This window comes from Cottoperca gobio, chromosome 3 (assembly GCF_900634415.1).
Source record: "Cottoperca gobio chromosome 3, fCotGob3.1, whole genome shotgun sequence".
NCBI classification, from domain to species: domain Eukaryota; kingdom Metazoa; phylum Chordata; class Actinopteri; order Perciformes; family Bovichtidae; genus Cottoperca; species Cottoperca gobio.
Genome location: NC_041357.1, coordinates 24519210 through 24591298, shown reverse-complemented (window position 1 = coordinate 24591298; position 72089 = coordinate 24519210). Strand labels below are relative to the sequence as shown.

At 41.8% G+C, this 72089-nt stretch overlaps 1 protein-coding gene across 4 annotated transcripts; it reads left to right on the top strand.

Moving 5' to 3' along the window:
- Positions 1–14766: 14766 nt before the first annotated feature.
- esrrga (estrogen-related receptor gamma a) lies at positions 14767–70749 on the top strand. 4 transcript variants are annotated; one of them, XM_029461775.1, is made up of 9 exons: positions 14792–14901; positions 27466–27890; positions 33935–34051; positions 43027–43137; positions 44475–44483; positions 45980–46162; positions 66152–66258; positions 66350–66512; positions 70505–70749. In XM_029461775.1, the coding sequence occupies exons 1-9, from the start codon at positions 14834–14836 to the stop codon at positions 70747–70749; spliced, it is 1428 nt and encodes a 475-aa protein (XP_029317635.1). In that variant the 5' UTR covers positions 14792–14833. The 4 variants fall into 4 exon arrangements, with proteins under 4 accessions (XP_029317618.1, XP_029317627.1, XP_029317635.1 ...); XM_029461758.1 differs by lacking the exon at positions 44475–44483 and having other exon boundaries at positions 14767–14901; XM_029461767.1 differs by lacking the exon at positions 44475–44483 and having other exon boundaries at positions 14767–14901; positions 33923–34051.
- Positions 70750–72089: the final 1340 nt, after the last annotated feature.

The window sequence follows — 72089 nt, the reverse complement described above, 5'->3', positions numbered from 1 at the left end:
GTGATTCCTTGAGCAAAAGATCCATATTTATTGAAACATTTATAATAATAAAAAACACCTAAAGGAGGTTTTATTTAGCATTTTTTTAAATAGCAATGCAATGTCATTAATCAGGCTTTTGGAGAGTTTGAGGTTTTGATCTGAACAAAGTCTCTTTATACCAACCTTTCATATTGAGCAAACTGAATTCCTTTTGTAAATCAAATGACGAGATGTCCAGAGCAAAGTCTGACACCCGAACATTTTCCACGGTAAGGACTGGAGCCTGTGTCTGAACAGAGTCTGTGCGCTGGTCTCTCAACTGCAAAACAGAGCGCTGTATTTTAGGAACCAATAGCAACTGAGGTTAAAAACATTCAACTCTGGGGTTTTTTATTGTGAATCCAACAAGAAAAGTAAAGTGCTTTCAGCCAGGGTTAGGGTGAAGAAGTGTAAAAGGGTGAAAGCATTGACGGGAAAAACTCTTAAATATCAGACAGTTATCGGTGGATTTCGCTGCTTTACTTGTGTGTGTGTTGCACGGTAAGCTGGGACCGCTCTCCAATATTTTAGAAGTCTCTCTGTCCGCTCCTTCATCCGTTCATCCATTGATTCATCCCTCCACCGTTCTCTTTTCTTCTGCTCAGGCTTCCCCTCCTTTGCTCTCAGGCACTGCTCTCCTGCACTAATTAAAATATTAGGGATAATGATCATACCGATAATAATAATAATAACAACAAGTACCGCTTAAGCTGTTAACATAATTGCATTCCCCTCATGCCACCATATACATACCATTTGCATATCATTAAGAGATATTTTTCCTACAGTGACTTTAGTGAATTTGGTGTTTTTTTTGTGAGGTGGGTGTGAAGGAGACGGCTGCTGAGAATCACACAGCGGCCGTGCTGATCATTCAGTCAAAGGTCTGCGGTGTGAGAGACGAAGAGAAACACAAGGCAGCATGAATGATTTCGGGCAGAGTTATTTCCGACCATGATTTCACTCTCGATTTTAATTATTTTATTTAATAACATGGAAATGTTATGCAAATAAATTGTTTGAGATTGTGTGTGAAAATCTAAATTTCTGTTCAATCAAATGAAGTCTGAATGAATCACAGTTTGGTGCATGTTTGAAATTGCACTCTTTCAAAATGTGCCCTTGATGAACAATTTAAATTCATCACACTAAATTCATACAGCAAAAAATTAACGAAATCATTTAGTCACCGTGATATTTATTTTCCATTCAAACATATTTAATGATTAATCGTGTGCACATGATAGCGCTCGATCTTATTGTGTCATTTCCTTGTTCCACTTAAATATTTGGAGCAATACCATGACCTTAAAGATTTGATAATGATTAGTTTTGTTTGGATTTTCCTGGTGACATCGTGTCATTTAGATGAATTAAGGAAAGGAAATCTAATTCTTCAAACTTAAAATCCGACCGTTCTTACATTCAAAATATCAGCAAGTGCTATTTAACTAAAAAGCTAAATAGTGCAGCTCTGTAATAATGTCGTAGTCGCTTAAAACAGGTAATGATCCTGTGCCCTTGCTGTCGTTTAAAACTGTGGTGAGGAAAAAAGATTAACATATATGGAGTTAATGAGAATTAAAATAAAACACTGCCTGTTTCTCATCGAAGAAAATTAAGAACATGTATTATGTTTCTCGCTGCCTTTTTCTTTTTGTCAGTCTCTCGTGCACTCGTTTTCTAAGGCCATGAGGGAGAGAAAGCAGTAGAGAGGGACAGAGGGAGTGAGAGAAAGAGAGAGAGGTAAAGCTGACTGGAGGGAGGGGGGGGGGGGGGACCAAAGAGAGATTGCGTAAATTAAAATCCTTTTAATCTCCTTATAAAATCATTTACTTAATTCATCTGTCAAAGCATGTCAATATGTGCCGCACTGATTTGTTGGCTGTGTGTATGAGTGTGTGAGCGGGTATGTGTGTGTGCATTTGCATCTGTTTGTTGTCATGCATGGGTTGCCTGCCTGTCCACATTGTGTGCGTGTGTGCGTCTGCGTGTGTGTGTGTGTGTGACCTATTGGTGGCCTGTATGAGGAGGTGTTGTTCTTCTTTTTGTGTGTGTGTTTGCCTGTCCGTCTGTCCCTACAGCATTCGGTGTCTGTACGTTTTTGCATTGTCTAAGCCTATACACACACACGCACTAATATACCCACAAAAGACACACACACTCATGCATACGGCAGCCTCTCTCTCAAGTGAAGGGTCCGGGCATTCCAGTGGTAATTCAGTCCCGTAAAGAGAGAGAGATGCAGTGAGAGAGACAGACCGGGCGAGAGGTGGGAAAGAAAAAGGGGGGGGGGGGGGGGGGGGGTGCTGGCTTTTGTCTGACACCAGCACTTAGGGGTCCGCTAGACACACATGCACGCATGAACGCACACATGCATGCACACCCGAACACACATTTTATTTGTGCATTTGCAGCTAAAAAGTGACCAAATGGTGGCAGAAAATGCAATCACACATTCATACACGTATGCAGATATTGATAGACACACCATCACACACACATTTGTGTAGCCTTGATCATGTGAATTTCTCTGATTTATGCTCAATCCATCAGTTATCTGTGTGTGTATGTCATGGGTCAGTGCCGGCCTTTATGTGTTGAAAGAACAGTAAGAGAGGCTGTACCAGCTGTGGCACACACACACACACACACACACAACACACACACACACACACAACAAACCACCCAACACCCACAACCCCCACAATGTTGACCTTTAAAACTAATAAATAAAGTTCGGTTTATCAGTACTGATACAGTCTGATGCAGGCTGACTTGCTGGCCACTTGCCAGTGAATGAATAACATTATTACTCGTTAGTTATTACTTACATTTCAACAGTGTCTTACCAGGTATAAGGTAAGGTAAGGTATCCAAATGACTCGTTTCAAGGTTTGCATGTGGTAAAACCTGCTATAGACTCAATAGACCACTGACTCAAAATGCACCCAAGAAAAATAATGAATACATTGTATCCGGTTGTCTACACTAATCACTACATTAACAATTTCCTACATGCCAACCTTTAAGGCTTTACATACAGCTTACTTTCCAGCCACTAATTACAATCATGCAACGAGTGTATGAAGACTACAACACTTATTCTGAAGCCAAACTAAGCCAAAGGAGAGGCAGTGCTTGTTTTACTGACTTTGACATGGCGATATATGACACCTACTTGACATTTCTGTTGGATCTCTCCTGTAATTGGACAGCTTACCCCACTGTATTATGAGATGTGACCACAGTAACTCCCGGCTCAGGACGGGTGAATGGTTTAGGTGCTGCCAGTGTAGTTGCATTTAACTGTCTACAAATCTCAACAGAGGTCATAGATTACATTAACAACACTGATTATATTATCAGCTATGATGTAAATGATCAGTACCTCATTGGTCCAACACTTATCTTACCTGTTTGTTTGTGAGTGTGTGTGTGTGTGTGTGCTTGACATACAGTGGAAAAGCCCACCTCACTAAAAGCACAAGCCTGGTGGTATTTTCTCCGTATCAGATAATTTTAGATATTAAATGTTTGACTAAAGATATCATAACACACACTTGTACACTCTTGTGTGTGTATGTGAGGTACATGGAGAATGGCTGCTATATAAATAGATACAATATTGGCCTTCACTAAATGGTTTATTGAAGATAAAGTTTCTGCCTACTTAGCACTTTGACTGGTTGCATGGATAAGGAGTGCACGAAGTAAAGGTGCGGTGTGTGTGTGTCTTTGTGCATGCATGTTGGCCTGTCATCAGATGTGCATTTTTCTGGATATATGGTGTGTGCCCTCGTTTGCGTGTGTGTGTGTGTATAATTAGTGAGTGCTATTATAAGCAAAAAGTAGATATACTGTAGATAGTGTATCGGTAATTTACAGTGTTTGTGGTTTCCTGTGTTCTGTGCCCTATTAGCAGCTCTGATAACGGGTTCTCACTACAGCCAGGTGTCTGAACCTTATCAAGATCTCTCTCTCCCTTGTTCCCACTCTCTTTCTCACTCTGTATCTCTCAAAAGCTAATGGATTACACAAGTAAATCTGTGAAGGCATGCACATGCACACATTACCATGTGTACTCACTACATGAAGCTAAATACCCCTGAAATGTATTCTTAGCACTTTGCAGATGCTGTACCTTTTGTACCAAATTCACCGTAATGACCAACCACATCCTGCATATTGATCCTTAGACCTAAAGAGATCATGAAAGGCTCAAATGTACTGCTGCTTCTCTTGAGTCTTAAATACTTGCTCCATCCCCGTCTTTCCTTTTTTTTTTCTTTGGTTGTTCCTGTCCGTGTGACCCGTGTACTTTATCACCACTCTCAGTCACCTAAAGTACATTGTTCCTCCCTCTGCACTCTCTTTCCTTTCTCTTCACTATAACTTGTTCCAGCTTTTGTGTGACCAATTTCCCACTTTCCCTTCGTCATTCCTGCCATACTTCTTCCACTTGTATTTGGGAATGCAGTAATAATTTGGAAAGACCAATTAAGACGAATTGTAGTGCTCTGGTCTCAGCAACAAAACGAGAGTCCCAAGGATGGAGAGAGAGGTGTTTCCCTCCCTCCCTGCTTTCCACCCACCTTCTAATCCCTTAAAAGCACTTACGAGATTGGCGCTGCCCGCCTGCCTCTGCCTGCCCGTCTACCCGTTGGTTGCCACAGCAGCTGATTGGAGGAATCGAGGCTCCTAATTGGATCATGAGGGTGTGATGCAGGCGACAGTAGCCACATTATGGGAGGCTGACTTTGTGCAGCGTAACCCTGCCAGGATGACCCCTTCCCTGTATATGCAGGTGTGTGTGTGTGAGTGTGTGTGTGTGAGCAGACTGACCTCAATGTGACTAAGAGCCTCCACTCATCAAGGCTGGCTGGCGGAGGCTGCAGGAGAGGATAGATTGATGAAGAGAGGATAGGAAAGTAGGAGAGAGGAAAAAGAGGAGAAAATTGAGTAAAAATAAAAGCAGGAAAGAAAGGGAAAGTGGAAGAGAGAAGGGGTGGAGAGAAGATGGAGATATTAGCACAGTATTAAGGGCACTGTACTTCCGTTTTCCTTTTTTACAAATTTTCCTTCCTTTCTGACAGTAGGGGGTAAGGTAGGATTGATGACATGATGCAGTGAATTAATCCCCCTGAACTTTGTGCCTGTGCTCTGTGTGTGTGCTAGTGTGTATTGGTGTCTTTCACTTTGGTGCAAAGTGACTGTGTTGTCCGTTACGGTGTAAATTGATAGCGTCACTGCTCTTTGCCGCATTACGGGGAGCGTGGAGCTGTACATTCAGTTTCCTAACTGCATTCTATATCACACCATCATGCACACCTGATCCCACAGACCTGAATGAGACACCAACAAGGACTATTTCTAAGCATTTTTAACTTGAAACCTTGCTGGTGACACACACATGCATGCTTTCCTTGTATGCTCTATGTTAAGTGCATTTCTACTTTTTAAAAGCGTTGTTTAAGTAGTTAATGTCGTTATTACTTGACTGTTGACTGTTTTCTAGCAGGTTTCAAGTGGCTTTATATTAAGTTTAATACTAAAGTTTTTCGTTCTAAAGTCAATCACACTGTAAAGTGACACTTCAATTGTTCTAGCCCTTTAGTTCTTACTATTCACTGGAAACTTTTTATAGTTACAGCGTGGTCCTCTTTTCTACAACAAAACAAACAAACTTTTGTATTTTCATACAAATAAAAGGAACCACATCAGTTTATCTTTTCTTGCTTCAGCTTTCTTTGACAGCCTGTGAACTGTTTTTCTAAGCAGCTTTAGATGACACAACTGGAGAGCAGATTTTTACTAGTTTTAAAAAGATTTCCCAACAGTTGTCATAATCCTGTTGCCAATGTGGTTGTGTTTCTGGGCTGGTGCGTAGCGACACTGCGGCTCTTCTGTATGCTAGCTTTGACTGCAATGACCAGCTCATTTTAGCACAACAGGGGGATGTCCCTGTGTGTGTGTGTGTGTGTGTGTGTGTGTGTGTGTGTGTGTCTGTGTCTGTGTCTGTGTGTGTGTGTTGATTTGTGAGTGTCTGACTATGTTGGGAGTATGTGCATATGTGTGCAATCATTTGTGTATGCATGTGAGTTGGTTTCTGAGAGTTTGTGTGTGTGTGTTTGTGTGTGTGGTGTGTCTGTGAAGTGTGGCAGTACAGCAGGGGCGTCTGATCCCTCCACCTTTTAAGAACATCAGAGGGTGTGAAAGGCACTGATTGCCCTAACCGCTCTCATTGGGACTCAAACCCCCGGCTTAGTTGTGCTTGAGCGAGTTTGGAGAGACAAGAGAGGGAGAGAGGGAGAGAGAGAGAGAGAGAGAGAGAGAGAGTTGTCTGTGTGTGTGTGTCTGTGTGTGTGAGGGAGAGAGGGAATGGGGAACAGGGGAGAGACAGGGGACAGGAGAGAGAGGGTGGGAGTGAATTAGTTTGGAAGTGATGGAGGAACAGAGAGGAATTCAGGGTTAGCTAAGGGAAAGAGTGAGAACACAAGCAAATTAGAAGTGAGAAGGACATGGTGAGAGAACAAGGATTGGAGGAGAGGGAGGAAGCTGAAAGAAGACGGGGAAAGAAAGGAGGGAAATTGTGAGGGAGCATGCAAGTTAGAGAAGTCATGAGCAGGACATGTTTAGAGAGAAAGAAGTCAAGATGTAATTGTTTGTTAGCTCTTCTTTCAATCCTGACATTTCATGCTCAAGCTGCTCATTAAAGTCACTAACGTTTAAACAGAAAGTAATAGTGTAGGGATTAAGTGAGCAAAGTGCCAGACAAGACAGCTGTACAATAATTCTGCCGTTTTACCTCACAGTCAAATGTGTAGAGCCGCACCACTTTCAAATGTCGATTTCATGACCAAGGTCAAGTCTCGGGTTGAAAAGCCCCGTACAAGCTGGTCTTTGGGGAAGGAAGTGATTCCACTGCACGTTACAGGATTTTAGATTTTTGCTTGAACTTGTGCTCTGTTGACCCTGTTGCATCACTTTATTGAGACTGATGATCATTTGGGATCCACAACACTAAATAAAAACAATTGAATAAAATGAAAAAGTGAGTATTCAGTGTAAAGAGACGGGTCTCCAGTTTGTGTTTGTGCTGTGTTTTGGGAGGGACTATCATACATTTACAAACGAGAGAAAAGACATATGTTGTGACATATCTTCAGCAGGTTATGTAAACATTTCAGTTTGTTTTCTTCTGCATTAAAGAAGGGGCTCTGAAGTTAAGATATCCTCTAGTGTATAAAAGAGTACATTTGTGTGTGTGCGTGTGTGTATTTGTGTGTGTTTGTGTAGGTGTGCTCAATGTCAGTTAGGGGTTAAACACAGTGTTGACTGTGTAGAGCAGAGTGAAGCACAAGACCTGCCGGCTGATATCCACTGACATTCAACACATTAAGCCCTACACACTATCTACACTTGGTAAAAGTGCTGTTTAGTCCCCTCTGCCAGCTGCATAAAGATACAAGCAACAAGCCTTTACCCTAACTGGAATTTATTTTTCAGTGACCTTCAGAAGATAAGCACGCAGTGGAAGGAACGTGAGAAATACAAATACATAACAATGCAGAGGAAAACACATGCATAACAGTATGTTTTCATTTATTACTGTAATGAGGATTCATAAAGATACATTTGGTAACCATAAAATGGCATTTGCCATTTAATTTGTTCTTATTTATGATGACCTCGACAACAACTTTAATTTGAGGGCAATAAAAGAAAGTGGTTTTGTTTAACAGTCAATAGAGGGCTAGATGCGACCAGGAGGGAAGGAAAGGAAGCAAACAGGAAGGAGTATAAAGAGCTAAATCTGGGCCACAAGTTTCTTAACTGAAAGTCAAAACTTGAACTTTGAAAAATGGGGGCGTGGCTTTAACTGAGAGGGGCGTTAAATCATAAGTAACAGCTTAACAAAGAAGGCTGAGGACCTTCCTCAATCATGTTGCCTTCAGGAAACAATTCCACACTTTCTGTACACCCATATTCTCGTGATTGGCAGTAAAATAAACAGGCGGTAGTGAAGCAAGCAGTCTTAGACCGTATACCAATGGTACCAATAGCAGTATAATAGCAATAAACGATGACACATTGTGCAGTTCAACAGCCACACTTTAGGAATTGACGTTTCCCACTTCCACATAGCACTGTGAACGCAGCGTAGTAATAGATACTCTGGGAAATGATCCTAAATGTTATAATAACGGGTCATTTTTGTAACATAGGACCATACATTAGCCATAGTGTTAGCGAATGTTACACTCTTTACAGTGTCCAGCTCAAGTATTTTCCTTTGACGTGTGTTTTCCTTGTTAACATCTGTGTCTAACGTTACTATAATTCGCCGGTGACTGCAGCTGCACAGAGCCTTATAAATGTGCTCACGCAGAACCTCTCTCTAAATATAAGGATGCTTGGGAATAACCAACGTTAAGTTATTAGTATCACCTTTTCATCGAGTTAGTCCCCCAACAGGCTTCCCTCCCTTCACCCCAAATTTCAACAATAAAAAAGTATTTTATTTTCACCTCGTCGATTCAACCAATCATAAAATTGCCACATCGAAATAATGTGTCTGGGTTGGATCTATAAAACATGGAGAGGCAGCGAGAGAGCAGTGTCACTTTTCTGATCAGCTCTCCATAAGCGACTGTGTGTGTGTGTGTGTGTGTGTGTGTGTGTGTGTGTGTGTTTGTGTGTGCACGCACTCAGCTGAGAGGTTGTGAAGTACAGAGCGGTGACTCGACTTGTTGGAAAACACCGGTGGCAGCGAGTGCGCAGTAAGCATTAAAAAGTCAACTGAAATCGCTGCATTTTTCATATACGCCACACAGACGTGTCTGGGCTTAATGAACAGATTATCTTTATTTACATTGCACTTTTTACACAGAGCGATCTCGAAGACACATTGCAAACACACTAAAACAAGCAATGTTGTCAAGTAACGTGACTGTAATATGAGGAAAATGTAGGTTGCCTCAGCCTCACACTGTCATTTTACCTTTTTTTATCTTTTGCCATTGACCAACTATGCAAACTAATGTCAGATGATGTGGAAAAATCTATACATACAGTATATATATAGTCCATTATGTTCATTCTTAAATCTACTTACTGCCCATAGGTGTGGGGTATATCAATAGAGAAGAAAAGGGATTTAAGATGTTATTAAATACAATTTAAATAAAGGTCTAAATGCCCATAGTGTCGTGCTCAGGGCCTCTAATGCTGCCTCTCACTCCTAATGGGAGGAGACAGCGGAGACTGGGCCACAATAGAACAGATTTAGACGGAGAGGTGCTGTGTGTGCGTGTGAGTATGTGTGTGTGCAAGAGTGTGTGTGCATGAGTTAAAGAGGATCGAGAGAATGATGCAGGTTCAAACGCCTTGTCTGTATTTTGCACTTTTTTTCTTCTTCCGTTTTGCTGTTTCTCTCTCTCTCTTCTTGTGTCCGTGGGGAGAGCCCTATAGATTGGCTGGTTGCATAGTTCTCCCCCTCTACATGCCCGGGCCTTGTATAGTATGATTAAATTGTCATTGTTTCGACAGTGTGAAAGGGGGGTTCAAAAAGACAAAAGGGGAAAGATACAGTAGAAAGGGACATGGATAGATACTAAGAGAGAGAGAAATGAATGACCATGCCGCCTTCCGACTGACAGTGAAATATTCCTCCTCTCATCCTCTCATCATGCTTCATGTGTGTGCCTGATGGGGAGAGAATGACAGGCCAGCCCACCACCCCACCTCCCTCTTTAGTTTTTTTTTTGTCTGCCTCTTTCTCTCTCTCTGTGTCGTCATCTTCTTAGGTGTAATTTACCAACTTTATCAAATGCACATGACAAATAAACCCACCCAGTTATGCATCTGTATTAAACTTACTCTATATTCAGACTTCCTGGAACTGAACATCTTTTCTCAATCAGAGAATTGTGGATTAATAAATCTTGAGACGCTGAAGAGTAACAGTCATGGGATTCTTGTGATGAAGGAAAAAGAGGAGAATTCTAAAGTTTTTCAAAATTTGCTCATTGCCCATAAACCTTAATATATAGTTTAAGTTCACAATGAGATATAAAGTATTTAATATTACATGTAAACTTATGATGCAATACATATCTTATTGCATTAAGTAGCAATTGGAAAACAGCAATTTTCTGAACGTCGGTTAATGATATTACGTTTTTATCCTCATGTGGTCAGTGATGTAATAAAGCAGTTTGTATAATTACAGAAACAAAAGAAACACCTACTCTCTTCATGCAAATACATTGCCATATATAATATGCACCTGTTTGTGTGAAAATGCATGATAAGAAAAACGTATCGTATCATTGAGGAAAAGGAAAAGTCTCTAACAAATGTGTAGAGGATACAAAGTAACTGGTTGTAAACATGTTGTTCCAACAGAACGAACAGCTCCACTGTGTGTTACTGTTTCTTTGCCTCTCAAATTGTCCCAACGATTCATGTCAGTGACATGTACACACAGCCGTGCTTGTGACATTATAAAAACGAGCAGCGCATTTCATTTTCACATGTTAATGTTCGTTCAATTAAATATTTAACTTTAATTCACGCTGGTTTCAAATAGAAGCAACACAGTCGACCTTTTTCATAAACAAACTTAAGAGGAAACAGAACAAGCACTTTATATTTTGAGAAGTGTGGAAATGTCCACAGCTTCACTGTTTTCAAACCTTTTCAGGTATGTTGTGGCACTTCTTATCCTCAATAGCTGCGTTGCTCTACGCAGCTGATACGCACTTTCCTTGACCTCCGCAGATAATTCATTTCCTCTTTATCCCCGTCTTCCTTCACCATTCACCCCCCCCCCCCCCCACACACACACACACACACATGCACCGCCCCACACGCCCCTCCCTCGTGGAGCTGTCACCTTTCTGCACCCGCTCAGTCCCTATTAAGGCCGACAGCCCATCTGCCGCCTGCCCCGCTAACAGCTCCCGTCGCTAACGCTAAAGCGCACACATATCCACATCCACTCAGACACACAAAGGGCTGCAGCGTCAAACCCCACCTGCCCTGATGTATGTGCAGACACGGCCGGAGAAACACAGTGACACACATTTCTATATAAATATGTTTATGCACTCATCATTTGATGTTTCAATAATATGCCATTTTTATATCACACATATTTCATCAATATCGGACAATAATATTAGGAGAAACTATGTCACCACGTTTCACCTCTGAGCCTGAGACAAGAGCCACCGTTGTGTTAAGAGGAGAGAAAATTATAAAAAGAAAATAGATTTTCTATATTTTATTTGCTTTGTCTTGTATTTGTTATTGCATATTAGTGTAGGCGAAAGTGTGTATTTATGCGTTACGTAAGTTGTTCATATGTGTGTATGTCCCCTTTGCAACTGTGTTTGTTTCTGAAACCACGTTTATGTTGATATTTATCGTATGTGTGACTGGAAGACGTCACACTGCCCTGACTAGAGGGGTAATTAGGTAGGGCAGTTTCAGCCCTGTGTGTGTGTGTCTGTGTGTGTGTGTGTGTGTGTGTGTGTGTGTGTGTGTATGTGTGTGTGTGTGTGTGTATGTGTTGTGGCATTTGCTCCCTTCAGGGATAGGTGCGTTTTGCATTAGCAAGAATGGCAACTGTCTCATCAATCACTGCATCACCATGTCACACACACACACACACACACGCACAGACACACACACGCACACAAACACACACACACTCACACACTGTGTCATGGTCATTCTGTTCACAGATGGGCCAGCAACACATGAGCGAGTCACTGAGCATCAGAAAGACACCCACAATCTCCCTACTTTTACACACACACATACACACACACACACACACACACACACACACACACACACACACACACACACACACACACACACGTACACAGTGTGAGCATGTGTGTGTGTGTGTGCTGGTGCCGCTTACATGTAGTGACAGGAGCGTGAAATAGGTCAGGTAGAATCACATAGGTTAATACTCTTCCCCTTTATTCTCTCCTTTTACTGTGCACGCATATATAAATATTTATGACCTGAGCTATTTATTTTGTTGATGTGTAAGTACCTTTATGGTTTTGAATACTTAAAATGAAAGGTTCTTTTAAATAATCTGAGTCAGGTAGAGATTACATTTTATATTAACTCCCATTTATACACATTTAGTACTGTACCAACACCACGTCTATTTCACCTTTTCTCTCGTAAGATTTTCTCGCATTGAATAGAATAAAAAAAATCTGCCGTTGATGCCTGATTTAAATGAGTTGTGTGCAGAATTTAAGATGCCTTTAAGCCTAAATTTAATCTTCTGAAATGTATAAAGACATGAAAAAATATCCGATTACCTTGCCATAAGGTATAATGTAATAAAACAGAATCTCCCTTTGTAATCCCGAAGAGTTTTAGTGTCCTGGTTAAGGCAAGAGGCAGCCTGGAGGTGCAAAATCAAATATCCTTTTACTGTTAAGCTGAAATATTTCATAGTGATTTATCTCAGAAATTGGTAAACTAGAAATAAGTAAGTTACTTCACCCTTCCAATGTTAGCTGAATCTCCCTTTTTTCTTCCGCTTTATTAATCTCTCCATTTACTTGATGTGTTATGTTAGCCCGTGGACGGACGCACGGTTCACGTAACAGCTTGTGTGTAACTGGAAAAGGCAGGGATGTGGATTCAAACCTACAATATCACGTATACATGGTACTGGGTGTACCTTAGTCCTGTGTGACACTAGGACACCCCCCCAATAAAAAAGCAGTATTAAGTGTTGCCTGTCTATATAGCATTGTGACACCGCAACCAAAGCCAATAAGTGTCTGAAGCAGCAGCCGCAGCAGCAAGATATCGATTCCTCCTATTCACCAGAGTGGAACTAAAACCTACATATTACACACCCTGGCCCTCCACCTCTCACTGAGCCAACTCAGCTCTGTTGATGGAGGGAGGGGTGGCTGTCAGACGAGTGATTGGTCTGTCTACCTGTCTGCCTACGTGGCCCTCACCTAAACAGCAACCCACAGTGGGACAACATCACACACACACACACACACATACGTACACACATATGTCTGTGCGGCGTGTGTTTGTGTGGTAAACATGTGTCTATCAGTTTGTGACACATACCAACATCCTGCTCTGTTTACTGATACACACACACACACACACACACACACGCAGGAATGTGGTAATGACAGGAAGAATCCAGCAAAACCAATAAACAGAAAGAAGATTATTTTATTTATTTGCTTAAAGCGCCCCCATGGTGTTTAAATTTGACCTGTTTGCCGTGAAATATTAGTCAGTATCTTGACTAGACGATGTAAAAGAATGAATCTTTTTCATTTGCTGCATAGTTTCAAAACTAAATATCAAGTGATTTCCCCGTTTTAGGCCCATTTTGGAATCACCAAACATCATATTATTTTTGACGTATCTGTCATTATGCAAAATACATTCAAATGCTCAAAATGCAAAGCACAGGGATGCCTCAAGCATAGCCAGCAGGCATCTCCTATGCATTATTTTAGAAGGATCACTTTATTAGCAGTTGTGTTGTGACATCTGTTCTCCACTCTGAATTGCTTTCTTTATTTCTTTTATATATTTTGTCCGCCTGTAATAAAGAGTTTTCTTCCCTGATAGTTTTGTTTAAATGTAGGCCAGCCGACCAATTATATTAGAAACCTTCCTTTTCTCCTCTATGACGTCAGCGACAAGTACTCCGTGTTATTTAATTATAATATTTTTGCGATGGATGATTTTGATTCTGTTGCCCGCGGTGACCTTATCACCCCGGCGACAGCTCCTCCCCTGACGACAGTGCTGTGTTTGATTGACAGATAGCAGTCCCTCCTCCGGTGCTTTTACTTTTATATTCCCTCAGTCTGAAAGCCTTTTTGCAAAGCTAAAGCTGGTAAAAGTCCTCTGACGTTACACACAGCCGGGGTGTGCTTCAATTAGCAGCTTGACGCATCCGCCCCATCTGCGCACAGACAGATGTATTTGACAGAAATTTGTTAACACATTCCAGGACAAAAAGTCTTGCGCGCGGGTTTAGAGTCACAGCGCGTCCTCTGTGCATCTGTATGTCTGATTGACAGCTGTCTGTCTGTCGGCCTGTCGGTGTTCTCAGCATGTCGGCCTGTGTGTCAGTCTGTCTTTCTACGTGTCTTCGAACCTGACCGTCCGTACACCTACCTGTCTCTGTCCTGCCAGTGCTAAGTAGTTGCACACTCGTATACCTGTTTCCGTATTCTGTAGCTGTTTGTTACATCTACTCCGGGCATACAGACAAGCAAAAAGTGTGTATTGAATGTGTGTATTGTGTGCGCATTAAGTACAACACTTGACATATTCTCCCAATTAATTTGCCTCACACTACATGTATTATTATTATTTTATTTATTTCTTAACCCTGTTAGTGTCTACTAACGTTGTGTTACATTATTTACACTGTTTAATGTCCTTGATCAAATCATTTGTGTTCTCCTTATGTCTACATGTATTTTTCAACCTTTTTTGGTCTTTTAATTAACAGATGTTGTATTTTTACTTGATAGTGAAATAGTTTAATAGTTAATCAAACAACCCCAAGAAGCATTAGAAAGGCCATGTCTCAGCTGTTCTTCCCCACCTGCTGTTCCTCTATCTTTGTCGATTGCACTGGCTGTATTTTCACCCTTCTTTGTCTCACTTTGTCCCGGCTTACAGAATGAACTTATCGAAGGGGCCATTGGTGAACAGCAGCAGCGACGATAACTCCAAGTCAAACTATAGTAAATGCGGCGCTGGCGCCTGGAGGATGCACCAGAGCTACGATCCACTAGAGGCCAACCACATGAGAGACGCACATGCCCTCTACAACCCCAGGTAAGACGGAATGACGAGCGAACCAAAGACACACAAAGAGAAAGGGAAAGAGCGAAATACGTAAAAGTAGAGGAATCTATGAATCTCTTAGGTTCAGTTTTACACAAAAGCCACACTTGACCTCTATAAAGCTCAGATGAAAGAGAAAGAAAAGGCAAGCACTTTGAGACATCAAAAGCCAGTGTTTTTAGTGGTCCGTCTGTGTGTGTATGTGTGTGTGTGAGAGAGAGAGGGACATAGAGCTGAGAAGTTTTCTCAACGATCTATTAAAGCATGAGGATTTCTGTCATTTCTTTATTTTTCAGATATTTCTTCTTTTAGATCAGTATTTAAAATAAGCTGCTCTGCTTTTGTGTCTAGCGCATGCTAAACGCAAAGTGAAACAGATATACTTTCTTAAAGCCGGTTCAGCACTCTGTATTTTATCTGATTTTTGTTTTTTTCACTTTAAAAAACCCCCCACTATGAGTTCCTGGAGCGACTTCTAATATTTGTCTTATTACAAACCCTAATCAATTATTTCTGATCAATAGCAACAACAGGCATGGAGAAGGGTTTTTGTTATAGAGTGGCCTGGTCTAAAATGTTCTACTCTCTATCAGGTGTACGTTTTGAATAACATTTTATGAGCATTTTTAACACTTCTATAAAGATTATAAAACACGGCAAACAAATTGAGGAGAAAGGATTTAATTCTGCCTCTTTGTGTGTTTATGTGTGTGTGTGTGTGTGTGTGTGTGTGTGTGTGTGTGTGAGAGCTTTGTTTGCTCATTACATTATATACACTCAATGTCCAAAGGCAAATGATTTATTTTTTTGAAAGTATGTACTAATACTGCGACGCACTTTCAGCACTGTCTTTGTTTTGGTATATTTTTACAGTATATATGGGGTATCACAAGAAAGCGGGATTCAACTTCTGGCTCAAGGACACTTCAGAAGTGCAAATGAGCCGCAGCACAGAGGCTTTAAATCATATCATTCGGTTGAAGGACAGTCACTATTACCATTATAGTAATCCCCCATGCCATCTGTATGTGCAGTAAAGCATGAAAACCTTTAACAAAAGTGAAATTTGACTTTAAAGTTCTCCAGTCGAAACCAGTTCTAGGTGTGTGTTGTTTGAGGCAGGTGAAGCTGAGGGCCATTTTTAGAACACACACTGTAAATATGCTGCTTGTTTCATGTTAAAACACAGCAAACGTATGACGCATGAAACACAGACGGACTTTCTCTGTCTTCGTATTCATCCTCCCTCTCTGCCACTTCCTCTCTCTGTCTTTTAATCATTTTAACTTTCTCTGGATACGAGATTGAGCCGCATGCCCAGATTGCAAAACTGTAATTGTAAGTATTTGTTTTGTATATAATGAGCATAATGCGGGCGTATCGCACGTATGCTTGTCTTCTATTATATATTTTCTCACCTGAGATTGTTATGACTAAGCACTGCTAATGATCTGAAATGACTTTATTAGATGCCATTGTTGCAAGTGCTGAGATAAGCTTTCCAGAAAACTTCTGTTGGTCAAGTATTAGATGTGATTAGACAGTCACTCTCTGGATGTTATTTGTTTGTGACCAAACAACATTATGCTGCATAATCTCACTAACTGACATGATTACCTTAATGAACATTACGATCATGAATAATGTTGTTTTTGTTGTATTATTGAAACCTATTAGAACGCTATTGATTAGTGCATTGTTAGGATTTGCAGAGCCCTATAATATCTGTGTCTGTGAGACTGTGTGTGTGTGTGTGAGAGAGAGAGAGAGAGAGAGAGAGAGAGAGAGAGAGAGAGAGAGAGAGAGAGAGAGAGAGAGAGAGAGAGAGAGAGACTGTGTGCACTGTAGACTGGGAAGTCTTACTCCAATAGGATTTCAGGGTTAGTCTGGGTCAAGCCAATTAGAGGTCTGGCAAGCCGTTCTCACGCAGACTCTCAGCCAATCACCAAGAGGAGTGTTACTAGCACAATGTGAGTGTGTGTGTGTGTGTGTGTGTGTGTATATCTTGGCAAACAGTAAAGTCTGGTGATGAGAGGTGTAAAGGTTTGCCAGGGGCTAGGGAGTCACGCCATGGCTTAAAGTCACACACTACATTCGCACACACACAGATAGACACACACTAAACTCTGCATTGGGTGACATTATATGCACTGCATTGGTTGGAATTAAAGTTTTTAAAAAACTACAGTTGATATTGTAATTGCAAATTCAACTGCCAAACCTAATTCAGGCCTCAAATATGACACAACAACATTCCCAAGTTGGCTGATTATAATAACAACTAGAAGGGCACTCAGAGAGCACAGAGCTCCGCCAACGCCAAATGCCTTTTCTCGCTATGTTAACGAAAGCGGAAAAATGTGTCGTATCCGTCCCATAATTCGGATCTGCTCCAAAGTTTAATGGGTTCTTCCTTGGCCCGCGCTGCAGCCTTTCACCACGTTGAGAATCGGGCCAGTATGTTTTCCGTTATCCTGCTGCCAAACAAACAGGGTGATAACAATATGCGCTGAAGTTTATAACTTGATCATTTATCCCATGACTATAATACTATAATACAGGAATATATATTGTTATGATCAGAAAGAAAAGACATTTGCAATTGATCCCCAACAATATGCTCTCAACAGGCCTTTCTCACAGCAGACAGTTTGACTTGTAAAAGCAGAAAAGGCACAGGTGTTACTAATAACACTAACGATGGCTCTGTTCTCTTCGAGTGTCCCAGTAAGTCGTGATACCAGGACCTGAACCTGAAGCAGCTAAGTGGAATCAAGTCATCGTTAAATTGATTATTTACACCTGTGCTTGTCCTTCTGTGACAACATGTAATAAAAATGTAAAAAAGGCCCCATTTAAAAAATACAAATAAATAATCAGGCACTAAATGGTGAAGTTAAATACCTGTCACACACACACACACACACACACACACACACACCTACATTTATCCTTTGTCATGCACACAGTAGGAGCGCATTTGTACACACACACATGCAGTATAATATCACATGAACATTCCCTCCAGGATATCTGACCTCCAACTGTGTTGATGAGATTTAGTCCCGCAATAGACATAAACACACACACACACACACACACACACACACACACACACAAACGCACTTGATGTGTCTTTGGGGAAATTACATTTAATTACAATTGTTTTACAACATCATTTATATCCTTGTGGCCAAAATATTAAGACATTTCAAAATACATTTATACACACACTATTTTTATTTTATGTTGTTTACGACTGGAGAATGCCATTATCTCACAAAATACATCAACAACTCCAGTTGTTTCATATAAGAAATAATAGGAAACCTTTCATAAGCTTTTGCTCAAATTAAAGTTTCTTGAATTATGAAGAAATTCCTTATTTGTTTTTGGAGATCTGCAGTTTTCATTGGACAGCAACAATATTATTCCCCTTTTTATTTAGGCCATCAAACCATGGGAATGTGATTAATGTCAGGCAGCCAGGGTGCGCTTGAATACACACACACACACACACACACACACACACACACACACACACACACACACACACACACACACACACACACACACACACACACACACATTGCTGTAAACTGAGCCCAATGTAATCATAATGATAAAGCAGATTGCCTTAACACACAGATGGGCCTCCCAACAGCTCTGTGTGTACGTGTGTGTGCGTGTGTAAGTGTGGACAACGCTGATTGGATTGCAGATTTATAGAAGAGGATTACTGCTGGAGCAGAGAGAGAGAGCGAAAGAGAGAGAGAGGGTTTCAGACACTCACCTCTCATTAACTTCCACCCTCTTCACCTAAACTCGCCTTATTCACGTTGATAAACACACACACACATACACACACACACAGAGAAACATGCATATTCAAGTTGCATGGGCCCATTCATTTATCTATGTAATGTCAAATTGATGCTTATCAAATAATTTTACCTAATATAATTTTTTTGTAATTTGCAGTTATAACTTTTTAGGAAAGCAAAGTAAATAAATTGTGTGAAAGAAAAATAAATTCTGCAAAGATGAGGAGAAGTGGACAGTCACTTCCTGTCAATGGATTATACAGCCAATTTGACAATACGACCAAATAATTTAAAACCTCAAAATGAATTTGTCCTATCGTTGTCACAAGTTCTCCACCGGTGGCAGTTGTGTGGAAGTGTATGTGAACAAATAAAGACAGCAAAATAAACAGAAAGATGTTGATGAAATGTCCAAATACACACAATTGAATTGAGACAGGTTAACACTGGACACTGTAAAAAAAAAGAAAAAAAAAGATAGACAATCAAAGACAGAAATGAATATAGACTGAAATAAGCAGGTAGGCCAGAAAGAGACAGACAGAGAGGCAGAGACAGTGGGCACTCCAGCAAACCTGATTATGACTGGATGTGAATTAGATTCCCTAACAGATGGTCCAGGAGCGAGGCTGTAAGGTGCATCAGCCAGCAGTGAGGGGAGGGAGAGGGGGAGGAAGGAGGGCAGGAGGAAAGAGAGGGAAGATCAGGCGAGGAGGCAGAGGGGACGAGTGTCAACAGCAGCTGCTGACAATACAGATCAATTCAGTTAAAAACGTATCATTATTTAATACATTTGAGTAATACGGGAATACATTTAGTATTTTAAGACATAATCCACAACATTCACTTTCTTCTTTTGACCCGTCGTACCTGATCCCTGACCTAATGGCTGATTCTCACTTCACTTTTATATGTATCAGTAATTCACAGAATGTTAAATATCGTATATTATTCCTGTGTCTAAATGTGTTATTTATAGAATATTAAATGCTGAATTGAAATGAAAGCTGTAAACTCGGACTTTCTCATTTTTTTACAGATGCTGTGCATTATTGTACATACTCGAGCTCTGCTTCTCTCCCTCTCCCTTTGATGGATAGGTGTAAATCATCACAATCCTGTAGTGACAGCCCAATTTCCCCAAATCTGATCTGCTTAAAGAATGCAGCTTTGACGCTCTACTCGCTTAAGTCTCCTCTCCTCTCCTCTCCTCTCCTCTCCTCTCCTCTCCTCTCCTCTCCAACATTTCTTTTTCTCCAAATACCACTATTCCCCCTCATTCTCTCAGAGTGAGCACCACTTTACTTCACACACACACACACACACTCTCTCTCTCTCTCTCTCTCTCTCTCTCTCTGTCTCTCCTCTCTTTTGCAGCATTGCGCTCTCTGTTCCCATTCCCTCCTTGTCTGTTTCCCCCTTCCTCCCCTCCCCTCCCTCTCTCTGCCTCCGTCCCATGTCACATTTGAAAGCCCTGTCATATTTACTAGAGTGGAAATCCTCTTTCACCATCTGCTTAATAAAATGTGTTTTTAATCCCATGGGGGATATTTTGTTTTTTTAAACACTTTTTTTTATTATACTTCTGCGCAATTTCATTTGATACGGCACCTTGCCCAGGTCTCTATCTGTCTGAGTGTGGGAGAGAGAGAGAGAGTGTATGAGCTCTACGTCTCACTGTGCTCGAATGGTCGAATGTGGATGTGTGTGTGTGTGTGTGTGTGTGTTTATGTGAATGCATGTGTGTGTCAGCCACAATGGCAAGTGTCGGTAAGTGTTTGGAAGGACCGTTGCACCCCTAATGCTTAGCGATAACACTGCTAATCCACACACACACACTCTCACACACACACACACACACACACATGGAAAGGGAGACGAACACTAACCTTGATCAATGACCTTTCTTTTATAAAGGAGCCAGCCTACAGTGTATATCCCTTATACCCCTGCACAAACATCACCTGCCGATATCGTGTGAATACGCAGTGTCTTCATTCACATCACATTTATTGGTCATAACATATTAAATATTTATGTATAATTTGTTCATAACGTATTTTCATAAATACGGTAATAAGCATTCATTATTTAAAATTTGCCACATGCAGTATCTTTTACAAAAGGTTTACCTAACAGGAGGATGCATTCAATAATTGCATTGATTTTCACTCTTCAGCCTTTCCAGTAAAAGGCTTGAGGTCACTACAAGTACATGGTATGCAATTTAGTCCCCGAAATAGAGCTGAATTAGACATCGAATTTGAGGTAATTTCTATATTTAATTATCGAGTAAATAAATACCTGAATATAATATAAACAGTTAACAGACTAATTGATAACTGTACTCATGATGTGCAGCGTACTGGATGGAGTTGAGCTGCGTTAGAGGTTTGAAGCACTGTTCTTACAGTAGACAACCACCCTTACAAATAAAATGACACACAGCAGATAAAGGCGACAGAGAGAGGGGCAAAGAGAGAGGTAAGGAGAGAGAGAGACATGGTGACAAAGATAGTGCCTGGCAGCAACACACTTATCAGCTGCTGCTCTGCAAGAAAAATGACCTAAATCATCAAGATTCCCATCTGACACACACACACACACACACACACACACACACACACACACACACACACACACACACAGGGTTAACGGTGCACTGCTTTCACATTTCTTCCCCTGAACAAGCTCAACCTCTTCATATCTTTCCACTTAAATAACACACACAGTCAGAATCTCAAATCTAAATCATCCTTTATGCAGCCCAGGGAAGACTTAAAGGAATTCCCTTAAAAAGTGTGGGATATAATCACCTTTTATGAGAGGAGAAAAGAAGAGAACAGACCGGAAAAGGAAAAGAGAAGAAGATGAAACAGGTTTAACAACACCACTATGAGATGATTGAAGACATATGAAATGTATTGATATCACCAGACTCAACATGATATTCCTGAATAGTTTGCAGTCTGCAGCACATAATTCTTAATCAATCGTGTTTGGCCGAGCCTGCCCTGTGTGTGCTGTCTCCCACTGTTTATCCATTCACATCTAGAGAATGTGTGTGTGTGTGTAAACTTTATACACCCCGGGATGCATCATAACAGCTTTAGCCCCACTAGTGTGCCTCTGTAAGTCTTACCCAATACATTTCACACCCGTGCATGTGTGTGTGGATAGTTGTGCACAGCAAAGGTATGTGTAGGTCTGTGTTTGTTGCATTAAAATGCATACCTAGAAGGAGTCTTGCTGTCTAAACACACACACACACTTAGGAATATAGACACACACACACACACACACACTCACATTTCATCTTCTCCACCGGTCTTTACAGCCCGACAGCCCATTGGGCAGAATGTGTTTTAGCCATTATCACATTGATTGTATGTAATCAGGGGTTTATTCTGCAGCCAATGAAGTGAATTACAGGTTTCCTGCCCGACTAACACTGTAACAATTGATCTGCTCCCTGGTGTGTGTGTGTGTGTGTGTGTGTGTGTGTGTGTGTGTGTGTGTGGCATGAAAGGTGGTGTGGATGCACGAGAAAGAGAGAGAAGCAATGCGAGTGTGTTTGTGTGTGAGAAGTAGAAAGGACTAGAGAGAGAGAGAGATTGAGTGAGACCCAAAGAGAGACAGAAAGAGAGGGCGAGAGAGAGCTCAGTAGGAGGGAGAGTGGTTTAGATTGACTGTCGCTGCGTGAGTTTTTATTTTTTATTTTATTCATTTTTCTCCCTGAAAACAACTATAATCATTGACACACTGTGAGTCTATGGAAGCTCCAACACACAGCAACACACAGATTCTTTTCTCTCTCTATTTCTCTGCCTTTAAACACCTTGCACACACCTTACACAAAGCACATAGAAAAACACAGATTCAATTACTACTTACCCAGAAAATGCTACACAGAATGACACACACACGGAGAAGATTTTATTTGTATGCATTTTTATGTTTTTCTCTGTCCTGGTCCAATCTTAGAACCAATTCCACAGAAAATGTGATAATTTCTTTAAACAACTGCTGTAACCTTCTCCTTTTTAAACCTATGTGTGCAGCCATCAAGTCAAGTCTACGTGTGTGTGTGTGTGTGTGTGTGTGTGTGTGTGTGTGTGTGTGTGTGTCTTTTCTGTCCGTATGTGTGCACACTCACCAGTGCATGTATCGAACTAACAAGCTGACAAGCAGTTCAACAACCCTCCACAGATAGCGGCGCGTTGAAAAGGGAGTAGAATAGAGATAGAAATAGAGCAAAGAAAGAGAAATAAACAGAGGAGTGTGAGGGCTGAAAAAGCAATTCAGTCTATTGATGAAATCGTTCTATTCATTTGACTATGGAAATGTAAATGCATTTTTTTGCTCCTATTCCCCTTCTTACCCTATTCTTTAATTCAATGTATTTTCTTTTCTGTCTTCCATGCTCACTTCACTTTCCCTCCCACCCAAAGCACTGCCGGTATCATCTAGATAGAATTGTGTAAGGTATTCTCTCTCTCTCTCTCTCTCTCTCTTTTTTCTTCTTCTTCTTTTTGCTTATTGGACTGTGTATTCTTATCAGCATCGAGAGCACAATGCTTGGTGTGATAGAAAGGTATTAGCCAACCCATGGTAGCTACATTGTCAGCACTTCTTCCTTCTCTGTCTCTATTGCTACCACTTCTCTTTCCTCTCTGTTTCCCCCCCCCCTCTCTCCTCTTATTCTTCTTTTGCTCATTTGGTATCGCCTTTTCCATGGGAATATGGTTTTAAAAAATTGAGTTAGGGCAGTGAGATGCTTCATTCCGCTACATTTACTGAAGTTCATCACGGTGTAGTCAAATGCATGTATTTAAAAAGCAGTTTGTTTGCATCTTCCCTGCACATTTTTACATCTTGATTCTCTTTTCGTTAAAAAAAGACCGTATTATGGTTGTAGGACCATTTGTATTTTTTAAACATTTTTACTCAATATAGTTGCTGAGATATAGGTACATGGACAGAAGAGTCCAGCAGGTCAAGCGACATGAACGATCATGATAAAAACGCGTGATATCCAAACCTCTGAATCGGTACAGAAAGGTGAACGTTAAAATGACACCCAGGCTGTCCGCTGTAAACCTCTATTCAGCTCACAGCTACTTACACTGCTTTTCTTCTCTAACCTGGGGCGGGAAAAAAACAGTTTGGAGTTGTTTGAGGATCAGTTTGTGTTTATGGCTGCCATCTAGCGAGGCAGTCGTACAAAGATTGTATATAATAAAAGGGTGCAAGTGCACACAGAAACTAAAGGAAGCACACAGCGAGCGGCACAGAGACACAGAGTGAGGCAGAGAGTAGTTGCTCTAATACGATGATTGTATGTTTGTCCCTGCCAGTTGTCAGGGCGCCGCAACAGCCCACCGCTCTAATGACAGCTTGTCATACAAAAAATTGCCCACCTTGCTTCAAAAGACACAGAAAAAAGATTCTGCTTCTCCTTTTCTTTTTCTTTTCTATTCTTTCTGTTGCTCTCTCTCCACGCTTTCATGAGTCACTGTGCCTTCAAAAAGTGAGAAAAGAAAGGGGAAAAAAGAAATAGGAACGACGACACAGAGAAAATGACAGGGATCGAGCTGGAAATGGAGACAAAGGAAAGTAATAATCTTTCCGTGTGTGTGTGTGTGTGTGTGTGTGTGTGTTCTCCCTCGGTAAGGCACAGGTAAATAGGCCTGCTGAATATTTGATGTCTGCAGGAACTAAACAGCCACTTTTGTCCCCTTGCTCTGGCCGTTTGTGAAATAGTCTCATATCTACTTTGTGTCACACACGATGTTTGTGTGGTCAATTTTATCATTGGCGCTAATCCTGAAAAGTAAACCATGGTGAATAAACTGTCGGTCCTCACTGTAATAGACTCACAGTGATCTACTATAACGTTATCATCAGTTAGCCTTCATGTGCTTTACATGTGAAACTAAAATGTATTTATATTAATAAAACTATGGACTTCGGTAAGTGTCACAATATGGTGCTATTCCCCTGAAGTGCATCAACAGCTAATACTAAAATCTGATTACTGCTCTTCTTTGTGTTTTACTGGAATCATCTCACAACACGCCGCTCACGTCTTTGAGCCCCCTTGTGAAAATACAATAAGAAAAAAAAGAAACACAGTCTTTAAATAAACCTCTTTTAAACACCTTAAACATAAAGAAATGATAATAAAAAAAAACCTTCCCTCTCTTCTCCACACTCATCTGAAGAGCAGACAGGCACAATAAGACTGCTCTTTCAGCACTGAGCCGTCGTTACATAGCTCCATAATTATACTGATAACATACATACATAAATGCATTCAACCTCTCGCTCGGCACAGCGCACTAGCTGTGATTTCTTAATCTTCTTTCCTCTTCTCCTCTGCACGCATGTCTTCTTTTTTTATTCTTTTTATTCCTCCCCCTCCGACTGCCATTATTTTTCATTTATAAGCAGAGAGAGAGAGAGAGAGAGAGACGGAGCAAAGAGGAGGAATGGAAAGGGAGAAGGAAAGAGAGATAGATGAGAATTTGAGAGAGAGAAAGAGGAAAAAAGCGCCTGAGATCTTTTGGCACTTAAACTCTTTCACTTAATGGTACTCAGAGGGATTGACGGTCGAAGGGAGGGGGCACAAAAGAGCATAAAGAGTGAAAAAGGAGAGATTAAATCATCACCATCACATCATCTACTTAAATGGCTCTACTCTCTTTTTCTGTCACCACTGTATTTTCTCTCCCTCCGCTAGAACATAGGCAACCCTGTGTGACCTATCATCATCCCATCACTCTTTCAAACATTTACCTTTATTTCTTCCTTGCTTAGTCAAGCACCTTATATGTGTCTCTCCATCCTTTTTACTCCGTTCCTCTTCCTGGATTTGTGCCCAAATCTTTCTTACCGCCCCCCCCTTAATTCCAAACTGAAAGCATCAGATAAACAGATTTATAGACATTGGTGAATACCACAAAGCCACGATTAATGGAGTCACCAAATTAGAAGAACTAGGGAGGGGAGGGGAGGGGAGAAGCGGTGGTCGGAATAAAATATATGATGAAAAGGGGGGGAAAGGCCAAAGTATGGTACATTATAAATGTCATGTCATTTTATGAAAGGAAAAATTGACTCTAAGGGAAAGCACTGCATTTCTGGAAAAGTGTATTCACACAGTACCATGTGTAGGTTCGGTTGAAGAAAGAGGACCGCTTTGTCTCATCAAACACATTAAAGCACATTCAAAACCAAACAGTTCTGAAAATACTGTCTGTCATTTGACTATCAGCATTCAGTGCAGCCGACTCCTCTTTCTCACTTTCTGTCTGTCTGTCTGTCTGTCTGTCCGCTTTGGCTGTCTGTCCTTCTGCCTACCTGTTTTCCTGTCTATATCCATTCCCCGTTCCCCCACCCTTCCTTCCCCCCGAGCGGCTCTCCATTCTCCGTCGAGGCGCTGTCTGTGTTTTATGGGTCCCTGTAGAACAGGGATCTTTTACAGGCCGACTGGACTTTAGAAGCTCCTCGTTTAGCAGCATCCTGCCTTAATTAAAAACCCCTTTTGTGCTTTCTGCCTTTAACAATGAAAAGCGAGAGAAGGGAGGGAGGGAGGGAGGGAGGGCAGGGTTAGAGGGAAAGAGAGTGGTAATGCAAAGAGGAAGAGAAAAAAAGAGAGTGGGCAGGGATAGAGGAAGAGAGAGAGAGAGAGAGAGAGAGATGGCAGTGAATAGGAAGTGATAGGGACACAGGCAGATAGATACTAAGGTAGACAAAGGGAGGGATGGAGAGATACGGACAGAGAGAAAATAGCTGTTAATTACAACTGCCATTAACAAGACACCAGTCAGCCTCCTTAGGGAGAGGAAGAAGGGAAAGAGAGAGAGAGGGAGAAAGGAAGGAGAGAGTAGAGGAAGGCAGAGACAGCAGAGAAGAACAAGAGATAAGGAGAGGAATACAGTAATACTTCGCCACTGATTAGCACAGATTTTTGTATTGCATGGCTTCCCCTAACTTCTTAAACGGTATCTGTCACTGTGTGCTTGAAAATGACTGCGTATGAATCTGTGTGTGCGTGTGTGTATGTGAGCATCATGTATGTGTGAGGCTGTCTTTGGGATGATTGAGCAGCAGAGAGGCTGCTTACTGATTACCTTCATGTAGAACAAGCTGCTATTGACTGGAAAGTGACGGATGACCGTCGTCCCCCGAGCATGTGTATGTGTTTGTGAGACTGTGTGGCACTAAAGGTGTTTCTCTGATACTCTATTTTACACACGGTTTCCCCTAATGAACCACAATCTATTTAGTTTTTAAATGTAACTAATTTACTCCCGTTTGTTGCCTCGTCCCTTCTTTCTCCATCTGCAAAGCTCTCGCTATCATTTCTCTTAAGGAAATAATAACAAATGTGATGGATGGATTGTGTGTGAACATGTATGTGTGTCATTTATACAACTTGCCCGGCTCAGTGAAAAAGTACAGATCCATCATTGAAAGTGACAGTGAGGAAATACAACAACATTAGAACAAATGATTGCTATAATTGGACTTTCAAACATTGCCTTCACTGTATCTATCTTTCTTCTCCTCAAGCTCTGCCTTTCCTCTAACCCTTCCCTCTGTTGGTTTTCTCTCTTTTCTTTATAAGTATCCATCATTTTTCTGACATTTTACACATGACATTTTCTTTTAATACTTTCTTCTTATTCGTTTTCTTCTTCTATGTATTCCTGTCTCACTCCCTCAGGCTTCTCTGCAGAATGTCCAGTAAGGAGCGCCACCTTGAGTCCAACTGTCCGTCCTCTTATATAAAGACTGAGCCGTCTAGTCCTGCCTCCCTGACTGACAGCCTAAACCATCACTCCCCTGGTGGCTCCAGTGACGCCTCAGGTTCCTATTCGTCCACGATGAACGGCCACCCCAACGGCTTAGACTCCCCGAGCCTGTACGGCTCCAACGCAGGGTCCCTGGGTCCTGCTGGCGGCCCCGGATCAAAGCGTTACGAGGACTGTTCGTCAACTATTGGGGAAGATTCACAGATTAAGTGCGAGTACATGTTGAATTCGATGCCCAAAAGGCTGTGTCTGGTGTGCGGGGACATTGCATCAGGGTACCACTATGGAGTGGCATCCTGTGAGGCCTGCAAGGCCTTCTTCAAACGCACCATCCAAGGTTGGCTTCTATTTCGACTTTCTGTCTATAACTTTCTCTCTGTGTTTGTCAGTCTACATTTCTGTCTCTGTGACTGTCTAGATTAATATGTGTTCAAAACTGTAGACATAACAATAAGCTGTAATCTGATTGGTGTTGAATCCACTTGACAGAAGATTGTTTGTGGTTCCCTTTAATTGGATTTCTTCCAAATATGCATTTATGAAAGGGCATAAATACATCACAACAGAATGACCTATAACAGAGAGGGCTGAGCAGGATGCAAGGTCAGAAGTTAAAGGTGGAGAGTGTTTTTCATATTGAACTAAATAGTCTCCTGTGCAATATTGCTCACATAACACCTAAAACATAAACTATGTTTCTTTTTAAAAATGAAATACACAGACGCACAAAATGCACTCTATCACACATGCACACACTAGATCCAGGACCTATGACCAAAGCCCCAAACCAGAACCCAGGTTTTTACCAGGACACCTACCGCAATCTATTTTCATGACTATTTCTGTCATGCATGCACCTACACTTGCATATAAGCATCCAATCAGGTCCATGCATATGCACCAACTCCCAGACACGCCCCCCTTTCACCCTCAACCTTGACCTCTTCTTCATCAACAGCAAAGAGTAATTTCCTGGGTGTGTTTGCTTTCCCAGATCTAGCTGCTTATGCTTTACAGGAGAGAGTTAGCTATAAGCCTGTTGTCTAGGAGATAACGTAGTATCAGAGGGAGGTCAGAGGTTATGTCTAGGGGTCAGGAGTTCAGGTTAGGGGTTAGAGGAGAGAAGGGGTAGAGCAGTAATCCACATGATGAGAAGAGTACCAGGAATTAGGCTCAGTAATCCTTTGCTCATCTCTTGTTAAGGCTAGAAGTAGTCCAGGATGTGCACAGGTATTTCGGCCATCCCCTCCAGCTCTGTGTATATTCAATTCATACCCAACTCTCAGCTTGATTAAAGGCATATCCTTCATTCACCCTTGTAAGCACAGGACAGGTCAGTTTTACAGACAACCAATTAGAAAGAAAGCAAGCCAGTAAATCAGCCATTTGTTCATTAATCCACCCAGTTCAACAGATAACGCAGCCATCATATATATATATATATATATATATATATATATATATATATATATATGCATCATCTAATGTATGGTGCATAGAATTTCACAATTATAGCACTTGATTGATAAATGTCTTGGGTTTAATGATGATTTTTACACTTCTTTCAGAAAGCACAACTGAGGAAGATACGTACTAGACTGTTTACCTCTATAATAAAAAACACTACAGCCAACATTCTGTACTTTAGTGAGTGCAAACAATTCCCATAAAAGCACCAAAAGCAACAGTGTGTTAATCCGTCTCTCAAAACCTTCCGATCTTAACTTATCACAGCCCGTCTATGGCACTACTTCAAGAACAGGTCATCAATATATTTAATAAAAAGATGCTAAGCACTGTAGGTTTTTAGCTACATGTATTTGTAGCCACTTCTTTAGTGCGCTAGCAAGTATTTATAGCAGCAGGATGGTCTAAGTAAAGCAGTAAACTACAGTACCCGTTACAGAAGGATCGTGTCGCCCAGTGTGACAATGAGGCTCGCTAATGTGTTTATAATAGTTTTTGGACAACAATGACACAGATGAATAATAACAGGGATATAATGGCAAGAAGAACAATATATAATACCATCAGACTGTGTTAACCCATTCAAAATCAATCCATGAAGCACTTTTAATTATGGGAAATCTGAGAAAAGTCATCAAATTGTATATTAGGACCACCATGGTGGTTAACCCAGCCAGATAGTTGGTCAACATGTGAGAAATAATCTTTAATGATTTGAGTTCTTTAAAGTAACTAATAGGCTCCATTAGTCAGCTGGACCGCTCTCTTGTCAGTCAGAATGCCACTGCAATAACCAAGCTACCAGTCAGTCAGCCGGCCAGCCGTCATCGATCCATTGAGTCAGTCAGTCCGTCCGTCATATCAGATTCATCTATCTGCCTTTCCATCCATCCACCTATCTGTCACTGCTTTCTTTTGCCTCCGATAAGCAGCTTTCCCAGTAAAGCCCCAGAGAGAGAGAGAGAGAGAGAGAGAGAGACAGGGTGATGTGGGGGGGGGGGGAGTCTTACATCCACTATATGGTCACCACTAACTAGAGATGACCTGTATGTGTTTATTATGGGATGAGATCAGGACACCGTGCAATCCTGACAAAGAGATTGGAACACACACATACGGAGATAAAGGCACGAGTCACGCACACGAAAACACAAAATCTGAGAAGCACATCCACACATAGACACCAACACACATCAATAGACAGCCACACACATGACCTTGTGTGTATAGGTTTAACCCTTAATTCATCCGCCGTCGCTGTAGTCTATAATAGTTGACCAGTTCCACATGTCTCATTTCATTTTGAGGGCTTGTTAAAGGTTACATAGGTGAGGACACAGTGACATATTAAATACCAAGAGCCCAGCAAATGTATAGATATGATGCCATGTTGACATAAGGGAACTCTTAAGAGTATGACCTTGAACAGATTTAAAGCAATTCCCATCCTCTATCTCTCTGGCTTCCTCATTTTCACTGTATATGTAATCTTCCCATCTCTTATAGTAGGCATGTTGCAGCTCAGGCAGGCCAGAGTGAAAGGTTAAGGGTCAAGACTTCCCCAGGACTTTTGTCACGGAAGGGGAAGCCCTTCAGAAAGTTCAGACATTCTAATACATTTCATACATAATGGTTCAGTTGGCTAAATCACTGCAATTTCTTTGCATTATTGGCATTAACATAAAATGTCCTGGATGTTTATTAAGAAATATGTTATCGTCTGCTCACAATAGTCTTACACCAGCAATTCTTTTTAAAACTAGAATTTACGAAGGTAATCTGACAATTTTATGAACACATTTCAGCAGTTTTTTTATCAATATTTGTGCTAAAGTATTACTGTTGATGTTTGATTGGATGCATACTGAGCACTCTTGGATCCAACGGAACAAATGGGTCATGACATTATCTTTGGCTACCACACAAGCCAAACTCATCCACAGATAGTGTGGGTGTGTGTTCCCCCGTGTGTGTGTGTGTGTGTGTGTGTGTGTGTGGGCTTGTGCTCATCCATGTAAATGAGCGCAGGTTTATGTGTACGTCTGTGCACATATGCCTGTGTTTATGCACGGTTGTGTGTTAGTGTGTGTATCTTGGCTGGAAAGCAGGGCCGGCCTCAGATGGGCAGCGGTAGACATATTGGTATGTTTCAACCCATTAGCCAATAAAACCGCAGGTAATCACCAAAAAAACACCTCCAGCTGGACAGGGAGGAGACCATGGGGTGTTAGAGGAGAGGAGAGAAGAGGACAGGAAGTGTGTATACTAGTTTGGATAAACAACAAGTTGAAACAAGGTATGAGAGATAGAGGGGAGAAGGGGGAGGATGGACTGGGCACATGGATGTAGGAAGGAATTAGTGGTATGTGTGTGTGCATGTGTGTGTCGCAGCATGGAGGAAGTGGCTCTGGCAGCTGCTGTTTCTGTGGCGTCAGTCCAGCGACACCTGACAACCTGCATCTATCACTCCCTTATTGAGAGAGAGGGATAAAGGGGAGTGAGGAGGAGGGCAAAGTGTGGGAGAGGAAGGGATAAGACATTCGAAACGGGAAGATATCAAGAGGGAAGAAGAAAGGTGGATGAGAGCAGCAAAGAAGAAGATGAGAAAGATGAACAGGGCAGTGAAATTGTAGTTGAGACCAATGTAAGGTGCAAGGTAAACTATTTTAAATATGTGAATACATAAGCCAAGGTACTAAGAAAAGAAAGGGAATGGGAGGGATAGGCTGAACAAGTTACATTTGTGATGTCAGGAGAGGTAGAAACAAAGATGGCAGGCAAAAACACTGGCACTCATGTACACAGTCTGTACATTGGTGGCCAATTGTCATGCAGCAGGTCATACACACACACATCTCAAAGGAGATTGCAGGGGATTTGAGGCCCTCATATATCTCTCTCACTCACACCAACACACACACACACACACACACACACGTATATACCAACTCACACGTTATACATAGGATCCTCCAAGAACCCCTCGACTCTAAGCCCCCCTCAGTGCACAATAAGACACATAAAGACAGAAATAAAGATCGACACATGACATTCTGATGTAAACCCTTCTTTTCTAATTTCAACCCTATACCCCTACTCTGAAGCAGGATGACACATAGGTTACATAGTCCTATATACATCCTGTAAATGGGCTTGTAATATAAGCCCCCCCCCCCCTCCCTCTAAACAAGTACCTTATACAAATGTGCTAGTATTAAAGTCCATTGTACTCTTAGTTTAGGTGCTGATTGCTGTTGAGTTGAGGTTCTGTAAATTCAAATTTTACAAACAGTGTTATTTCTGTCATTGGTGTCACTTTAATCAACAAAAGACGTGCATTATCATTATCGTTTATTGACGTCCACATCGATAGTAGCTCTCAGCATGTGAAGATGTTAAAAAAATACAAATGTCTCAGTAAGAGGTTAAACACATTTAGCTTTAGTGCTACCAGCCCTATAAGTGTCTCTTTACTGCAGTTTTCCATTTAGCAGCGCTTGCCTGTTTAGCCTTGCACTAACAAGGCTTTTTACTGACCACCCATTAACCCACGCAGATTCTGAGTCATTAGCACGTTTAGCCTCAGTGCTAGGTAAGTGTCCCTCTTAATTGCTGAATTAATCTGCTCCTCCTGTATCATCAGCATGTAAAGGTTAGGTAGCTAACTAGTCCTATTAGTAGTGTCCATTAGACTGTAAGGGTCCCCGCAGAATTTAGCATGTTTAGCCTTTACTTTAACTAAGAAGGCCGATTAATGAGAGTCTTGTTACCCATTAAGAAGTGTTCGTGCATTTAGCCTTTTCCCGAGCTAACTAGCCCCCTTAATCAGCCCAGTAATGAGAAACATCCTCTCCTCAGCAGCAGTCAATAGTAATCACTGTTTACTCTGTTTCAGTGGGAGTATGCATTGGCTTACTGGGGTACTGTAGTTGTCAGGTGGGCAAGGGAGGAAGGGAACAAAGTTGTTTTTATTGGGATTCGCATCTCGACACAGTTCATAGATATATAAAACTTCCTGAACAAATAAACACGTTTGAGCAATTCTGCAATAGTCCTAACAAATCCATAACTGTGCTTTGCTTTCAACTGGGTGGAAGCAGATTACTAAGTGGAGGAAATGAGCAGAAGTGGAGGCACAGTGAAGCTGAACATGAGCAAAATAAATAAAACAAAAGGAAACGTGAACAGGTGGCACAGTACAGATGGTTGGAAATATGTCTCATTAAGACATTTAAAAAATAGTAAAGACAGAGGACGTAATAATACAGAAGTAGGAAGGTGTAGAAAAAGACGGACAAAGAAATAGTGAGGCTGTGGACAATTAAAGGTAAAAGTGGTTTATCCTCTAACACACTCCAAGTGTTGTTGTTTTTGTTGGCGAGAGTTGTGCAGTTAATAGACTTTAATCGGCTAACGATCTTAGCTTCAGCTCTACATCAGTGTTACTGTGAGTGAACTGCTGCTAGTCACGCAACCTCAGCTTGCTCTCGCCAAGTCGCAGGCACATATATACTCATTTAACACACACGGTTGCATACAATTACACTGTTTTGTATGTCATTAGAAGTGATAACTTTATGGGTTAAAAATCACTGAGACATTAAATCAACAGCCTTACATTGATAATACAATATCCATACACACACATCATAAGAAATCAGGCACTCTGTAATGTATATTGCTATATAGCTATTTTATTGTATGTGTGTGTGTGTGTGTGTGTCTGTATGTCTGTCTACAACTCTAGATGTTTCTCTCCCTCTCTGTATTGATTAATTTAGACGAAGACGGTGTTTTTTTCTTCGTCTTTGTGCTGCAGGATGCGTCTAAAAGGCTGTCTGCCCACCTGTCTGCTGAAGTATCCATCTAAAATGAAACCCTTTTTCTGTGTTCCTCCAACATGTCTACATACAGGCAACATAGAGTACAGCTGTCCAGCCACCAACGAGTGCGAGATCACCAAGAGGAGACGCAAGTCGTGCCAGGCCTGCCGCTTCATGAAGTGTCTGACTGTGGGCATGCTGAGGGAGGGTAAGGGAAAAGGTCTCTTCCTTATCTTTCTCTGTTAACTGTGCTACATGTAGCATTTTAAGGCCTATTAAGAGATACTGATACACAGAGATACTGTTGTATTGAGCAAAACGTTAAACATTTTATGGCACGTGGTGAAGTAAATGCAAAAACTATGGAAAAAATGCCAGGAAGGAATGTGTTTTATAGGAAATGTGGTCCTAAGTTTGAGGAACAAAAGAACAACTGATGCCATAAATACAGACCAGCCGTCTATTTAAACATGGTGACATTGGTTTACGGTAAATATACGAAGATACACCAAAGTATGTGAGTGATTTATTGATGTTGAACAATGCTACATGTAACACTTTTGAAAAGAAATTGTTAATACAAACTTTTATATTCATTATATTGTCATTTCTATTGGCATCATGTCACTCCTGTTTGCCTTCCCCGTGTCGATCTTACCACATCCTCATCCCCATATGTGTTCACAGCTATGTTTCTCTTCTCTTATCTTTACATTGTCTGTTTTCAGCCTCACTTAACATTGATATACACTCTTCTCTTCTGCCACTGTGTATGTTCACCTTGCACTTCCACATACACAAGTTACATACAATAGTTTCAGAGGGCATGTGCCAAAGTCCCACATCCTTGTCTAACCTAAATGAAATAAACATGCAACATTACAGGATAATTGCAACACTCACACATAGCAGTTGTTCAGTGGTGAAGATAGGTAAAAAAATAACAAGAGATATTATCTGCCCCCACAACACTTTGATTAAATACACTCACTCTCTCATTTTCACACTCCCACGTTGCCTCTGCTTCTTTCTCTCCCTCTTGTCTGCCAACCTCTGACCTTTCTACTCCCACTGCACTTCCAACGATGAAAAGAGGGAAAGGAGTGGCGAGGGATGAAGAGGAGGGCCGATGGAGAGAGAGAGAGAGAGAGGAATAGCGGGAGGGGGAAGGTGGGAGAAAGCTAGGGGGAGGGAGGGAAAGAGAGGCGATTGATTTATAGGAGCAGAGGAGAGGGACCAGGGGAGGATGAGAGGCAGGGGGAGGATGGTTGAATGAAGCAGAAAGTGTGTGAGAGAGAGAAAGGAGAAGAGAGGAGGGTCAAGGTTGTAATTGATGGGAGACCTGGCCTACGCCCCCTTCCTTACAGTGGTCAGGGAGCGTGCCTCGGCCGACGCCTGCCAGCCCTCCCTCCATCCATTCCTGTCTTCATCTCTCCCTCCAACGCTCCCACTCAGTGTTACTGTACTGTGTCTGTTGCTTCTCGTATGCGCTTCATCCACACATGCTCCTCTTCACTCACACACAGTTTAAAGTAAACAGTTGTAGGAAAAAGAAAACATAGAAATGTTATAAAGCTGACCAACTTCATATTCCGAATCTCACATTTCCCACCATGGCTGGAATGAAATATTAAAAAGACATAAAGCACACATTGTATCTATAAAAACTATGACAAAAAGACACAAAAAAGAAAAGATAAAGAGGACAAAGTTAAAAGTCTAATTATCTAAATTCTATAATTAAACAAAATATTGGTTTTAGTAAAAAGACTACAATTAAAAAAGAAAATCTAAATAACAGCAAAATGTTGTAAAAGAGAATACAACATTAAAAAACCTGAGCGCTTCAGACGCATAAACTCACAAACATATAATTGCCTCCAACAGCTCCTGTTTAACTCACTGCAAAAGCATGTTCATATCTCTGTCTCTCTCCTCCGTCTTTCTCCCTCCGTCTCTCTCTCTTTTGCACACACACAGTCACACACACACACACACACACGCACACAGACTCCCAACAAGCTGCTGTCGTAGCGTTTGTTCTCCCAGTTGATCTGACATAGGCAGAACCGATGTCTCATCTCCTGTTTTGTCTCGCGTATGTGAGTGTGGCCACAAATACCCACACACATGTGTAAGTGCATGTATTATTGGCAGCCTCACAATTTACACAGCTCAGACTGGATCCTCCTGCTGCACACAGAAACCACATCGCCCTTGTCGATAAACTCCAAATAAAGCATCATTTGCAAGAGAATTTTTTTTTTTAGTGATCATTTTCTTTTAACGCTTTTAAATACATTTTTACAGAGAAGTAGACGTGCTATTGATTTTACCTCTTATGGCTGTGGTTTGCCTACTAAGCCAATAAGTGAGCAGAACTATGCTGCGTTTTGTTGCCGCTGCTTCCCTGCTCCACACACATATATCATGTACACACACACACACACACACACACACATGCACACCCACCTCGGCCTACATATATATACATCAACATGACAGACCACAGCCACCTCATTTGTTGTGGTGGGCGTGAATTTAATACAGGAGGTCCCGCTCTACAATGAATAAGGGTCATTTGGGAAATTGATACATCCATTTTCTTATATTTTCTCTTGGACTGGGACACTTGAAAAAGATTAAGAATTATAAAACGGAGTTAAATGTATCCCTTCACCTTTGCTTTATTCTGCAGGAGATATTAGTTTATAATATTTAATATATTGTCATTTTTAAAGAACTGCTGCAGATACACTAAATATCCCCTGAAATTATCATTCTGAAATAGAAACCCCAAATCAAACCCATTATAATGCACTGGTGTCACTGGAAAAGACTAAACTGAACAAACAAATTAACCATTAAGAAAAGTTTGATAAAACAAAAAAGACCAATGAATTACAAAGACGTCGGTAAACGACCTGGTTAAACATATTATCACTCTCAACTAACAATCTTGTGCACACAACACAACATTTAAGAACATCGTTTTACGCCACCCTTCTGGGTGTACGCATCGTTGCAACAGAATGTCATAGATGATAATGGTAAGTGGCTAGGTCAGTTAGCATCAGAGCTAACTGTGGTTGTCATGGGCTAGCTCAGGGGAGAAAGGTGAAGATAAAGGGGAAAGGGGGGAGTGTGGTGGAGGACATGGAGTAGTGTGTGTATGTGTGTATGTGTGTGTGTGTGTGTGTGTGTGTGTGTGTGTGTGTGTGTGTGTGTGTGTGTGTGTGTGTGTGTGTGTGTGGATGCTGTAGTTTACCCCTTAGGGCAAGATCTGCCTCAAATTAGCTTTGTCGCCCTGGGAGACAGAGAGGGTGAGATGAAGAGCAAGAGCAAGTGAGGCAGCAAGGAAGAGTGTGTTTGTGTGTGTGTGTGTGTGTGTGTCTGTGTCTGTGTCTGTGTGTGTCTGTGTGATGCAAAGAGAGGGGAGAACAAGGCCAGAGGGTCAGTAAATCAACTCAGTGTGGAGCCTTTTCTTTGCATGTTCTCTTAAACACACACCTGAACATGTGAATACGCACACATGCACACACATCTCTGTGTGCAAGGAACGGACATGGGGAACCCACCCACCAATAAGTAGCAGCTAATTTCTGGAGCAAGGCAATTAAAAGGCCTGACTATATTATGAGAACTTCCCCTCTGGCAATGGCTGTCTGTCCATTTTTAATGAGGTCATAATGATGCGTCAGCTGAAGACCGAAAGGTCACAGGGGCGGGGCTTAAATCTGCCTAGAGAGAGGGTAGAGGGGGGAGTGAGGGGACTGGGGTATTTCAGCACGTAAAAGATTTGATGAACAATAATGAAACAGGAGTAGTTTAAAAGCGATTTTTAACAATTGCTTACCTCAGAAATAACATTTTAATTGAATTGTATTTATTTTCCTAGTTACACACTGAAGCTTTTATTCTATTTGTACAAAACTGGCAAGGCAAGACAGACGTAATACATTCAAACTCAGCAGTAATGCCTACAATTGTCATGAACAGAATACATAACACAGATCAGACATTTAAACATGAAAGGCTCTGGCAGAGGCACACAGACCAGCAGCCAACAATACTCAGTATGCATGTACATTGTACATATGGTCATATTGACAGATTTGCTCCCTTACAACATAGCAGCTTTGATGATGGCACGTCTGATAAATCATGGTTAAACAGACAGAATGTGTTGAATCCAAACACAAAGCCTCCATCTCTATATTGCCGTAAAATGGCCAGCTGGATTCAGATGGTAGACTCCTAGAGAAACAGGTCCACGGACTGCAAATATAAACCTTGGCTCACTGCCCCATGCACACACACACACACACACACTCGCATACACACTTGCGCTAACAGCTCGTGCCAACTTTGGCCGTGCTCCCCACGGCCTCTAAGACCTAATGAGTGAGATTGGGTGGAAGGCCCCAGTCTGTGTGAGTGTTGGTGCTTGTGTGTGTATTTGGTGTGTGTATATACAGCTGGCAGTGTGCGTCATAACTCTCTTCATAGCTCAACAGTCCTGACCGCTGCTATACAATCTTATTGCTGCACACACATGCAGTCATACACACAACAATGAGGACAACTGTCCGACACATGTTCACATTCAAAACACAAAAAGACCATTTGTCTCTCATAAAGGACACATTTCCTGAAAGATATCAGTGATTAAAAAGGTTAGAAAAGAAGATGAAATGACAAGGAAAACACAGTGTGTGGGTCAGTAGATGATTGGTAAATGAATAGTGCAGAAGGAGAATACATGAGGATGAGGAGAGAGCGAGTGATGGGGAGAGGGGAGGAGACTAGAGGAGAGAACGGGGAAACAGAGGAGGGAAGCGCCAGACAACTGGTGGCGTCTGGTGTTCCCCCATGGGAAACTTGTAGCTAAATCTGGCCCTGTAGCGTCTGTCCTGAGTGAGTGTTTGTGTGTGTGACTGGCATCTGGTTGCATCCCAGCTAGAAAGGAGCGATAATGGAAATACTGTGACGAGAGATCTTCCTAAGTGGTCCGCTCTCTTTCACATACACTTTCTTTCTGTTTGTCTTAAGAGAAGAGGAGATGTGGCGGGAAGAATAGCAAATTATTTAACAGAACATTGTAATGTATCTGTTGTTTTCACTTGCATTTGACACTCAATCACACTCAATTCCTTAAAAACACAAAAATGTCACAAAAAGACTTCTTATTGTTTAGTTAAAGAATAAGTATTTTTCAAGAAATTAGTATTATACTGGAGCAAGTTGTTTTTGTTCTTTGGCATCAGCTAATGTTAAATATTAAATATTATTATATTAAAATCAAGTGTAACCTCATCTCAGAAAGTGTGGTTGCACACTAGTTGTATAAATGTATCAGTGTATTTAATTAACACAGCCATAAAAGAAAAAGTGCCATTAATGTGGAAAAGGGAACATTTTTTAAAGACCTCACATGGTCTCACACACATGCCCACATTCACACACACACACGCACATATTCACACACCAGTGACAGCCACCTGCCCGCTGCCTCAGGCAGTGCTGTTCTGATCTGTTCTGGTCTAAACAAACGTCACTGCATGACACTACACACACTTCCCTCTTAACCTCCCCTCCACCCCTCTCTCATGCGCTCTTTATTTGTTCTTCCTGTTCTCTAAGCTCGCTCGCATCATTTAAAAAAGAAATTTAATCATAAAAACCATCATCGATGTGAAACAGCAATGCGCTTGACTCTGACACAGATCTGAATCAACCACAAAATAATCCATATTCTGGTATTCCAGTAGCTATATATGGACATATATTGTGTGTTCTGTTCATACACACACACACACACACACACACACACACACACACACACACACACACACACACACACACACACACACACACATTAGATTTAAATGGGTCTGTTGTCTTACCCAATCTACTCGCCCATCAGTTGTTAAACCCACATAGGAAAACCCTTTATGTTATTACATCAACACTGCGGTTTCTCACACACACTCACAAATACACACACACACACACACAGAAACATAAGGCGATAACCTGGTCTAAGGTGGAAGAGCGACTTCAACCCTGTTACAACTTCAATTACCATAAAACTGCACTCTCTCCCTCTCCTGGTCTCTGCCTCTTTAAACGCAGCCTTCCTCGTGTGCTTTTTGTCATCCTCCTTTTCTCTTTGCTGTGATCAACAGAAATCAATCATTTTATTTGTCTTCCTACTCCTCTCTCCACTCTATCCCTCACTCCTGTTCTCGCCCTCTTTCATCCTCTCGTTCTCTTATCATATCATTGACCATCTGAAATCAATCCATGTTCTCTCGTCTTTACTCTTTTCCTCTCTCTTCTGTCTTTCTCTTTCCATGTTTGCCGGTTCTCTTTTCAAAAGCACTTAGGTGTCAAAGGCATTTCACTCGCAATCCCTCAACTGCTAAAACACACACACACACACGTGCGCTGACACAGAGTGACGCCAGTGCAGTGTAAAATCTATGCTGATGTGATCAGTGCAGGTTGTGCTATTGACAAACAACAATATTCCCTCGAAAAGAAAGATTCACCTTCATCACTGTCACTGTGTGTGTGTGTGTGTGTGTGTGTGTGTGTGTGTGTGTGTGTGTGTGTGTGTGTGTGTGTGGAAGAAGGAGCAGTAGACTGAGTAGAGGTGTACTGTTAGTTGACATAATAATTAAAGCATATAATTAAGGCGTATAACCTCTGTGGATTTGGTCTTTTCTTTCATGGATCTTTCCCTTTCTCTCATTATTCTATTCCTATCTCATTTCCTTTTATTAGTCCTCACTTCATCCCTCCTTTTCTCTCTCATTTCATTTCATTTTTTTTGTCATTCTCCTTTTGTTTACAAGCCCATCCATTACTTACCCCTCCCCTTCTCCTCTTATTTCACAACCTGTGCTCTTCTCCTCTCTCCTCTTTTTTAGACATTTCTTTTATCATAATCTTCCATTAATGCTTTTTATCATTTTTTATCTAAATTTTATTTCTTTTCTCTCGCCCTTTTATTCCATTTCTTACCCATTCCCTGTTCAATTATTCTGTTCTTCACTTGCCTTTTTCGTTTTACACTTTAGAGTTTTTATTTTTTCTCACCCTTACATTTCCTCCCCCCCCCCCATGACCCCTTTACTCTCCTCTCCTCTCCTCATTCCTTCCCTCCTCTCCTCTCTTGCCCATTCTTTATGACTTGAAGGCTCATTTGTTAAGAGGAGGTAGAGCACTTTCGCTCTCCCCCTAGCCTCCTCCTGTCTCTTTTTTGTGGGCTTTGGAAATATAATTTTTAATTTGATTCATTTAGATTTGATCATTAATCAGTGCTGAGAGAGAGTTAATTTGGTGGAAAATAGATGAGGTAGTTAGAGAGGGCTCTTTATAAAGTGAGCTCAGCACAGCACTGGGTCTTTTAGGTGTACGGAAAAGAGAAAGTGAAAAATTGAGAGTCTGCATTTGAGAGTTTGTGTGTCATCGGAGAAAAGTGTGTGTGCAATAGACAGAAAGTACTTTTAAATTACTAAGACTGTCACTGAGTGGGCTGTCAACAACTTAATATTCTACTTTACATTGAACATCAGGTGAAATGACTGTATGGTGCCCCGAACCAGGAGGACAGTAGCTAAAGGCAAAGAAGCAGCTTTAGTTGTCAGAAGTGACTCAACATAGGTATGTTACAGCAGGTGTAGGTGTATAAACACACACACACAAGTTCTGCTACAGTAAAGACATGGAAACAGATGTTTGATACCTGCATCAAATTGGAACGAATAATTAGAATCTTGAACTCTTTCTTTTTAGTCTTTACTCGTCCTCCCGCAGTCGTCTCCCTCTCTTCTTCTGACCAACCACTGGCCCAGGTAGCGACTGAGCAAGCTGCCTGTCGGGGCTTACCCAAACACAACATGGGAGTGTGGGTTAGAGGAGAATGTGTGTGAATGTGTGTGTGAGAGAGAAAGCACAGAGTGGGTGCGTGAGTGCGTTCGTACCCCCTGGTGTTAAGAGTTTCTTGACCGTTTGCTGACACTGAGCCCCCCACTGTACCTGGACTGTCAGCCCTTCTGTCTACTTATTTTCGTCTCAAGCACACACACACACACACACACACACACACACACACACACACAGATGCATGTCATGTTCAGTTCACTGGATAGACTGCTGCCTGGGCCAGTTAGAGCTTTCTAAATGACAACATTACATTACCATGTACACCGTGAGATGGTTTGAATAAAAGCGGACCCCAAAATGTGCCTATGTTCAAAACACAAATAAAACAGGGGAACACATGTATTTACAAATGCCGGCGAACGCACAAACATGCTGCCTGACATTTTTTTTCCTTTGCTGCCAATAGGAAGTCTTTCTGTTAAAGCTCTTAGGTGTGTTGTCTTGGTCATGGTCAGCACATTTTTCAGAGGATTTAGCAAATCTCTCTCTTGCTCTCTCACTCTTTTTGCCCCCCTCCTCTCTCTCTGTCTACACATTCAAATCCTTACTGTTTTAAATGATCAGCAAACCTTTCAGCTCAGATGTGTTGATGTATCAAGCAATGGGGAGATTTCAACATTGGGATAATCTTTCTGTTTATTTTCCATTGAGCCTCGTCTTATTTCTGAATGCTATGAAGAAGAAATAGGTTTGTTTTGAAACATTTGACAGCCCTTTCAGATTTCTCCTCTCCTCTGCTCCTCCAGGGTACATGACACCTCTGTCTTCCTTATCCATCTTTAAGTGGTAACCACGGTAACATCCAATCCCCTGAGAGATAGGCCTAATTAAATTAGGACTCCTTTGTCAATTAATTAACGAGACGGAGAGGGAGACGGAGACAGAGATTGGGCAAGAGACAGGAAAAGAGTAAGTCAGAGAGCCAAAGAGACAACATGAGAGAGAGAGAGTGGGGCCCTTTTACTCAAATGGTGTCTCTATAAATTAGTCTTGTTGTAGAAGAAAAGAGGCAAGCGAGTTAAACACAGAAGTGCCATCTATGCACTTCAGAAACAGCCCAGCTATCACCACTTAAACTCCCAGACATCTGATGTAATCTCTTCCAGTCAACACGTTTTCATCTCATTTCCACTCTCTTTTTATATTTATTTCAATTCCTTGTCTTCTTGAAAAGAGTTCAAAAGTCTCATGCACAGTGTATTGATACACTTCTTCTGTCACTTCTTGCAGGTGTTCGTCTGGACAGGGTTCGTGGCGGGAGACAGAAGTATAAACGCCGGATAGATGCGGACAACAGTCCATACCTGAACCCACAGCTGGCTCTGCCTCCCAAGAAGCCATGTAAGAGCACACGCACAAACTCTGACTGTTAACAGTATATGTATTCGCCCCTTTCTCTCCGAGGTTGAGCAGCGATTCTCAAGGACAGACATTTGCATACTGTCCTCGGTGCAAAGTAACTCATACTCTACAAATTGACATTTGTGCTACAGTGACAACAGCATGTGACATAGTGTGCAGAGGGAACAGTGAAGGACGTACTATGGACAGTGCACAAGGAAACTCATATTTAGAAATGAACTGAAAACCTTTCAATTCCAGCACATTGTATCATCACGTGCAGGTAGAGTCTGCGTAACAGGCAGGAGTTGTTGTTCAGAGATCAGAAGTGCAAGCAACTACCATTCCATCAGTTTGTATCCTAATGGAGACAGTTGGACAATAAAAAAAATTTAAGCACAGAAACACAAACACACACACAGGGTAGTGAGAAGCCCATCTGTTTGGGACCGAGTTTATCTCCCTGTCTCTGCTGCTACCAGTTTGGGGTCATAACATTTTATATGTGTAATATTTCACTATAAAGGTATTCATTTAGCTCCGGCTGGATTGGCTGCGATTTTTAAAGAATAAAACCGTCGCCAAAGCCTGATGATTGAAAAATTAACAAGGGAGAGAGTGAGTGAGAGTAACAGGGAGACAGGTGGAGACAGAGAGAGAGGAAGAGGGAGAGACTGAGCCTAAATGAGAAGGTTTCTCAGAGAGAGAGGGAGAGAGAGAGAGAGAGAGAGAGAGGAAGGGAGGGGGAACAGCCAGAACCCTAATCCGGATTAAATCCAATCTGGCAACCACATCAAACTAGAGTTAGCTCTTTAGCTAAGCGTCTGCTCGCACACATGACACACACACACACATGCAGTGCAGATTGAGCAGTGTTTAGCAGCTTGGTCCCCAAAGCCCATTTTGCTTAAAGCTGGAGCATATTCTGCTTTAGGCCAATATGCTGAATGGCTGCACCACAGCTTAGCCGGACTTCTGCACTACTAATCATTGAAATGATTGGATAATATGAGTGTGTGTGTTTATAATGTATGTGTTTGCATACACAGAGCGTGTGTGTTCCATCTCACTGAATGGCAGGCTACAGGCCGGTTTCACTTTAGTCTTAGCTGTTCCCTTTTAACCGCTTTAGTTATAATTATCTCTTCAGTCCCGCTATTTTCTTTATCAAGCATTTGTCACATTTTGGAAAAGAGTTTCAACATGAGTAATTAACTGGAATCACTAGTGGCTACTCTAAATAGTTATTTAGGCTTTAATCTCTATCTGCATCTTTTCCTTAGTATATGTATGAACACAAATCTCTCTCTGACCTAAAAACTATAGTGTTGATATAGACTTCCTGGGTCTCTCTTGTTCTTTTTCTCTCACACACAGTCAATACACACAAAAAAATCTTTCTGTTCCCCTGTCTCTTTCTCAGATACACGCACGCAGCCTATCTATCTGTAGCCCAATCCCTAGCCTCAGCGTCCCCATTGATTGTGTGAGAACAGAACAATAGCCCAGGGTTTGGAAATGGGCTTCCATTGATTCTAATTAGGGAAACATTAAATAAGATTTACCCACAGATACTGCAGTGTGACTGGGATTGGTTTGGCTCAAACGACCCTGGAGCTGGAGCTAGAGGGAAGAGGATGGAAAGAATATATCTATGAACAAGTGTGTGTGTTTGTGTGTGTATGTAACAGAATTGGGGGTGGAGAGTGTTAGATCAATACACAACTCATCCCCCCCCAACTCTGTTTCACTCTCTCTTGCTGTTTATCTCTATCTAGCTGTCGCTCTCTCGACTCTTCCTGTCTGTCTTTTACAATCTGTCCATGGCTCTGTTTCTACCTGTCTGTCTTCTCCCTTTTCTTCTCCTCTATCCCTCGCTCCTCTCTTGCTCTTCTATCCTCTGTTATTATTCCCATGCTTGATTAGTCAGTGGATTAATTTGGAAGCAGGGTATCAGTCTGTTACTAATGGGCCATAGAGATCTCATCACCACATGTCACCATTACCAGCTGAGCTGTTTGGCTTTCAGTATTATCATTCCCTTCTGTATGTATCAGTGAAGCTTCTTAGGGTAGCGGTATAAAAGACAACGTTTTAAGCAACCTGAATCAACAGCCATAATCTCCTTTAATCACACCTTGAAGCATCTCCTAAACTGGAGACGTTTCTATACATATTTGATCTTTTGTAATCGTTAGTCCCGCCAAATTACTGGAATCAAATCAATTATCTGTTGGTTGATTGTTAAAAAACTCCACAGCACGTTACAAGGCTTTGTAATCCTCTTATTTGGTCTTGTTTCTATCACATATGTTGGTATAAAATGGCATAAAAGCTGCCACGTGACTTCCACGCAGCTTTTATATAGTACTATGTTATATAGTACAATATTATCTGATGTATATAATATTATACTGTAAAACATTTACTTTTCAGATATCGTCTGAAATTGACTTTTTTCACTTACATACATTAGTTTTGACAAATGCAAAGGTTTAATTACATTTCAAGATTTTTCAGAGCATATATGTATAAAATGCTGTATGTGTAATACCTTAACATGACCTGTGGTGCTGTATACTACGGGGAATACTGAAATGTATTTGATGCACCGTGTCTGTTTCTTTCTTCTAGTCGAACGCTCATGTCAGATACTTTTTTGCTGCATGTGGAAATACCTTAGACTTATGTATTATCTAGCAATTCATGTTATAAGGAACTTTGCTTATGACCTGTCACATGTTTGCACCGGATTGGTGTGGAACAGCTTGCACCCTAATACGGCAAAAATTCACCATCTCTCTGTCTCTGTGTCTTTCTCCTTGTCTGGTGGTCATGTCAGATGCCTTTGGCTGCCTTGCAGATAACAAAATCGTCTCTCACCTTCTGGTGGCCGAGCCAGAGAAGATTTACGCCATGCCTGACCCAACAGTACCAGACAGCGACATCAAGGCCCTAACTACGCTGTGTGACCTGGCGGACAGAGAGCTGGTGGTCAACATCGGCTGGGCCAAACATATCCCAGGTAGGAAAACTGCTGAACCCTGACTTTCACACTGAACCTAACCTGACTTCATGTTGTGACAGGACCACACACACATTCAATAAAAATCTTCAGAGATAAGAGATTCCTCACACACACACATATACATATACAGGATTGACACACATGCTGTGTGAATGTGCAGAGTACAAGGTTGGTATCAGCTGATCCAGATGCAGTTCAGGAACATGTACATACACCTAGTGCTAAGGCGTGACCTTTCACCCTAATCTTTGCACGCAGACAGTCTGAACTGTTGACTCCTCCACCTGACCAACCAAATGCCCTCACTGGTAACACAGCTGTCCACACACACACACACACACACACAGTCACATACATTTTGACCTTTTGAACCAAACAGTCCAATCCCCTTACATTTGACATGTGTACATGCGGTTGTGTGTGTTTGTGAGTCACTGTAGCATATATAGGACACAGTCTTTTGAAACCACAGTTTTACCCTATTGGTGAACTATGTATATACTGGTACTAAAAGTCACAATAATGTCATACAAATACACAACAAAGATGATATGAGTACATATCTACCTTCACCAGGGGCTGTTAAAACATTGCAATATGAATAGAATAAGGTTTTTTTTAGGATTGTATAGGTTTTGTTTCGTTGTATGAGAGACACAATGTGTATTTAAACACAGAACATGCTTTGAGATGAGCATTAATTCATATTTCTGTGTTTTAATTATTTTAATATAGAATTTAAAACAACATTATAGAGGGTTTTTAAACAGCAGCTGATTTCAATCAAGCAGATAGTGTTTTGATACAAACAGTAGAATGTAATGTCTGTGTTTGTGTACTACTCTACAGGTCCTTCACTGAATCAGAACAGTCTAATCTAATAAACTCATTTTCTCTCGTAATATGTTGAAAAATTGGACTACAAGATGAGAAAATTGAAATAATGGCAAGAAAAATGTGTGAACAAGAAAACAAAAGAGGAAAAGAGCACGACTGATGATGTCGAATAAATCTGGCAGTGGAAGCTAAAAGGAAAAGGAAGACAGGGAGCGAGACGTATGAGACGAAAACTATAATCTGGTTCTGGTTTTAGTGAGGGAGCCTGCTGGGACAGCAGAGAGGAGGGAATAACGTGTTCTAGATTAACACAGATTAGCGCAAAGATTAGTCCCATTGTCAGCTGGAAATATGGTTATAGAAAAGAATAGAATTACCCCCTGTTACCAGTGATCAAACGGTATAGGGGGAAGTACCAGATTAGAGGCATAAATACCACTCAGTCATGCTGCGTAAATCTATAACAATAAAGTCAATGGCGTTGGATAACAGGGTCTCCAAATGATATATTTTATATCTTATCAATAAATGTGAAAATAACAGAGAGAAAAAGAAAGAAATAGATGAAGAGAGAAAGAGAGATGGGAATATACATTGCTTCTTGTTAGTGTATCGATCTATGTGCTGCTATATGGGCAGTAAGCAGACATATATATTGATCCATATACCAAGTATAGCCCTTTGAATATTTATTTTTCTCTTTCAAAACAACATTCCAGCCTCATTACAATACTATCTCCTTTCCTGTAATCTTACTGTCCTGCATTTACTCGTGTATGCTTTCTCTTTTAATCCATTTATCTCTCTCCCTCTCCCCATACCTCCGGGATGCACCTACTGTATATATAAAATACATACACACACAATACTCACAGACACATGCAAATACACACACTAACGTGCACATGATGTATATTTAATGTTTTGTTTTGCATCGGGCTTGACTTTTCCTTTACTCACTGCTTTTACAAGTGAATGGACTGAGTTAGCCAGGTTATGTGCTGGAGTGAGTGAGTGAGTGTGTGTGTGTGTGTGTGTGTGTGTGTGTGTGTGTGTGTGTGTGTGTGTGTGTGCAGCTTTCTGTGTGGAGGGAGCGAAGCGCAACGATTGCTTGGTGGAGGAGAGAAGATGGCGTGATTAGATGAACGAGAAAGGCAATCCACTGCTCACAGAGAAAGATAGAACTCTTCATCTTCCAAGTGTGTGTGAGTGTGTGTGTGTGTGTGTGGTGTGTGTGTGTGTGTGTGTGTGTGTGTGTGTGTGTGTGTGATGTGAACACCTTATGAAATCCTCATTGTTTACAACGCTGAACACTGATCTAATACTCTCTCTCACACACACACACACACACACACACACACACACACACACACACACACACACACACACACAGACACACCCACATACATACAGTACATGTACACACAAAGTGATCTACTGTTCACTCAGGGTGGAAAGGATTGTCAGAAAGAAATACGCCTCCTCAACATCCTTTATCAGACTCCTTCACAAACACACACACACACACACACACACACACACACACACACACAAACACACACGGCAAACAATAAAGAGTCTACAATGACTTAAGTCTTGAATAGAATAGACCTGTTAACCTTTTTGCCGCCGTCTTGTTTCACATCTTGTTGTGTGTGTGTGTGTGTGTGTGTATGTCTGTGTGTGTGTGTGTGGCTGACTACGTGCAGAGTGTACATGTGAACACACACATGCAGACGTCTCTGCTCGCCATGGTACAGTAATTTTTTTAATCAAATTGATGGAGAGAGACAGAGAAACAAAGAGAAAAAAGACAGAGGCAGAGAGAGGAGAGGTGAAGCCAATTTATGCTTCATGATATGGCTGCGCAGCGCTGCATACACACACACACACACACACGCATACCCACATACACGCACACACAGGCTGCTAACAGTGGTAACAACGTGTCAAGGCGAGCGCCAGGCAGCTAATTTGAAGTCATTAGATGTCTGCCGTACTGGCAACAATTTGTTACACTCACACACGCACAAACACACACACAAAAACACATCGCATACACACACTGAGTTAAGAGCCGTCTGCGGATAGCGAGGAGGCTAAATTGTAAACTAATTTAAACATCACTCAGCGTTAGAGAGGCTGCCTGCAAGACAGGCCCCCGGATAACAAGGCTAGGGTACGCGCGTGTGTGTCTGTGTGTGTGTGACTAGTCATGTTTGACACACAGACTCGCCCAACCTTAGAGACTTGTGACAACACACACATACACACATATTTCTTTGATTGGTTCTTTTATTCTAAAGCTGTGTGTGTATGTGTGTGCACACGCTCATTTCCATACTGATATGGCCTATATGCAAACATTTGATATGTCATTAGGAGAGGAAAATGAGGTTTCAGACCCAGTGTGTGTCTCTTGTTATCCCACAAGGAATGGGACACTTTCACACATACGCACCTGCACATGCATATGTGTGTGTGTGTGTGTGTGTGTGTGTGTGTGTGTGTGTGTGTGTGTGTGTGTGTGTGTCAAAGGCAGAGATGAAACGCATGCAAACACATAAACATAGACAAGTATTGGAAGTCTTTTTGCTGATTCAAACGAGTGGCCCCACACATATTCACACATGAAGAAGATAAGTATAGGAGCAGTATACTGTCACTCTCAGGAAACTGTGGGTATGTGGAAATATTGTAGTAGTTATTATTCAGAGGGCATGAAAGGCTGTTGCGTCCAATAATATGGATTAGTGAAGAGAAGATCTCATTGTAAAAGCTCTCATAGCCACAACTCAAGTTGCATTTTAGGCTGCATTCATAGTCGTGTGTGTGTGTGTGTGTGTGTGTGTGTGTGTGTGTGTGTGTGTGTCTGTGTGTGTGTGTGTGTGTGTGTGTGTGTGTGTGTGTGTGTGTGTGTGTCTGTGTGTGCGTGCGTGCGTGTTGAAGCAGGAACATGGAGCGGTCAGGTGAGAGGAGGAGGCAAACATTTAAACAGGAGTGAATGAGAGAGTGAATTAAAAGAAAGAAAGACCATTCAAAATGAGCCATTTATCTGTCTGTAGAATTAGTCTTTTCATCCTCTCTTTTCTGTTCCCTTACTCCCTCATCCTCTCTCTCTTTCTCTCTCTCTCTCCATAATAACTAAATGACTAACGGGCAGTCATGCCAGCAGCCCTTATCTAGACTTGCGGACACAAAAGAGAAAGACAGACAGGCGAGCACTTGACTTGACGAAAGAGCAAGGAACGAACAAATGAATGAATCGTCAAACGAAAGCCAGAACCTATAACACAGTCTATTTTACCAGAACCAGGGGCCCTTGCCATTAGTGTTTCTTCACAACCCCCTCCCCCATTAATGCTTTCTTTATTCAAGGAAGAAATTGCTCTTGGGCCGCCCCCCACTTCCCCTCCACTATTCTCTTGCTTCCCTATCTCCTCTTACTTGCTCTTTCTTTTCTTACAGTCTTTCTTCCTCTCTTTCTTTCGTTCCCTTTTCAATTTTGACGCTCAGGATAAGCAGTCTATGTGTCGGCAGTAACACAGTATGATTGAGCTGTAAAAACGGGGGAAGGGAGGTGGAGGGGGGGGGGGGGGGGTTGCTGTCTGTCTATTCATTTAATCAGCCTTTATGGAGATATGGGAGAAGGGGTTTGGGTGGTGGTGGTGGGGGTGACAGGATAGTAGGTGATGAGGGGAAGTCCTCTTGCTTCATGTTCTGCATGCTTCTCTCTATCTTTCTGCTCTTTTTGGTCATTTATTAGCCTCTCTTTATCATTTCTTCTCTCTCTTTCTTACTCTTACTCTTTGTTTGGATTTGGGAATGAGCATGAAGTGTTGAAATAGCCCCGAGTGATCCTGAAAACATGAATTAGGATTTAGGAGAATGGAGAACTGAAGAGGAGGTTTGAAATGAAACATACAATGCTGAGGTGAGAGCAGGGAGGTCACATACATTACTTCTGTATAACCTAGATACTCCCAAAGAGCCTTTAACACAATACTATTCTGACCCGGTGGCTAAATATCCCCCACCTCGTGTGACCTCCCTCTTTTTCTCTCTCTCTCTCTCTCTCTCTCTACTTTTGGCTCTCCCTCCTTTCCTCCCTCTTTCTGACTTGACCTCCCACCCTCTCTCTCTATGGTATCCTTAACCTCTTCATTATCAAGTCAACCTCATCTTTCAACCCCTATCTCCTCCCACCTACTCTCTTCTCTCAGTACCCAGCCAGCCATCGTCACTGTGTTTCTCTTTAGTTCTGTCTGTCTGGATGTCTCTGCAGATGCAGTGATCAGCTCAACTCTAGATTTATGATCAACTGCTCTTCGATCAGATGGCTTATTCAAATGTTCCCTTTTGTCTAACTTTGGTACAAAACACCCAATGAGCAAAGCTCTCCTTAATCTTTACCTCTGCCGTTGTTATTCGGTGCTCTTTCTCTTTAGGTCATGTTATGAATGGGTTTCACTTAGAGATGTAGTCAACCAGTTGTTCAGACTGCCAGACAGTCAGTCAGATAGTTAGCCAATCAGTCAGTCAAGTAATTGCACAGCCAGTCAATCAGCCAGAAAGACACCCATTCAGTCAGCAAATATTGATTAATAGAAGTGTCCTGCTCCTTTTAGCAAATCAAATGTTGAGTCTCAGCAGCCAAGGGGAACCTCTGCACACACACACACACACACACACACACACACACACACACACACACACACACACACACATAAACAGACATGCACATGTATCCACATGGATACACACATCCTTGACTCTGAAAGTGCAGCTCTCTAAATTAACACTGACGCACATTATAACGCTTCACAATGAGCTCCAAGAGACACATAACAGTACTGTGGTGTGTGTGTGTGTGTGTGTGTGTGTGATAGGCGAATGTATAAGCCGCAGACTAGTGATGATGTCACTCCCTGGCCCTCCTTATTAAGTCTGGTGTTGTCATCAATCAGCAAAGAGGTTGTTAGGCTTTGGGTGGTAAATCAGAAGAGAAACATCTCTCCACCACCACTCACACAAACAAACACACACACTTTATTATTTTCCAATTGCTAAATCAATGAGTGTTATTGCCATGAAACTTCTGAAACAATATTTCATCCTCCTGTCCTAATTCCTTCCCTCCCTCTGTGGTCTTACCTCCACTTCACCTTCAGTCTGTCTGTCCCTCTCAGTGCCATTACCCTCTGCAATAAAACGGCTGGTCTAGGTACACATGTGCACGTAAAGTCATGAAAACACATACACGGAAATACACATGGACACACAAACGCACCAGCAGATTTGCCCCCATTCTGTCGGCTAAGGCTAGTTCACCTTGACAGTCACAGCATGCCGGGTGCCTTCTTAAAACACAAACACGGCACGCAAAACATAGAGTCCATTCACACAGACACACACATTCAGCCCAGCGTAAACAGATCAACACAAGTCTTTATAGGCATAACATGCAAAGGTGAAAGGTTAAAGCAAGGTTGTACAAAGTGCCGTTAGTTATACGGCAGAAGATTCCAGTTCTTCGATCTTCTGATAAATTATTACATAATATAAATTCTTATTTTTTCGTCATTGTAACCATTAAGTCAGTTCAGGAAAAGACGATAAGAAACATAAGCGACAGCACTCTGTCTTCTTTAAAGTGACTTCGCCTTTTCCAGATTCTAATTAGATTCAACTCATAAATACGACTTTATTAGGAACTATAGATTCAGATTTAGAAGGAGAATCTGATTTAGTTCATTGCTTTGGTCAATTGTGTTTCTTTTGTGCTCTCTGGTACATGTCTTCATGTTTGTGTTTCCAGTCTGTTGGGCGTGTTTGATTTCCATTTCTTCTCATCCCTGAGCTACATAACACATTTAGAGGTTGACGTCTTCAAGTATGTGTGTTTGCTTTGTGTGTGAGTGTTTGTCTGTTTTCATTGTCCACATTCGTGCATGAGAGACATTTTGTTTTCCAGTGCACCACCACCACCGGGGTTTCCTCTCGCAGCCCATACAAACAAACACCCTCCTGTTTGCAGATGAAAACAAATATTGATGAAATCAAATTAGGAAAAGAATATTTGATATCTGAGCTTAATGTTTGGATTAAGTTGGGCTTTCTTTATTGGATTAGGCCTGTGGGTATTGGAAGCATGTCATCAATATGAGAAAAACAGAGGAGGGAAAACATTTTGCCTTTTTCTGTGCATTGCTTTTCTTCTTCTACTTTATTTACCTTTTTCGGTTGACTTTTTCTCCATCTTTGTGTCATTTTAGTGTTTATGGTCATAATAAGGGGAGATTAGTGTTATGGTTTTGATTAAATTAATCAAAGGGATCAAGGAGGAATGTTTTTTAGCATATAAATCAACAAACAAATGGTAATATTAACCTACAATGCCCCCCTAAACACTGCAATTTGAATTAATTTAGCAAATTAGAATCCCAGATTTTGTTGAAATAAACGTAATACAACTGAGGGTGTGTCTAATGCATGGCTAAAATAATACACTGATGTAATCACGACAGGATGCAATGCCTACATTACTATAGATACATAGATAAACATTATATGTAAGCTGTGAAGGCGCTCAGATATCTCACCGCCCATGGGAATGTGTCTGTGTGGAATATCTGCTGTAGGATTTATAAGAGAGACATAAAAGTGTAACATCTGCTTATGTTCTGTATGTTGTGATGCTGGTTTTGTGAAAGAAGTTATTTGATGTTTTGATGACAACACACACACACACACACACAAATGCACCTACACATTGAGTCTCTGAGGGCACGTTCCGTCTGTGTTGACTCTCCCGTCTGTCCGATGCCCTGTGTTTGTTTTTTCATCACCGTGTTGACAGTGTTTCCATGACGATGTGCCTATGATGACAATCAAACTCACATAGCGTGAGGTGCCTGCTTCAAAAACACACATTGTTTTATACACACACTAAACACAAATATTCTCACACACACACACACACACACACACACACAGGCTTTACCTCTATCAGGTCGCACCTTAGTGGTGACACACACCTTATGCCTTTAGAGTCGAGCAACCTGACACATCATACCGACACACACACACACACAACTTGCGTCACACACGGTGCCAGCTGTTGCTGTATCAATGTGTGTCACATCATATCAGACCTGAATTCAAAATAAAAAACAAAGAAGTCACAACAATTCCTTTACTAATATCATCAGAATTCAGCACCAATTAAATACAAGTAGAGTACATTAATATTTACACAGATTTTAAACGTGGTGTCTTAGTTTCTTAGTTTCAGATTACAGCTTCTGATTAAAAGAACATTTTGCTTCTAATCTCTTAAAACATGTTAGTCATGTATAGATGTTCAAGTAAAAGTGAGAAAAAAAAACACAAATATTGAAGTCATGAGATTTGCGCTCAGCAGCCCATTGCTGTTTTTCTTATTAGTTTGATTACATTAGCAAATCAAATTAATTTGTCTATCAGCCTTAGAGACACAGCCTGCAATCTGAGTACACTGACTAATCTGCATCAAATAATGTCTGTCACACACACAAAACACACACTAGGGAGAAGCCGCATACATAAGCACGCACACAAGCATGCATACACAAACACATACATCATAAACGCACCCATGAACACTCGTACGTACACTTCTATTGTAGCACCAATACACAACCAATGTGCACGAATGCACACATACACAGACGTGCACAGTTTTATAATATGTGACATCAGACGAGCAGTAACAAATAAATCAGCACACCATCTGAGCCCATCATCATCTAAGTCATCACTAGCAAACAGTCAGCTTTTACTACTTTCAATTTGCTTTTGTGTTTGTGTGTGTGTGTGCCTGAGAAGGAGAGAGAGAGAGAGAGAGAGATGATGTGATGTGATATGATATGATATGCTGGCGGGGCATAAAGATAGATGATCATAATTACGCACAGGCCAAACTCCATTTCAAATCATCATCATCCTATTCTATCTGTTGGGGCACACATGTACACACAGACACACACACACACACACACACACACACACACACACACACACACACCAAAAGCAATATAAAGAGTTCACACATATACATGGATTCACAGACACCCACACACACATATCACACACCTATGCATGCAGCAAATGTAGTGGAAGGAGGGACAGGCTTGTCATGGCATCACATTATTTCTGTCGGTTCATGCAAAGTTCACAGACAGGCATGAAATAGTTATTCTCTCTTTCTCCACATCCTCTCTCTTTCTACTTATCTATCTACCGTTCCTCTTTGTTTCGGACTCTAGCTTCCCTTTACTCCCATTTTGCTCAGTCTCCCTGTTTCTCCTTCTACCATTGCCTTCCTCTCCCGCTCTTACCCGTGTCATTGATCCTCACCTTCTTCCCCCTATCTCCCCTCTTTATTCCTCTTTATTCCTCACTCCCCCTTTGTTTCACTCTCCCTCTCTCACTTGTGCTCTCCGCCTGATGCTTCTCCTGCTCCCTCTTCCACCTTACCCTCTGTCTCTCTCCCCCATCCTCCACCCATCATTCTTAAATAACAGTCTGGAGGATTCATCCTTTCCATCAGGGAATAAGCAGGTGGGAAAATAGGATTGGAACGTGCCTGTCACTAGCTGGGGACGACTTATGGTCTCTGCACACAACACACACACACACAGGGAAATTATATATATATATATATATATATATATATATATATATATGATATTATATAGGTATAAACACACAAATAGAGGTACTCCTCATCCACATACACAAGAAAAGACCCGCAGATAGGCAACCGTTTGGGACTGGCCCTGTGCCTGTGTGTGGTCCAGCAGTGTTAAATGCTTAAAAGTGGTCAAATAGAATGATTATAAGTTAAATGTGTATTTTGTTAATTATAACCATCCATTAGTTTGTTGGTTCTTTGTGTATGTTAACGTACCCACATCTCGTATTCACCTTAAAATAGCTGGCAATAAAGAAAACACAGAGAGTGTTAGTGGCATGATTGCATATAAAAGTGGAAGAGTGGAAACAGACACATGCGTAGACATAGTGGTTGTATGATTGAGATGAAGCTGAGCATTTTCTTTTAACTTGAGCCAAATATTTTCTGTTATTTAGGTGTTGTACCTCCCCTTTGTCAGAGGTGTGTACTTCCTTCTTTCAGTTCCAACTTCCACGTTCAATTGAATATGTTTATAATTCTTGTTTCTTTGGTTGTTAGAGTGTGAATTTGTTTGTACACAACACTTTATCCTTATACATGTGTCACTTCCCACCTGCTGTCTGGTGGAGGACCATGTCTGTGTGTTCACATGCACACACAGAACACACACACACAGAAGTAATAATGTGTGTATTTTTGTGTCTATTTAATCTTGATGAGAAGTTTCATCTGCAGGCTGCTATCACAGCTGGCTGCCTTATTGTCTGGGTCAGACTGATGGGTGTGTGCGTGTGCGTGTGTGTGTGTGTGTGTGCGTGCTTCTCTGTGTGTGTTCTCGCCTGTGTGCATTTCCAGTTTGTGTTCCCCTATTAGTCTCATGCATGCATACCTACAACTGTTGTGTCTGCTCTTGTATAGGCAAACACTTTCTCTTGGAACACTATAAACCTACATGAACAATATGTACATATCCAAGTGTGTGTATTGTGCATGTGTGTGTGCTGTCTATCAAGCCACACACACAGCCCAACCAAACCATTGGCTTGGTTGCTGATGATGACATATGAGTTCCTGGCCTTGGTAATGGCTGTTAAATCTCATAATTACACGCTTCTTTATTGCAATGCATAATGACCCCGCAGCACTATTGGACAATTAATTAAGATTTTCAGCCCAGGCTTTTTCAGACCCAGATGAGGAGGTGGAATGAGTTCTAATGTTCGTGTCTTGGAGCTAGGACATTAAGGGACGATGCTGTAGGAGAGAGGGCTGTCTCTCTGTGCGCATTCGTTTTCATCTCTGTCTTTCTTTCAGTCTGTGTGTGTCCCTCTCGTTCTCTCTGTTCTCTCTCTCCTCATTGCTCCATTGTTGAGCCCTTCCTCTCAATGCTTGTCCTGGATGATGATATTTGAGACCATATCTCTATATATCTGTGAATGGTAAATTAATCCCTGTGGAGTTTCTGCGGTCCTCTCTCTATGGAAAGCTACGGGGGATTAGGAAAGATAGAATCAACACATCCTCATAATCTCATATCCAGACACCAGGCTTGGACATGGACCATTGGGTTTTGTTTTAAAGCCACAATCAGCAAGTTTATATTCATAAATCAATACCCCTTTTTTAATGCAAAATGTTTTTTGTGTTAGCGACAAAAAACATTTTTATAGAATTTTATACAACCATCTTTGAAAACAAAAATATGTCTCCTGCCCAATAGTTTAGATAACAGGGCAGCCTATTTGCTGATGCTTGGACTATGGATTTTGTCTTTTTAGGAGAATATGTTATGGCTGGATATTGTTCTGAAAAGGTAATCCACCAAGAGATCAATAGACTGCCACAAACCAGTTAATTGAACAAACTGGGAAAATGAATTCATCACAGACTAGATGGATGGATGGATATAAAACCATTGTTTGATCTTCATCTTGACCCGTTGTCCTTCACATAATTTAACTGGCTTTACGTATTCACTTGGACTCAACCTTAAATTGAGATGTGTCGCCAACTGACAAAGCTAAAATTGTGGTAACACAGTCGGCTGTATTTGCCACTGACTGGATGCAGCCGATGGCCTGAGAGGGACTCATTCTTCTGGGTTTTGTGAAGTCTCTACAGACATGGGGTGACTTTCCCTGGGGTATGAATTTTGATGTAAGGTCCAATCAGTGTCTCAGTGTATTTCCTATTAACGCTTTAGAGTAAGTCATTAAAACAAAGCAGTAAGTCCAGTTGTGCTTTACCTCGTCTGATATACTTTTACCAGGACAACAGGTATAGGCATACAAATATTCATAGTATGTCCTCTTTTACCTTTTATCTAATATTTCATACTGTCAGCAGTATGTAAGCTCCTCTGTTTTGTGTACACATGGTTAATTCCCCTGACAGATTTGTGCACACATGCCCTCACACACACACACACACACACACACACACACACACACACACACACACACACACACACACCCACACACTGGTCATTCCTGCTTGCATCAGCATTGTATCAAAAGAGGTGGAGACAGGACTTAGAGGATGAAGACGGATGAAGTTGATTGTGTGAAAGAAAAAGTAAAAAGGGAGGAAATAATAATGTGGTAAAACAGAAATGAGTTATTTTACATGACGTTTATTTCACCAAGACATTCTCAAGTAGAGCAGACCATTGTCACTTGAGCAGCACTCTTGAATCTATACAGAGACAAAAAGACATGGCCCCAGTGGAGCGAGCTGAGGCACATGCCCAAACACACACTCACCCACACACTCCTTGACATGGCCCTGGCGGAGCTAGAAGTGGGTAATTAAAATGTAAATATTGATATTTTATTATTTGAAATGCCTCCACTGCATTGCTCTTAATGTCACTCCATCTGTCGTCTCCTCAGAGACTTGGGGTTGCCCTCAACGACCGGCTGCCCCCACCCGAGCAACCCCGCAACGGCAACAGCTATAACACTCGACACACATCTCTCTGTTGCCGCGTCTCCATTTTGGCTCTAATTAAGTGCTAAATATTAGCACCCGCAACCACAGAGGCAGCACACACCCCTCATGTACAGACAGAGAATATAGCTCACGACCCTCCTCTCCACCTCTGTCTCTCTCCCCCTGACTCTCTCTTTCACACACACACATGGACACACACACAGAGCACTCATCCCCACTACAGCAATGGGAAGATTTTAAGTGTTAATCTTGCAGTGCTGCTGATGGTGTCTAATGTATGCAATTAACAGTCAGCCAGGGCTGAGGGTTTGGTAATTAGCTTGCTGTTCACACTGATTAGAGGCTACTGCAACCCTATGACTGCTCTACTCTCCCCGAGGCCGCACAGAGAAAAATGGGGGATATGGAGGAAGGAGAGGGGGAGGGTGAAAGGGGAAAGAAAAAGAAAAATATATTTTAGCCAACAATATAAGAGGGAATGAAGGTGAAGGTGATGATGCGTGTTGTGTGTATTATAACTGATAGTGTATGTATATGTACAAAAATGTGTCAGCTATTGTGCATTGTTCATTTACAGTATGTGCAACTTAAACATAGATGCAGTTTTCAAACTAAAATAACCATCACCAAAACCAAACCCCAATCTTAACCAGTCAACACGACGGCTTCGATTTCAAGTTAAACCAACAATGAGCATTGGTCATATGTGAACCATGTGAACAAAGGCTTTTTAAACATCCCCTCTCGACATGTGAAAAGGATCTATAATCATTTGTGTCGGATTCGTTTTTCTACAAGAGGGTTCAACAACCTCATTAAAAAATCTTAAAATGAGCAACTTTCCCCTTTCAGTAGATTTATGTTTCCTGCACAGTGAAGGTCAAACATGTGAAGTACCAACAAGCAAAACTCATTTTTTGTGGAGGGGGGACCTTAAATTATTATAATTAGTATAATCAATTACAGTTAAGTAGTGTGACTTGAAATATTTGGGGACTACATACTGTTTTTTTTTTGTTTTTTTTTATTACGTAAGCAAAATAATTCAACAAAACCCTAAAACACAAAGAAATCTGTCCCAAATACCTGACCAGGTCAGAGTGACAGTAACAGTGTCAAGCAGAAACAATGTGGACATGCATATGGACACATTTCCATTAATGAGGAGGAGGATTGAGGCAAAAGGGAGGATAGACACGAACAGTAATAAAAAACACACACGCATATACTTTTGATACAATGAAAGGATTTTGATAGATGGATGAAAGGTCAATGAAAGATAAAAACTTAATTTGTGATTTGCACTTTCATATAGTATCATGCTGACACATGATGCTTTTTATAATCTAAGTGACATATACCTTTGTGTGTATGTGAGTGCGGGTGTGTGTGCCCTGTGTGTGAGTCTCTTCAAGCCGCTCTAAATTAGCTAGTTCTCTGGGTAGATCTGTTTCCATTTCGTTGCGCATCTCTGTGTAATTGGGTCAGCTGGTGGATGTGTGTGCGTGTGCGTGTGTTTGACAGCATTTGCCAGCGTGCTTGTCGTGTGCGTATAGCTTGTGTGTGTTGTTTCAGCTTGGCCAAAGCCATCACAGGGGGTCCGTGTTCATTTGGGCCGGCGTCTGGCCGTATGGTACAAAACAGTTTGAAATGTGCACACACACACGCACACACACTCAGACAAACACACACTCAAAAAGTATCAGAAGGGAGCACTTGCATTGCACAGCATGCAACAATGTGCACACTAACACAAATTTAAACACAAACACGTACAGAAAGTGGTATGAGAGAGCACTAGAGCCACACAACACAGGGTGCATACAGAACATACACACACACACACACACACACACACACACACACACACGCACACACACACGCAGGGCAGCGATGTGCTGGTAACTGTTGGACACTTCACGTGTCCTAATGCAATCTCTCTCTCAGTGGGCCAGAAGACTTAAATCTATCCCCTGCCGAACACAATACGTCTACACGCTGCACATAGACAATTCCACTATTCTCCTCACACCTACAATGAGCAACAAGACAATCATAAAGCACTTTATATCACAGGTCGTAATACCTCTTTTAAAATCCATACCAAAAAAGATTTTGTATAATACATTTAAGAGGACGGTTACTATTGTTAGATTTTGCTTTGTACTGATATTTGTAATGAGGAGCTCGAGGCCAGGAGGCTTTCTTACAGTACGCCTCCACTTACCCTAACTGTGCTTAGTGTGAATTCAGTTATGCCGTATTGTGTTACATTTCTATGACAATGTGCAAAGCTTATTCTTACAACTTCAAGACCGATAACTCTTGATAAGTGTGTGAGTCTTTTGCTGTTAAATGGTTGAGACAGACTGAGAAGTTCCCTGTTAAACGTGTCCCCGGGGCCATGATCAAATAGGACAGAGCACAGTGGCACTGGTAACGGAGCAGGCTGGTGCTTTAAGAGGGCAAGGCCCGCTACAAGTGTGCAGATGGACCATGATAAATTATATTTCATTAAAAGCAAGGTAAAAAAAAGATTTAGAAGAAAAAAAGGACCTAAACGTGGTTGAGAGAAACGTACAGTATAATATGACAAGTAGCTATTGGCCGATTCTGTCCAAGCCACAGTCTCACAATGGGGGTAGTTGGTAGTTGGCTCATTCAAATCAAATGTGGTCCAGCAACACTGAGCTGACCTGCTTCTCTGCTGGCAGCACCCTGACCATGTACACACACACACACATTCTCACGGGACGCACTCTGTCTTCCTTGTCTTTTTGAGCTGTCAGTTTGGATTGTGAGATTTATATTTAGCAAAGACAACAGTCTAATTGTTGTTGTGAGGGAACGATCTACATTTAGAGGTATTCCTTATTCATTTTGAATTCAACAGGTTTTTGTTTGTTTTTTCGCATATGAGAAAATAAAATGAAATTAGTACGCTAACTGACTAGCCCCGGCCCGTCCAGTCTTGTAATACCACTTGTTCCTCTAGAGGAGATAGTGAGACAATACAGCACCAGTCAGTGCAGAGGGAGAGGAAGTATAGCTGCCTGACTCGGGGCATGTCAATATTACATCCATGATCCCTGCACGTTTTGCACGTTTGTTTTGATTAAATCCAAAGTGGCTGAAATGAGAAAACAATTTGCACCCCCGCCTCGTCCTCAAGGTCTGCGGGAGGCGTGTTCACCTCCAGTGTGCTGCGGCTGCGAGACGGACAGATCTTCCGTTAGCAGAGATCAGATAACACTGATTTAGCCGACCTCTCGCTGGATCGTCAAACTTTCTGTTGCTTCCGTTACACAGGTTAGACCCAGCGTTTCATCAGTCCGCTGTTAGTCCCGGTGCTGGGATATCGGCCGGCCGAATTCTGAGCAGGTGGCTCAGAAATATACATTGGACCTTTTAAAGGGGTTCTAAAATAACACATGTATGCCAAAAGTCCTTTTCACTGCAGTGCCAGAATATAAAGATTAGTTGTGTGTTGATAACTGGGACCAGATCAGCATTGCAACCAGTTTTCACATATTAATCCACACACACACACACACACACACACACACACACACACACACACACACACACACACACAGAATAGCCTTTTTTGACAGTTCTTACAGATGTACATAGGCACTCTCTCTCACACACACACACACACACACACAGACTCACACACACAGACAAGTAGCTTCACTAATGCCACAAACTGGACACACACAAATGCACACGTACTCATAAGAATCACAATCGGTTGTCACTGGTTCCCATTTGCCCTGTAACCACAAGAAAACAAATATAGGCTGGATATGTGTGTTGGTGTGTGTCTTCGTAGCAACTGGGGCGTGAGAGAGGGCTATCCTGTGTGTGTGTGTGTGTGTGTGTGTGTTGTGTGTGTGTATGTCTGTGCCAGACTGTTGTGCGGTCTCGGGTGTAAACGTGCAGTCAGGACTCATTTGGCAGACAAACAGGCCGCAGGGTGGCTGGGGAATCGACGTGTGTTTGTGTGTGTGTTTGTCTTCATGTGTGTGTCTGATAGAGCAAAGGGAAGTGAAGAAAGAAAGGGAGCGAGAGAGCAAGCAGTAGAGGTTAAGTCTGCATGACTGCACTGCAGCCTCTTTCTGTCAGACCAATGTATGGCACAAACACACATACCTACACACACCGCACGCTCTCTCTCTCTCTCTCTCTCTCTCTCTCTCTCTCTCTCTCTCTCTCTCTCTCTCTCTCTGTACTTTACTAGATAGAAGAAGAGAGTGTCCTAATATTTTAGCAGACACGCCCAAGCAAAAGTACAGACAAACACATCCAACCAAATACATAGTTTGGGTCATTAACTTGACTTCATGCACCCCTTACCTAATCACAAACTTTATGTGCACACTTGTGTTTAGTAAAAGCTAAATGTCTCCTGTCTCCTATCAAATGTTGTTGCCCGATCCGCTTAGTAGGAAACGGAAATCCACCCACTTCTTATACGGCGCAGAAGATGTAGAGCTCATTCCAAAGACATGCGCATATATCCAATAATGGTGTCCAGGGAAGACGTCGCTTTACTTGCAGGTCGCGTCCTATAGCAATTTCTCTTCTTTTAACTTTAGATGCAAAGCGCTGAACTTTATTTGAATAGTACATCACTGTACAGCTGTTCAGCTCAGCCCACCAACACCCCCGTAAACACAGGCTGTACAACATGCACACATACACAAACACACTCAAACTACCACACATAGTATGAGGTGCCTTATCAACAATGGGCAGAAAGGAAATGTAATTAGAGCCAAATAGGGAACCTTCTTTTGTCAAGTGAAATCACAGGTATGAAAGAAAGGTCTCCACCCCTCCCACCACCAACTCCATCTCTCCTTCCAACACCTCCCCCCCCCCTTTTACTTTCTTCTCTCCTCCATCTCACTCTTTCTGGTGCGCTCTCTCTCTCTCTCTCCATCAATACCTCTCTCTCTCTCCATCATCAGCACTAAATTCTCATTGATGTTTCTTTTCTTCTGCTGTATCGATCGCTTCATGAGAAGGAGGGGAGGAAGGGAAGAAGGGAGAGATGGCGTTATCTGTTAATTAATTTGTCCTGAAGCTGGCCGCCTATTAATCAGACAGATAAGAGGCATTGGATGGCTGAACAGCGCAGACAGGCTGGTGGGAAGGGGAGGGGGTCGGGAAGGCACACACACACACACACACACACACACACACACACACACACACACACAAACACACACATGCAGAGACTCACAGAAGCACATGTATGGGAATGTACACAAATAATCCAAACATGCAGATGAAACAACAAGTCAGCAAACTTACCGTACAATATTCTATATGATGTTGTTGTGAAGTATACAATATAAGCAAACACATGTTCGCAAAATGCTTTCACGCATCGCACTCACCTACACACACATTTACACAAACCACGTCCTGATAAAAATCATTGATGTACCTCAATAAGAAAAGCGGCACTTTCAGCTCAATAAATTAATCACAGGGGTTTTAATTATTGGTGTTTCCATTGTGTGTGTGTGTGTTTGTGCACATACGTGTTATTATAGGGAGATTTCTGTTGATCTACAAAGTATTATCAACATACAGCTAGACATTCAGGCGTGTTTTGGATGACAATTTATTTTTACCATTTGTGTAGCTGTGACTCTGCGTGTGTGCACATGTGTGTGCAACATGTGCACACTTTTTGAGACATGTGTGCCCCCACTGGCCTCACTGGATCAAATTCCACCAGAGGGATGTGAGCGAATTGATTGAACCCTGGGTGCTTCTCCCAATGCCAGAGCGCTGAAAGCACACACACACACACGCACACGCACACACACACAGACTAGTTAAAACACACAACCAGTGACACCATTAAATGATATTAACCCCTCACTCATGTCTTCTTCTCTTCACTTGACCCCAGGGTTTAAACAGATTCAATAAGTGTGTGTGTTAATTTTAGCAGTGCCCACGCTTATTCCCTCTGCCCAGGATGAGTGGTGAAGTCCTAAGGACCCCCTAAAGACATCTGCCTCTGTGAATGAGATGCGTGTGTACGTGTGGCTGTGTGCATGAAGACCCCCTTAAGAAATTCACCTCTAATCCCTTCTGATGATTTCATTAAGTAGAAGAAGACACTGCCAGTTGGCAACAGCACTGCTCCCTTCACTGTGCCATGTGTGTGTGTATATCAATCATACACTTTTGGATTCATTCCAGTGAGTTCTTATGCATCTATGTCTATGCATATCTGATACTGTATGTGTCTATCTACTGTATCTGTGTAGGTGTGTGTGAGTGTGTGTGCTGGAGATGTTAACAGTTGTAGATAGAATGAATTAGAGCACATTACAAAGAACAATAGCCTGCAACCTGGACATAATGAGACGCCTGCCATTACCCATCAACACACTGTGAGATAAGAACCCCTAGTGCACATGCAAACACACACACACACACACACACACACACACACACACTCACACACCTACCATCTCAAGAGGAGGCCCATGGCAGCAGATGTTGTTGAAGAAATATCTTCCTTCTCATCTGCCTGCTTCTCCTGGCAGGATGCTCCGCTCAAACACACACACTGGAAGGCTGCAGTGAGGCTGACAGGTGTGTGCTCACATGGGCAACTGTCTTTGCCTTTCCTATGAAGGCTTGCACACACACACCAAAAGGCACACATAGGCAGGCAGGCAGGTGTGAATGGACAGGTGTGTGAGCAGAGGACAGCTGTGAGGAAAGGTGTGAGTGGGCAGGTGTTCCATTAAAGAGATAGACAGACAGTAAGAGAAAGACAGAGAGGGGGAGACAACAAGTGAGCGTCTGGTGCACTTAAGTAAGAATGTAATCGACAGATATGAAATGAAGAACCGAAAATAGTACAAACAAAATGATAGTAGTAGTAGTAGTTGACCGGGAGAGAGAGAGACCCAAACAGGCCGCACATGTAGGCCGAGATGTATCGCGATGGATGGAAGAAGGTGAAGCCAGAATCAGACACACAGATGGTCAGTCGTAGATAGACGCTGACAGATAAAAAGGCATGGATTGTGATTGGCGAGACAGACCGATATAGACGTAGGCAAATAGAAAGACATGGATTGACACCGGAGAAAGCAGCAGTTTTGAGGCCATAGCAGCAATTAGTGTGTGTGTTTGCAGCAGCGATGGCCAGCATTGATCCATGGAGGCTGTGTCAGGGGGAGATAAGGCCTGCCTTCCCCAGAGAACAGCCCTGGGCACAGGGGAGAGAGGAGGAGGACTCTGGTCAACTAGATGGAGGGAGGGGAGGGAGGGGAGGGAGGAGAGCCGATCTTGACCCTCTCATTAGCTTCAAAACAAGCTTTACTCTCCTTTTTATTCCCTTTTCTCTTCCTTAATTTAACTTGAACAGCATGACGTTTATTGAATAAATGCAGTTGCTAACTCTTTGATGACTGTTTTGGGGATAACATTTTTAATTAACAACTCTCGCTTTTTCTCGTCTGTCCCAATCGACCCAGGTTTCTCCACGCTGTCTTTGGCAGACCAGATGAGTCTACTGCAGAGTGCATGGATGGAGATCTTGATCCTACGTGTTGTGTACCGCTCACTGTCCTTTGAAGACAAGGTTAGCGTCTTTGGCTTTATGTTTGCTTCTGGCTCTAATGAAATATTTAAATATGAATGTTTAATTGCAACCTCTCCGTGTCTCTCTTCAGTTGGTGTATGCCGAGGACTACATCATGGACGAGGACCAGTCAAAGCTAGCTGGACTTCTGGACCTGAACAATGCCATCCTTCAGCTGGTCAAGAAATACAAGACTATGAAGCTAGAGAAGGAGGAATTTGTCGCTCTCAAGGCCATTGCTTTGGCTAACTCAGGTTTGAAATTCTTCTTCTTTGTCTGCGTCTGAGTGTGTGATGAGTATTTGAGCACGCGACTTGTGGAGAAAGAGTTAATCCTGGGATTCTCCAGTCCCACGGGACTCATTTAAACTGAACCATCAAAGGACTGATTTCAATACTCAGCATCCAAACACACACACACACACACACATTCCGACTGCGACACATGATGCATATTTTCACACCCGAAGACCCTTTTATTTCTTTTACTGCACCTGCCGTTGTCAAGCCTCTAACGTTAACTGTTAAAGCCACACACATTTGACTGCTCATACACTTTATAGTCACACATCTCTACAATTATTTTACGCATGCACACGAAGGTACAGACACACACACGTCTTCAACTTCAAGCCCACCCCCCCCCCCCTCCCCCCGAGTGGCGATCCCTTTTACAATTAGCATAGTCGTCTCTTCAGATGCCTGTTAAATAAGCTAAAATCATTACAACCCAAAGTCTGTCGATAAAGCCCCCTCTCTGATGTGTCCAGCTGCATCGACAGCTGACTGACACACGCACACACACACTCCCTCACACACACACACTCCTCCTTCCTCCCATGACCCGTCTTTTGAACTTTGTCTTGGAAGCCGGCCAGCTCTTCAGTACTCTTTAATTACAAGGGGGGAGCTGTCAATACAATGTGTTTAAATGGGAGAATGCAATGGGAGAGCTCTGAATAGGGAGGGAGGGGCCTTTTGTTCTGATTCTGCCAACATCAACACACACACACACACACACATTCTCTCTCTTTTTCTCAAATATGCCAATATCATCTCTCTGACTCCTGCACACACACACACACACACACTCACACATATAACGTTATTGTGTACTTAAATGTGAGCCAGGGAAAAATGTTTGCTCACATGCATACAGTACATACTGTCATGCACATGCAGGAAATATTGACATGTTGTTTTCCTGTGGGCTATGTGACAATCAATCTCTTGGCTCTGCCTATTTGTGTGTGTGTGCGTGTGTGCATGTGTGCATGGGTATTGGTCTATAAATGTTGCTGACTGAAATTTGAGAAAGCTGGCTGTTCTGCCGGATCGACAACAATGTTGATGATTACAACGACGGTTATGATGACTTAGTTTGGCAAACAGGTTTTAAATAGTCCTTTTTGGATGCCTTGACAGGTCTGGAAGAGAGAGAAAGAGCGGTTTTAAACATTAAAGGTGACACAAAACACTAGCAATTCATTTCTATAACATTTCCCAACAGGACATCTTCAAATTGCTTCTTTTGTCTGATTAACAACCAAAAACCAAAGATATTTATTTTTGAAAAGCAGCAGCTCATATTTGACAAGCTGGAACCAGAGAATGTTTGCTTGCAAATTAACAAAATACTGCCAATTCATTTTCTGTAGTTACAACAATCAATAAATCAATCGTTCATGCTCTAAATCTAAAGTTGGTGGTAACATGTCAGAAATATATCAGGATACTTACTGCAAAACTAAATAGTTACTGTCAGGCTGAAGGTAGATGAAGAGCTGGAAAGGTAGATCACTAATTGAGTAAATGTCAAATAGAGTATATATTTTATTCTGCAGTTGCTTGTATGCTGTTAAATCATTCTGCAGCTGAAATCCATTTTCCAGTTTGGCACATGCAACTCAAAAGAATATCCAGATAAATCCGGGGAGTAATAATGTATTAAAAGATTGCGTCACTGTTGAGAAAACCAACATTTGAATAGTCATTCTTTTAACTGATTGAAATCGAAACAGCTGACGCCCAAATAAGAACTTTGCATCATTGCCCAGACTCTCTAACTGCTCTTCAAGACAACAGAATGCTAGCATTAGCATTTTGAAGGGCACTGACACTAATTAATTCACAGGATGCTAATCGTCTGCATTAATGAAGCCAAGCCTTAAGAAATGTTAGCAAACGTGTTCCACATGTAAAGACAGCTAAACTAGCCATGGGAAACAAGAGGCACGTGTAGTGTGTGTGTGTGTGTGTGTGTGTGTGTGTGTGTGTGTGTGTTGTGTGTGTCTGCATTCATTTATGTGCATTGTGGGCTCCGTGTTAACATGTGTGTTTTAACAGCCTTATGTGCTCGTGCTCATTAACGTCTGCTGTTTTACTTGTGAGTGTACTGCGGGTCAGAGCACAGGCAGCAGCCATGTCTACCAGCTTAAATACTTAACACACAGTATTAATCAAAAACAATGTGAAACTCATTAAACTTCATTTTAACTTATGGTTTATTAATGAGGAGGAGAGGAACAGTAATACGAGTCCTTTGCACATTTGTTTACTATGTGTTTGCTTCACTTTGCAGTATATACTGTACAAAGTGTGTATTATCTTGACAATGTATATACAAATATTTGCTCTGAAAATGTTAGCATAGAAAATAATAAAAGAGAGATTAAAGTGAGTATAGAGGCAAAACAATCTGTATTGTATTTCGATTATATTTGATAAGGTAAATAACAATCCACCTCATCAACCTTAATAAATATCATTTCCCCTCCTGCATACATCAATGGGCATTAAAGAAAGTCAAAGTCAAAGTATGAAGAAGTAGACCTCCCACTATTTAAACTGGGGGAAAGTAGAACATCTGAGAACAGATAGAAGCTGAGTTTTCTATTGATCCTATAGAATCCAACCCACTGACTGGTCTGGTCCTGCATACTGATACATGCATTACGCTCTATAGATCCAAACACTTTGTATTTGATTGTGTTTGTGTATGTGTAAGCGTGCACTTCTTCTATACGTGTGTGTGTGTGTATGTCCTCACACATCTTATGTTGAATTTATTTGATCTGAACAGTATAATTTACCACAATTTCACTTTACCATTAAACGGTACGTGTGCTGAATTAACACACACACACACACACAAGAAGAGCGCTTTGAGAAGTACCATAGCATTGTTTTTAATGTGTCTACATGCGCTCATAGGTCTCATCCCCTCTGCAGATCTAGTGTGTGTGTGTGTGTGTGTAAGTGTGTGTGTTGGGGCGTGGTGGCCTATCAATAGTTGCCTTGTGATTATTATTTAACATGCATGTAGTCATTGATCGGAGACATTGATCGGAGGTTGGGAGCTAAAGGCCAACTCACATTAAGACTTTCCCTCCCTAAGGGGCAATATGGAGCATTATTATTGGGGGACATTCTCAGCATTTACTGCCACATATGCTGAAACGCACCTTACATGCCAGCTCAAAGAGAGATTACAGATGTGTGCTGCTAAATGCTTATGCACACACACATACACACACACGCACACACGCACAGGGAGGTGTTCCAGCATCTCTCCATCATTCTACAAGTCTATTTCTTTTTTCTTCGCCCACTCGTCTCTTTGTGTTCATTCGTCACACCCACAGATCCACCCTTTAAACACAGAGAAAGGAGCAGAGCTGGTTTTAAAGCCCTGTCCATGGATTTCATTTGAATTCCAAACTGCAGGTTTTACAGAGCAATGCTAAAAAGTGTCCTGGCATTAAAGAGTGTTTCATTGTAAGTACTATGTTCGTGATTACTGTGTACTTTTAAGAAGAAGAAGTATAAAACACTGATTTTGGTTCAAATTAAAATGCAAATTAAAATACATGTCAAAGTCACATTTCATTACAGCGTGAATAATTTCCAAGCCTGAGTTTGTGTTTTGAAAAGAATCTTCAGCGCGTCTCTCCTTCGCAGCACTGAGCAATGACCCAGCAGACAGAGGGGGCCCAGGTCCTGACAGAGACACATACTGTTGTAAACATCTTCTGATAGAGTTGTGGGAGCTTTCTGTGCTGCAAATGTGCCTCCCTTCATTGCTGGACCAGAACCCCCCCCCCCCCAATTGTCCTTGTTTGTGAAGCATTTAACAATAGATTTAGCCAAACAAACAACATCTCTGGGCATCACGACAAACGCCTCGTCAAATACCTTTAGTTCACATTTGAATTTTAACCGTGTCTTTGTCTTCCTTCCGTCTCCAGACTCCATGCACATTGAAGACGTGGATGCAGTGCAGAAGCTCCAGGATGTGCTCCACGAGGCCCTGCAGGACTACGAGGCTTCCCAGCACCAGGAGGATCCCCGCCGGGCGGGCAAGTTGCTCATGACCCTCCCCCTGCTCCGCCAGACCTCCACCAAGGCCGTGCAACACTTCTACAGCATCAAGCAGGACGGCAAAGTCCCAATGCACAAACTCTTCCTGGAGCTGCTGGAAGCCAAGGTCTGAGGACGGGAGGGAAGACGGAAGGACAGCTAGACGCCAGTCTCAATCTCACTTTGAATGACCTCTTGCTCTTTTACACGCACACACTCTTACACACACACGCACACACACACACACAGAAATATGTCCCTTAAGTACGTCTGCTGACACGTCCCCCCTATGAATACACAAGTAACCCAAACCTCTTACCTGAACCCCTGAACCTCCACCGTCTTTGACAAAGGGCGCTCACTTGACTTTTTGTTTTGGGGAAGATGCTGACGGACTGACATGACCCCCCCCCCACGTTACCAAGGAACGAAGATGTTTCCTTTTAAAACTCTTAACAATCACTCAACAGTTACTCACAGTGACTCCAAACATTGAAGATGGCAAAACTCTGCATTTGATAACGATTAAGATGTTATTAAAGACAAACGCTTAAATGAGGACACATTTAAAAAGAAACTGAAAACTCTTCATGTTAGTTCTGAGAGACTGTAAGACTGCACTCGTGTCTCCTTTCCCCTCCCGATTCCCCCCCCAACAGAGTTTTTTAAAGTGTTCAAGAAGAAAACGAGTGGAGGAAAAAAAAAGAACACTAAAGAAGTATTAATGACGTTTGTTGTAAAAAATTACTTGTACAATGAAATTTGGGATTCTGGATGGACAGAAAGAAAAGAAGAGGAGATTTGCCCTGCCAAAGAATGGAACTCATCCATTCAGAGGATGCCAGCAAAACTTTACTGTCATAACCCAAAACTGTTTCTGGTTTGATCTACCGGTGGCTTTCAATGCTGGGCCTCACGAGTGCTGCTGGTTTTCTGTTCCACCAGTTCAATGTTTCTGGTTATTATGGAAACCAGCAGGGCCAGAGCCAGGATTAGAACCCACTGCTGCGAACACTTACTGGTTCTCCCTAAATTCAGATCCTGGTTTCCCCATGACTCCCCAACTTCAACAACAACATTACTCTTTGTTGAGGACCTGGCCTGCCAAACCTCTCAATACAACCGTTAGAATCAGTGTTTGCATCCTTGACGTGGCTGAAAACGTTTCAAAAATATCCAAAGCGCTGGAGGTGCGATTGACCCAAGACAAGAGTTTATAAGTCAAAATATTACTTAACGAAAGTGCGACTCGATCTCTACACTGTCAAGAATGGATTCCTGCTTGTCCAGCTGGTAGTGGTAGGCTCGGTCCGCTTTCTCTGTGTTTATTCCGTCAAGCACTCCTCTCGTGTTTGTGTTGGAAACCTTTTCAGCCGCTCAGTGGCCCCCCAAGTTTGTAGCTTTCCACACACAAGTCAGTAGAGATTTCAGTATGTCAATGTGCCATCAAGAATAGTCCAGCCCATGCTCATT

Excerpts from the sequence above, each read along its gene's own strand:
- esrrga (XM_029461767.1), top strand. The coding sequence starts at position 14,834 with ATGCACCAGAGCTACGATCCACTAGAGGCCAACCACATGAGAGACGCA. Across the intron at positions 27,891-33,922 it reads CTTCAAACGCACCATCCAAG|GTCTACATACAGGCAACATA; the intron begins GTTGGCTTCTAT and ends TTCCTCCAACAT. Across the intron at positions 34,052-43,026 it reads TGTGGGCATGCTGAGGGAGG|GTGTTCGTCTGGACAGGGTT; the intron begins GTAAGGGAAAAG and ends CACTTCTTGCAG.